This window comes from Pyrus communis, chromosome 2 (assembly GCF_963583255.1).
Source record: "Pyrus communis chromosome 2, drPyrComm1.1, whole genome shotgun sequence".
Lineage (NCBI taxonomy): Eukaryota > Viridiplantae > Streptophyta > Magnoliopsida > Rosales > Rosaceae > Pyrus > Pyrus communis.
The window spans coordinates 22554177-22626265 of NC_084804.1; the positions used below are offsets into that span (position 1 = coordinate 22554177).

At 39.1% G+C, this 72089-nt stretch overlaps 2 protein-coding genes and 1 pseudogene across 3 annotated transcripts; 1 reads left to right on the forward strand and 2 right to left on the reverse strand.

The window, feature by feature from the left end:
• The first annotated feature begins 6013 nt into the window (after nt 1-6013).
• LOC137724957 (probable LRR receptor-like serine/threonine-protein kinase At3g47570) lies at nt 6014-9921 on the forward strand (annotated as a pseudogene).
• A 17872-nt stretch (nt 9922-27793) lies between these two features.
• LOC137726809 (uncharacterized) lies at nt 27794-29423 on the reverse strand. Its single transcript, XM_068465771.1, has one exon. The coding sequence runs from the start codon at nt 29277-29279 to the stop codon at nt 28095-28097; it is 1185 nt and encodes a 394-aa protein (XP_068321872.1). The 5' UTR covers nt 29280-29423; the 3' UTR covers nt 27794-28094.
• A 14449-nt stretch (nt 29424-43872) lies between these two features.
• LOC137725743 (zinc finger protein ZOP1) lies at nt 43873-54364 on the reverse strand. 2 transcript variants are annotated; one of them, XR_011067541.1, is made up of 7 exons: nt 54051-54364; nt 53278-53478; nt 52765-52855; nt 51432-51527; nt 50922-51331; nt 50724-50759; nt 44601-45434 (listed from the first exon to the last, which is right to left on the reverse strand). XR_011067541.1 is itself a non-coding variant. In XM_068464516.1 (6 exons), exons 1-5 carry the CDS (start codon nt 54057-54059, stop codon nt 50970-50972), a joined length of 759 nt encoding a protein of 252 aa, XP_068320617.1. In that variant the 5' UTR covers nt 54060-54362; the 3' UTR covers nt 43873-44506; nt 50922-50969. The 2 variants fall into 2 exon arrangements, 1 of the variants encoding a protein (XP_068320617.1); XM_068464516.1 differs by lacking the exons at nt 44601-45434; nt 50724-50759 and adding an exon at nt 43873-44506 and having other exon boundaries at nt 54051-54362.
• Nucleotides 54365-72089: the final 17725 nt, after the last annotated feature.

A 72089-nucleotide genomic window follows, 5' to 3' on the forward strand; every position in this document is an offset into this window, starting at 1 on the left:
TCCACCTTAAGTAGGTTATTAAATCAACTTTGAAGAGCGATTTATTCTACCCTACAAGAGAGAGAGAGTTTAGAGGATATTTGTTCCCTTTCTTCTGGCAATCTTCTACATCTTACCCGTGCAAATGAGCGTCTTTCGTTGCTTTCTTCGTTTTCTCCGTGCCGCACTAATGTAAGAAAAATTTCATTTTTCTTGTCTTCTTCGTGGATAATGCTGTCACGGGGCAGCCGTCAGGATGGTGCGACACGTCGGCTGATAGGGGCCAAAAGTCGGCTTAGCATGAGCCAAGGAGGTGGTTTGGCAGGGGCCATTGCTTGTGCTGCTCGGCTTGCTTGAAGCCCAGGATTAGCTCGGTATGGGCAAAGGAAATGGTGTGGCATAAGCAACGGTTTGGGCTGCCACGTCTGGGCTGCTTGCCAAAAATGAGGAAACCACTTGAGTTTGATTTCTTAGCTGCCGTAGATGGAGCAGTCAAGGATGGAAATGCCAAGATCGGAGTTGCTGAAGATGAAGTGTCGGATGAGCAAACTGTTAAGTGTAAAAGTGGCTGCTGCGCTCTAACCATTTGTTGCCTAGTTGATCTTCAAGCATTCGATCTTTTGAGCTATATGGCCTTCTCGCACTGGAGAGCTTACCCAGATGGGTGTTAGGGATTTAGTTTACCCTCTCGTACTGGAGAGCAATTAGTTTATCCTTTTGCGCTGGAAAGCAGATCCACATGGGTGTCGGGAAATTGGTTTACCCTCTCGCACTGGAAAGCAATTAGTTTATCATCTCGCGTTGGAGAACAAACCCTTTTGGGTGTCGGGGAGTTGGTTTACCCTCTCGCATTGGAGAAAAATTAGTTTATCCTCTCATGCTGGAGAGCAGACCCTTTTGGGTGTTGGGGAATTGGTTTACCCTCTCGCTCTCTCGCACTGGAAAGTAATTAGTTTATCCTTTCGTGCTGGAGAGCAAACCCATATGGGTGTCGGGGAATTGGTTTACCTTCTCGCACTAGAGAGCATGGAAATCATTGTCGTGAGTGCAGCTGAGGAAAACTGGATTGCTGGGACAACCGAAATAATCTTTAGCCTGCCCCCGATTCTTGGTAGTGGGGCTAATGTGTCCTTCTGGTACTCGTCTGGCCCCAGCGTGCCATAAGGCTGAGCTGCTACATTTGTCGGAACAGAAGTAGTCTTTGTATCCAGCAATCTATATGAGGTAGTCCTGTCTGCTTGATCTTGTCATTGAAAGATGACTCACTTATGTTGCTCATGTCTCATCGAAGCGCCTTGTCAATAACTTCGTTACGCGGGAAATTGCGTAATTGCTTGGTCATGAGCCTTTTTACTTCTTCCTGAATTTTCCTTTGTTGGGGGTGGCAGAGCTCTCGGCTGCCCCCAGTTGTAACCTGTTGGTCTAGGCTGCTATTATATGCGTTTGGCTTTTTTATGCCGCGGCTATAGTGGGTGTGGTATGTTCCTAACAGGCGAGCGGGTAACTCGTAGGCTGCTGGTTGAACTTGAACCAAATTGAGTGACTGCTTCTCTCCGTCCTCTATGCTACTTACTTCGATGTGAGGTAAAGGATGCTCCTTGCGGGCCTTGCCGCGAGTGAACACTTCGCCTGGAAGGTTGCTCATGTTGATTTTCGGAGTGTGGCCCTAACCGTGAGTGTATGTTTGTCCATGGGCCTAACTGAGAATGCACACTCCTCCGCGTTTTAAGATGCAAGTATACGTTATCTCGGCTGTCCAGTCGGGAGTGTACTATGTTAGAATACTCGGTTTGTGACTGGTCAAGTGGCTGCTTGCTAGGACGCTTATGGAGAGGTTCGTCTGCTCTTGTCCTTCTTTGGGACACCTCGTCTGGGGCACATTGGATCTCGGTGCGTTGCAAGAGTTGATTCACTAAGGTTGTCTGCTGTGCAAGGGCGCTCGTCAACTCTATGACTTGTCGAGACAAGTGTTATTTGCCATTTGGATGGTAAGACCTTGGAAGAAATGTGCCTACTTGATCAATGGAAGTGTGGTAGGCTCTGGGCACGAGATTTGAATTGGGAAATGTCATATCCGCAGAGAAACGTGGTGAAAATGCCCCCGGCTCGATGCCGCAGGAGCAGGCTGGGTAGCTCCTGTGCCGTGGTGGTGACACTATAGACCTCGCCGTAGGTAGCAACCGTGGTAGCCACCGCGGTGGAAACTCGTGGTGGTGGTGCCGCTCCACCTATTGTCACATTTAGCCTCATGGATCGCCGTGGTCCCATCTCTTGAATGTTGAAATTTTCATTTGTTGAATTTTCTAAATTTCTAGCCATTGTACTTCTCTTTTACGTTTTATCAAAGAATTTTTGCAAATAAAAAATTCTTATAATAAGAACGTACTAAAAATCTACAAATGGACAAGAAAATAGAGAACCTTGGATGCGAGAGTCTTCTACGAGTGTGGGACTCAACTCTCAAAGAAAGCACCAATTTGTGGATGCAAATTTCTGCCTTCTCCTTCTTGGACAAAATTGCACCAACAAAACAGATCACACCTTTGGTCAAGGCCAAAAAGCCTCACGCACCTATGATAAATGGGGGGCCCAGGGGGGCGCTTTGGCCAAAGAATCTCCGATGCTGAAGTTAGAATTTTGAGGGAAGAGTGTTTGGAGAATTTTGTAGAGTTTTGCAAGAAACTTGGAAGTAGTTTTTTTGAGAGAATGGAGAGCTATTTATAGGGATATGGTCGGCCCTATTAGGAGAATAAGGACCGTCCATTTGTGCTATTTTTTGGGTGTAATTTGTAGTTAATTAGCCATTAATAGATTAATTAGGTAATAAATCCATTAATTGACTAATTAACATAATTTACAAGAAATGTTTTGGGGGTTATGGAATAATTACCTTGTGGAGAATATAGGATGAGGGTGGATGAAATAGTTTTGAATTTGTTACCTATTTTGGACACTTTTGACTTGGTTGAGGGATGATTACCCGCTGCTCGTGTGTAGGAATCCCGATATGCCTCAAGGGTATTTTTGTCCTTTTCTATCCAAAAATCCACGTGTCGCGTTGTGATTATTTTTGGCTCCACAGAAACCGTCGTGGGTTTGTCCTGCAGCCATGCTCCGCCACATAAGTCCACCGTCCTTGATGGCCAGAAGTTCATCCAGGATGAGTTTTGACCGAGATTCCTTCGAATCTCATCAGAATTTTTCGAAATCCCGATTTGAATTTTTAAGGTTTTGGTTTGAAAGTTGAGTTTCTTACCATTCTCCGTTCACATCCGTGATCGCATCGAGCTACGAATTCGCCCTGAGATTTCTTTACCAAGACACGGCCGCCAGAAGCGTCATCCCCTCCGCTGTACACACCCAACGTTGCTGGGGTTCCTACCTAATCCAGCCCATGGCCTTTTGGGCTTGAATCTTTCTCGGCTCACAGTAGCAACAAACAGAAGAAATTATTTTTTTCGTTTCTGGGCCTGCAGCAACAGCCCACTGCTGTACCTTTTGACTCGGCCCATGACACCAACCCGTGTGGCTGTGGTGTCCACTGCGCTGCGGTGCATTGGATTGCGTCCCCAGTGGGCCTCCAGCCAGTTGACCAATGTGGGCCTGTTCCCAGTGAAGCCCAGAAAGGCTTGCTGCCTTCTGCCATGCTCGGCCCAACTTGATCCCATCCCAATTTTTTTAGGCCTGGGCTCCACGATTTTCACGGTTTTATTTCGGCTTTGGTTCAATTTAGGACCACCGATTTTCATCGCCTGATTTTTCTAAGGCAATCTTGGGTTATATTTTTGCCCATCACTCCTCATTGGCTCGAAGCTCAGTAATGGAAAATGGTCAATTCATTAAATTATTATCGTAGGCCCTGGAGACCTACATGCATTTATCTGATGTATATATTTTTGTATATATTATGTTTGCTTGCAATAACTCATCAACCTATAATCTACAACATGCCATCGAGCCCAAATGATCAATTCAAATCTTTCTATGGAAATTGGAAAGATTCAGGCTTAGTTGCATCTCATCTATGCACGTATCTTCTTTCTTTCTACAGTAGAGGACTAGGATTATGTCAAATTGCAACATCTTTTTACTGCCATTCTAAAGCCCTAGGCTTTATGGGAATTGCTCATATTTTCTAATTATTGCATAAATAAATAAATTTTGTCTTTACATTGTTGGAGCAATAATAGAAATGTATGAAAATGATACAGAATTTCTATGATAATAATCATAAAGAAAATAGCAACAATAATTGTCAACAAGACTAATGTAAACAACTAGAGAGAAAGTAAAAAATACTGACAAGCGTGGAAATTGGGGCTTGCATAAATGCAATGTCAAAAAGATAAAATTTCGCCCCTACTCTTATACTTGTAGTTTGGTAGACTTTCGTCTCCCAGGATTCAACAATATATAATCCAAAGTTGAAGCATTTCAATCTTAGGACTCTGACACAACTCCGAATTCGACAATGAATAAAAAGTATTTGAGAAAACTCTACTCTTTTAATTCTTGTTATATCCCACGGCTATACTAACTTGAGCTTATATTAAACCTGAGATAGTGGTTGATTAAGAGATGCAAACATTCATCTATTAGATGACACCGTTTACCAAGGAATGCATCAATTCCTTTAGAGCACTTCCACTGGAAGCAAAAGAGGCCAGCACCCAGTGGAAAAAACAGACTGGGATTCAGCCAATCCACTCCAGCCTATGAAATAGACTGGCACCCAACCCAAGCCAGTCTCTAGGCCAGCCTAAAATGAACTGACCAAGGGACCAAGCCGTTTGTTTTTTTGAGCCTGGCGCGTATCCTTCACTCACAAGTGGGCGCAATTAGCATCAGAGGCGGGCCTCGTTGGCAGGCGCACTCAAATTTCATCCGGGCTGGGCGACATGGCCCACTCTATGCCGTTGGATTTCCAACGGCTAGTTTTTCTACACCATTGGATTTCCAACGATAAAAAAAATTGAAATTTCACTTTTAAACTGGACCGTCCGATCACAGATCAACTGTCCACGTTTTTTTCCCCAAAAATAAAATAAAAAAGGCCCAACGGTCAGAATTATGACCGTTGGCCACGTGGCAGCTCGTTGGCTGTTCGATTTGAATATTTTTCAAATCCAACGGTATAGATTAAATACAGAAAAATTTTAAAAAATTAATTAAATTTTTTCTATAAATACCTAACCCTCATCTTTCACCTTGCACCACATTTCAATATTTTAAATGGGCTGGGTGCCAGCGCATTTTATAAGAATGGAAATCGTTTGTGCCATCGCATTTTTAGACTAGGTGCCAGCTCATTTTTTTAGGGGTGGAGATGCTTTGGCTTATTACTGTTCATTAGGGTCTATTACTGTTCATTGAGTGGATAAATGAGCTGGGTGCTGGCGTAAAGTTTTTAGACATGGAATTGCTCTTAGAGTAATTTTATTCCATTTGAAAAGTTTCGCTAGCATTTTTTCATTCAAAAAATTGAATTAAATAAATATATAAACTCCAACACGCATGGGGGCGATTGATGTGAATGGTTGCTAGTGTGGTTGGTGAATGGCGTGGAAGGGTACTGGTGAACATTATTGTAGCGGTAAAATTTGGAATTCAGTCAACAAAAAAGAAATTGTTATTAGCACTTTAAAATTTTTATTCAACACTCCTCACAAATGTATTTTTCTTTCTAATTATAAAAAATTTGGAATGCCAAATGAGATTTTTGAAGTTCTAATAACAACTCCCGACAAAAATTCAGCTTATTCAACGAAATCTAACATAAACGACAACATGGAAATCATTTGTAGTTTTAGAAGTGAAATAGGCAGGTGTCAAGGTCTTGTTGGTTTGGAACTCCAGCCGCAAGCGAAGCAACCCAATCAATAAATGATAGGGAAGCTGTGGACTAGTTGGTCTATCTTAATTTGTGTAGCCATCCAATCAAGTGTTGTTTCTTACATGTGAGAAGATTTCTTCTCTTGTATGCTATTGTGCAAATTACAATTGTGTTTTCTCATTTGCTGTGTGTCTTAGAACAATGATGGAGCATTCACGTACGTAAGTTGGTTTTGTTCAAATTCCTGCCCGGGTTCATTCATTTATGCATGAGCACATGCCTCGAATCTGCAGCTCTTCACAGCCTTACTCTGCTTGGAAATGAATTTGATCTCTTGGCTTTGCTAGACTTCAAGAAAAGAATAATCGGAGATCCTTTCGATGTCATGAGCTTGTGGAATCATTCCATCCATTTCTGCAATAGGGTGGGGTTTCTTGCCACCGTTCCACCAAAAGAGTCCTGATGTTGAACCTGAAAGCTCAAAAGTTGGTAGGCTCCATTCCGGCTTCCGTTGGAAATCTTACTTATATTACTGGAATCAATTTGATAGACAACAACTTTCATGGAGAAATTCCACCGGAAATGGATCGTCGACAAAGCCTACAATATCTCAACTTTTCCCATAATTCCTTCCGTGGGAAAATTCCAAATAATTTGTCGCAATGCACACAACTAAGATTGCTTAATCTGGAAAGCAATCGGATTAAGGGGTCCATTCCGAACCAACTCAGTTCATTGTTGGATTTAAAACATCTATGGCTTTATGGTAACAATCTCACCGGAACCATCCCACCTTGGATGGGAAACTTTTCTTTGTTGAGCAGTCCTTTTCTTGGTGAGAACAATTTTCAAGGAAGCATACCCAATGAGTTGGGCCATATAACAGGCTTGGAGGAGTTCGTAATTGAGGAGAATAATCTATCTGGTATGATCCCTGTTAGGAGTGTCGGTACTACAAGATAGAGAATGCACAAAATAAAGTAGAAAATGGATACCAAGAATTTACATGGTTTGTCAATTTATGCCTACATCCATGGAACAACGATCAATCGCCACTCTATGAGAATGATGAGTACAACAATAGTAGTCTTACCAAGCTAAAGACAAGATTTGATAGATACAAGAATTTATAACACACACTTTCTATCATTCTAAACTTTACTCACACAATGTGTGGTGGAACACTCTCACTCTTATTCTTAGAGTGGAACTCTAGCTTTGGACTTGATCCTTTTCTACTCTCTTATTTACTAACAACACCAACCCATCTATTTATAGTTGGGTTTTTGCCGTCATACCCATTGCACACCGACTTCGGCTAGAAATGATAGCCACACAATTATACAAACTGCTAGAACTTTCTAGAATATGCATGCACTCCACCGACATGCATATTTGGACCAGATTTTTCTAGTTCCTTGGCACTTGGTTTGCTTATATAAGATGCTAGAATTTTCTAGCATCCATCCTTTATAATGGGTTGAACCTTTAATGTCCTTCATCATGGGCTAGACCCATGGTATACCAACAATCCCTTCCACAATCTATAATATTTCTTCCATATCCACTTTTAGTGTTGCTAAAAACCAGTTGCATGGAGAGCTACCACCAAATCTCGGCACTATGCTTCCTAATCTCGTACAACTTTACTACGGTGGGAACAAATTCATCGGAAATATTCCTATATCATTGCCAAAGGCTTCTAGACTTCAGACGCTTGAACTTTCTCAAAATGGCTTCTCTGGGACAATCTCTGGTGAAAGTCTGGGAAGCTTGCGAAGCTTAGTTTGGCTAAAAATTTATGGCAATCAATTACGAAATAGAAAAGTTGGTGACTTGAATTTTCTCAGTTTCTTGGCTAATTGCACTAGTTTGGAGGTTTTTTTAGTCTTGACTCTAATAATTTTGGAGGAGAAATCTCGGGATCCATAGCCAACTTTTCAACCCAACTTAATTATCTTAGACTAGGGGGAAATTTTATACATGGAAACCCTCCCTAAACTTGACCACTCTAGCATTAGATCATAACCATTTGGGCGGTAGTGTCCCTCATGAAATTGGGAAGCTAGAGAAGTTAGAGCAACTGTATTCGGATGTTAACCAATTTTCTGGGTCAATTCCGTCTTCCCTTGGTAATGTGACTTTAGTGTTAAACCTCCACATGGGGTTAAACAGGTTTGAGGGCAGTATATCTCCAAGTCTTTCAAACTACCGAAACATTTTAGATATTAACCTTTCAAGTAACAACCTTACGGGCACCATGCCTAAAATGCTTATGGAGCTTTCAACCCTTTCAAATTCTTTAGACCTGTCTGACAATTATTTGACTGGTTTGCTGCCCCTTGAGGTGGGTGATTTAGTGCATCTCACGGAGCTAAATGTATTAAGAAACAATTTATCAGGTGAAATCCCGAGCAACCTCGGTAGGTGTACTAGTTTGGAGCGCTTGTATTTGCAAGGTAATAAGTTTGAAGGAACAATTCCTCAATCTCTTAAAGATTTAAAAGGCTTGGAAATACTTGATATTTCAAGCAACAACTTGTATAGGCAGATTCCTGAATTCATAGGCAAGCTTGGTGCTCTCAAATATTTCAATTTTTTGTATAATGATTTTGAGGGCAAGTTGCCTAATGATGGTATTTTTTTTTGCAAATGCTGGTGGTTTGTTTGTTCTTGGAAACCATGGGCTGTGTGGCGGCATCCCAAAATTATATCTACCTCTCCATGCCCCCCCCCAAAAAAAAGCACCATTCATCTCGAGGACTACTTTCCCCCAAAGTAGTCATTCCTACAGCTTGTGCACTTGCAATCATAATTGCTTTATCATGCTTCTTTGTTGCTTGTTCAATGCTGAAAAATCAAGAGATGGACTTATAACTTCGCGTTCTTATATGGATTGAAAATCAAGTGTCTCCTACTCACAACTCATTGAATCAACTAACGGGTTCTCGGTGGATAATCTTATTGGTTCGGAAAGTTTTGGTTTTGTTTATAAAGGGGTAATTCCTATTGATGGAAGGATAGTTGCTGTTAAGGTATTTAATCTTCAACAAGAAGGAGCTTCCAAGAGTTTCATTGATGAATGCAAAGCTTTAAGGAGTATAAAGCACCGTAATCTTCTCAAGATCATAACTGCATGCTCAAGCATTGATAATCAAGTTAAAGACTTCAAAAGTCTAGTTTTTGAGTTCATGGCAAATGGAAGTCTCGACTCAAGGTTGTATCCAAGGGAAGAGGAGTAATCTCTAAGTAACATATTGAGCGTTATCCAAAGATTGGATATTGACATTGGTGTTGCTTCTGCGTTAGATTATCTCCATCACCGTTGTGAAACAGCCATAGTTCATTGCGATTTAAAGCCGAGCAACGTACTTCTTGATGAAGATATGGTAGCCCATGTTGGGGATTTTGGTTTAGCAAGGTTCCTCTTCGAAACATCAAATGATCCTTCCTTCAGTCAAACCATGTCATCTTAGCTAAAAGGTTTTATAGGCTACATTCCTCCAGGTATGAGTTTATATCATTCTAACTTACTTTTTATGTTCTTAGTTAATTACTACTAAGCACTAATTGATAAAAAATTATATTAGTGCCTTTTTTTCTTGTAAAAATGTAACATAAAAATCTGAAAAAGATATTTTTCTAATTGTCAATTGCATACGACATCGTATTGTATATATGTGCTGGCAGAGTATAGCACGGGAGGCCAAGTTTCCACACTAGGAGATGTTTACAGCTATGGGATACTGTTGCTGAAAATATTTACAGGACAAAGACCTACTGATGACATGTTCAAAGACGATCTGAGCATTTACCAATTCGTAGTCATGGCTTTGCCTGACCATGTGATGGACGTTGTTGACCCTTCAATTCTGCTCGACCTCGAAGCAGATGGTGATGTTAACGATGACATAGTACGAGAACAAACTCCATCCAGACTTAATAATCGTGGAACTCCATCCAGATGTAACAATCGTGGTCCGGTAAAAGCAATGAAAGTAAAGGAATGCTTGGTTTCAGTGATGCAGATAGGACTCTGTTGCTGTGCAATGTCACCGAGGAGCAGATGTCGATGGACGTGGTTGTCGAAAAAAATGAGCGCAACCTGAGATTCGCACTGCAAAGTTTAAGAAGACTTGAGAAGGACAAGCACGCTGCTCAAAGGAGAGGACATGATCACTCATTAGTAATATTTTCCACTCTGCACTCACCGAAGTTTTCTTTTTGTTTTGGCTTTCTTTATCCTGCCATCGCTGCTCTAAAAAAGTTACTTTGCACTATTCATATGTGAAAACATAAAATCGAATTTCACTTCAAGATTTGCAGATTGAATTTTTAGAGTATCAATATTTTATTGTAGAAGAGAGAAGCAGAATGTTGAGTGATGGTGACAGCTTAACGCTAAGATTAGTGCAAGGGGTTTGGAGTGGAAGTGTTAAGACCCAGATTTTTAAGTTATATTATTTACCTATTTTTATAACTACATATTTTTTTTTTCCTGAATATAATTATTTATGTTTTAATGCTCGTCTCCACGTGTTGAGCAAATGAAAGAAAGGTATGCTATAGGAATGTCAAGGGATAAAGGGGTATTTGTAGGACTACTTGGAGAGCACTCCAAATTAGCTGGAAGTGGCAATATGTGGTGATGAAAGAGTTTAAGCAGTTGACACCTACGGCATTCAAGTGAGTAAGCTATCTGTTGTTAACTTGATTACATCCTAATCCAGTTGGAAGCTGCTGCCTTCTCCGACTACAAATACGGAGCTGCACCTGCGGAAGAGAGAGAGAGAGAGAGAGAGAGAGAGAGAGAGAGAGAGAGAGAGGAGAACATATATATTTTTTTTATAAAAGATGATATTCAAAAGGCTGCACATACGATATCAGTTTATCATTTGTTGGATACTATCCTTTGTAAATTGGTTTGACAAATGGAATTTAGTTGGAGATTTCTATTTTCCCAAAACAACAAACATATTTTTCCAAAACAACAAACATATTTTTATGCAATTTGAATGAACCAGTCTATTGTATATATATACACAAAGAGTCTAATATACCAATTTTTATGTATCACTCATAGTATTAGATATATCCAACGGATTAGTGAGTTTATCTAATGTATATGTGGCTCTGCTAAAGTATTTTAAAGTACTTATGTATTTTCAACTATACCTTTACTTATTTTATTAAAGTATATCTAGTTCAAATGTTCCTTCAGTGATGACCATGCTGTTATACATTAACCAAATGACTTTTGGATTAGTAGTGTGGAATTAGCAAGCTTAAGTATGTTGACTAGGATTAAAGTTCATGTCATGCTTTTTAGTAATTGCTTACACTTGTGAATAGGAGTTGCTGAAGGTAGACTCTTGTAGTAGAGAGTCGGAGCAATGCTTTGGAACTTAGGTAGGAGAAATACGGTAGACCTTTACGGAGATTGATTTTATTAAATTTCGTGAAGTGTTATTATAACTTGATATTTTTGGTTGATTAATGTGGTTGGATATTGCTTCACCTAAGTGTTTATTTGTTATTGATTATATTGGAATGTTATCCGGTTATAATATGATGTGATATATGTGAAACATGAGTTGAGATTATTTGTGCATTGCTTATGTGTGAGAAGTAGTTGGAACTTTGGTGTTGAGAAAGGAACTGAAAATGAGGGTAGTTGGAAAAGATCTTTTGTGTAGTTGAGCCAAACTCGTAGTAGGTACTAGGTCTCAAGCGAGCCCATAGTGCACACATTCTTTAATGGTTCAGGACTGGCAACTAAGAGTTTAGGTAAAATGACTAACAAAAGGGAAAATTGGGATGATTGAGTTAAAGGGGTAAATGTATACCAGAACATTCGAATCACCACTATAGAGGTAAAATGCTCGGTATGGGACGTGAAGGTCCGCGTGTTTTATTATATTAATTAACGGGTAGAGATGAAGAGTATTGCATTGCACTCATGCATTATTCTCGACACTGTTCTAAAAATCCCCACCTTGCGCCGCCTAGGTGCTAGGCGGCTGGCCACAACCCCGATTAATGCCTAGGCATTTGAAAATTAAGAAAGGGCGCCTAGACCACCTAGGCACCCACCTAGCCCGCCCAGACCCGTCTAAACACATGCCTATGTTGCAAGTCACTTAAATAGAAAATAGATAATTTTCCTTTTGCATTTTATTGTTTCCAATAAATTGTAAGAAACTTATTGAACACTTAAATAAACACACAATATATGTTTCTCCCCATGTTTTCATTATGTTCCAATACTTCATAAGATATATGTCATTTTGTTTTCTAGTTTATGATGAAATTATATATTTAAAGTATAAACAAACACTTATTTACACGAAATACAATAGATTTACTTAAATCCGCCTATTCCGCCTAACTGCTAGGCTCCAGCCGGCCACCCGACTAGCGCCTAAGGTATTTTAAAACCTTGGTAACCGATAATAATTTGATATTGGTTATGTGATTTCATGACACTTAATTTAGTGTTGTCAATTTACTGTGGTAAAGTCATGTCCCTACTGAGTTTTTGAAGCTCACCCCTCTATTGTTATGCAGGTTTACGAATTAGATTGTCAAAAGGGTAGATAGAATGAGTTCGTATTAGATGTGAGGATAGAGAGTTCATTCATTTATTTATTTTAGCCTTGTAAAGAATTCTTGAGTTGTTTTATGAAAGGAATTTATATTTTCCACCCCCATTTCACTTTCTTTTTATTTAATTTTATTTTTATTCGCGCGCTGTGTATGGGTTCGATTTTCCCATGTACCCTGGGCCCATAGCGTGACAAAAAGGGACTTATAACTCAAGTTTGGAGCATTTTTCTGCTGTAGTTAGAAGTCCTAGGATCGGTTTCCCACTCCATGAACTTGCTTGTATAAAACAAAACATTAAATTTAATATGAAAATTGCTAAAATTTCTTATAATATGTTTTATTAGTAAAGAACAGAATGATTTTGTTGAAGTGTCAATAACAACTCTCAAAATATTTAGCATTGTTACTTAACTTCAACATACGATACATATATTATACATGTACATTCATACTTTTTATATTTAAAACACGTTATTTTTACATATTTTCAATAATACATATAAATTCACGCATTTTTATACACGTATATATTTTTTACATACTATATCCCTTCCGTATTTACCTAACTTTTGGTCTTCTTTCTATTTTCTGTTTCCACTGTCATTTTAGTTTTTTTATCAAAACCTAATGTGGTCTGGAAGAAATTCCAATTTGGTTCTACTATTTGTTTGCCTTTTTGTGCTGCGAAGTGTGGGATGGTTCAATCGCCTACTTGAAGGTGCATTACTACTAATCACATAATACACAGGGTGGCCAGTGCAGCTGATGGGTTACCAATGGTTTTTTGAAAGATTTTAAAAAGTCAGATTGTTTCGGTTGAGCCAAATTCCTGACATCTCAGAATGAAGACCAAATCGAATCATTTCGGTTTGATTCGGTTATTGATTTTATCAAATTTGAAAAAAATTAATTTAGTTCAATTTGATTCAGAATTTTCTGTCAAAAATACCAACCCTAGTTACTATTAATAGGGGAAACCGGGTCCACTGACGACTCAGTATATGGGACACTTTCTCACCTTTGGGTTTTATGCATTTTCTTGTAAAAGTAGTCAAAAAGCCTCAGTTAGCTAGATTGTTGGATATGCACAATTATCTATTCTAAAATCGAGGAGGAATTGACTGTTCATTCAGCTACAGTCAATTGTTTGCCCCTTGATTTCATCTCATTTACAATAAAACCATGAGATTTGGGCTGGGTTTGAAGGGTATTTATTAGAACTTAGAAGGATAATTTTGTCCGGAGGGTTTAGGACGGATTACCCCTTGATTTCACCTTATTTACAAGAAACCCATCAGATTTGGGTTGGGTTGGAAGGGCAATTTTGTCCTCTCGGTTTTGAACGAATTCGGGGCTTGCCATGTAGGTTTCCATTTGTTGTCCTTTAATGAGGGTTTCGGGGAATGGAGGCTCTGACAGAGAAAGAGAGAGAGAGAGATGGCGATGGAAATAGAGCGAGGGGAAAGGGTATGGGTGATGGAATTCAAAAGTGGGAGAGTGGGGATGGTTAGAGAAAACCATACAGGTCGTCCAGATCTGCCGCTGCATGGTTGGATTTCCAAAGATAAGTTCCTTTTTTTACTGTCAGGTTAGATTGTCATCGTTTCTGCCTTTTTGTTGTGGATTATTTTTGATTTTTTTAGTGTGTTAGGTCAGGTTTTAGGGGATTCATCAGAGATATTAATTTCCCTTATTTTTTTTTGTTTTCTCTCATTTTAGTCATTCATCTCTCTTTCTGTCTGTTTGTTCTCTGTTTTAAGGTCGGTTGCTTTTTTTTTTTTTTTGGGGTTTTTTTGTGTGGCTTTTTATTTATTTTTTCAGGTTATAGATCTGATGGTTTTTTGTATACCAATCTTGGTTTTGTTTTTCCTCGAAAATTGTTTTTATCTGATTGTGGGTTCATGGGTTTTAATTTCTTTCGTTTGTTTCAGGTTGCAAAGCAGGAGGTTTTGACCTGAGGGTTCAGTTCAAGGTATTGTTATTATTATTTTTAGTTCTTATAGTTTAATGTTTCGAACTGATGTGATGATTTGGTTGTGAAATGTGGGATTTCTGTTCGGCTTATGTTGCCTATGTGATGTTCTCTGTTTTTATTGCTGGATAGAGATTCCATATATTCTAGGTCTCTAGAAAACACCTCTTTAGTTCCACGAGAGGAACTAAATAACACATTTTTCCTGAATCCCATAAGCCTGCAAGAAGCAAAACAAGCTAAGAGTCATTTATACAATATAAACACACGAACTCTGTTTGAATTCTTACTCTTATTCTCTCTCTGTTTTGGCTGTTTAGTTTGGACTCCCATCACAGCGTCATCATTTTGGTATGCATATGTGGTTCTTGGTTCGAACAAAAGTTACCTTTGTTTTGAAATTGCAATTTAGTTGCTGTTTGTGTCTGTGTGAGTGTTTTGTGAATTTGTTTTTAGGACTAAAGTTATATTGGTTTTGAAATGGTCTTTGAAGATGATTGTGTTGTTATATAAACTGCATATAATTTGGATATAATGAGAAAACTAATTAAACTGAATCTTGGTAATGATTTAGTTCTTGAGAAGTTGTCGAAAAACAAAGTTTAAATAGGAAGACCATCATCCTTACTAGATAAGTCATTCATAGCATTTTGAGCATCTTGTAAAAATACATGAGAGTATGATGCGATTCAATATAGTTACAAATCGACCAACTGTTAAAGGCAGAGGCTGAGCTCTAAACTATTGACTCTTTAAAAGAAAATTAAAAATTTAATGTCATTATATCAAGCCGTTACTTAAGTTCTCTCATCCTAATCCCTTGCATTCAGTTGCCAGTCCATCAGAAGCTACCATTCAGACTCACAATAGAGTATTAATAAAAATAAATTAACCATGCATTCCAAAAGATAACAGAAGTAAAAAATTAGTATCTAATTTAGTGTTCTGTAATTTGAGAACTAGGGTTTTGTTGCTTTAGAATCTTTAGGGGTATTTGTATTTACTCAGAGTTCTCATTTTTTTTTTTTTGCTCGAACAAATTGCTTTATTTTAAGGTTAATTAGTTACTTTTAGTATTTTTATGAGCTTTGAATTATTGGAGCTCTGGACTGCAAATTGTTTATGGTAGCTATTTTGAATGAAGCATAAAGGTGTGGCCTTTTAGGTGATGGTGGTTAATTAGTTACTTTTAGTTTTTTTATGAGCTTTGAATTATTGGACCTTTGGACTACAAATTGTTTATGGTGGCTATTTTGAATGAAGCGTAAAGGTGTGGCCTTTTAGGTGATGGTTGTTTTAGTATAACTATAAGCAGCATAACTATATTACTTGCTACTAACTGAGAGAGTGCACCTGCAATAAGCCCTTAACGTGTTCTTTATTTTTTTTAATTGAAAATCATGTTTTCGTGCCCTAGGTTTCCACCTTTAATTAAGGAAGTGGTGAGATGTTGGATCTTCTATTGATGTGTTATCTGCTTCAGTGTTTGGGTGATGCCTAAATTAGTTGTGGCTCTTGCTGATTGTTCATATGTTCCCGAGCATAAATCAATAAATCATAGAAAGAAAGAAAAAAAACATTTTCTTTGGTACTTGTACATAGTTGAACTTTTTTTTTCATAACTTTTTCGGGTGGTTCTTTTCTATGATTTCAGAAATTGAGGATCCATTTGAAAGATAGTAGTACCGACAGACACTTGGACATCTATATATATGTAAGTTATTGTAAATATGTTAGTCATTGTAAATGTGGTTGTGAATAGATTTTCACATGTATGTAAATATGTTAGTCCTTGCAGTTTCTGGTCCTTTTTACTGAAATTGTTTTGGTCCCTGCTACTAAACTCTGATTTCTGCTATTAATTGCTGCTGAAATGTGACTTTTGCTATAAATTTTTTTCCCTTCATATTTATGCTTCTTTTGGATTCCATTCAAATTAAATAATGTAGTTAATCTTCATATGAATTCTCTCTGCAACAATAATTAGGGATTTCAGTTTAAACTATTGCTGATTTGTTCTTGATCTGGCATTGAATCTTTCTTAATTTGGACTGCAAGTGGTTCTGACACGAAGGAGAATCTGTAAGAGGTTATGATCTTGCTGCACTTAAGTACAGCTGTTCTTCAACTCATATAAACTTTTTGGTAGGGTTCAAACTGTTAAGAGTTTTATGATTTTGTAAAAGCTTTTTTAGCAGCAGAAAACTTGGTGTTTTGTAGTTGCATTATTACACTATACAACTTGAGTTAGTATGGGTTTCTTGCTAACTGATATCACTTAGGAATTCTAAAGGCAGTTGCATTTTACAATATACAACTTCAGTTAGTATCAGTTTCTTAATTAGTGGCATGTGAATTCTTAATTTAATTTCGGAAGGAGATGCGTTTAAAGTTGGTGCTATGCGATGAAGTTAGCATTCTATTTTTTATTATATACTGGTGGTGAACATTTTTAGCATATTGGTTGAGAAAGATTTTTCATTTTCTATAAAATAAATCTTCATTATCACCATGTTGTTGATGTTTTTTGTAATTTGAGTTTATAGTGCTTCTAAATGCTGTTTTAGTTTTAGGAATTTGAATAATTGTTTTAATTTCGGTTAATGCAGGATTTGAAATTTGTGATGATCATTTTTGTATTTCTATAAATTTTGAGACAAAAAAGCATATGAAAAAGTACATTAGTCTCTTGGTATAAATCACATTAGTCTTATTATGGCTAGGATAAAAAACCATGTGATAAACTGTGGCTTTTCAATTATTTTATCATGCATCTGTAAACCAGAGGTCCGATTAAGGGTGAAAGAGAAATAGAATGGCCAGAAACATAACTACATCGTCGAGTCTATATCTTTTAGACACAGTTAAGTTGATTTAGGAAAAGTTTAGGACAAAGATAAGTCTTCGTTCTTCAAAGATCAGAAAGGTGACAATGTAGTAAGGGTGTAAGAGTTTCCCAGGATGAAGTAAAAAGAGGAATACATTCAGCATTTACACGCTAAATTAGGCCAAGAGTGAAAACCAACCAGCAAAGATTATGGTAATTCACTAATTTAGACATAAACCAGCTTTGAGAGTGATACTCACCCATTGTCGGTTTTCCTTGCGAACATATTTCCTACCTAAATTTTCCCAAATTGTTCTCGAACCGTTGCATCAGCATATCTTTCCAACTTCTAATAGTCTCTGGTGCTAGAACACCTTCTAACTTCATTCTAAAAAATAGATTTATAAGTAAAGACATCTAAAAATAGAAAAAACAAGAATGCATTACTCATGTAAAACATGTGTTCTCTGACTTGCTACATTTATGAATGCAATTGTATTGTTGTAGCATTTTTAGTTAATTTTTCTATGAATATTATCCATGGTCTGAAAATCTGCAGCAAAGCGCGAGCATTCCTGCTAGTTCAAACTAAAATCAAATGGCTGTGCATTATTTAGTTGAGATATTATACATAGTGATATCTCATATCTAGGTAAGTTTAAGTGCTTCTCTTTGGCAGCAACACTCTTATCCCTTTTCTTATTTACAAAACTCCAAATTTAATGGGTTGCAAATGTGACCCGTTGTCATGTGCTTTCTTCCACAATGGATAGTTAGTGGCTTTAATCATGTGCCATTTTTCTACATATTACATATATATTGCACGTTCGGTGTCTAGACTTTGATTGAATTATTTAATTACTATAAAATTTAAGGTACCTAGAAAAAATAAACCTTCTCAATTTCTGAAATGGTAGACTGTTGTGGCCAAACCACCATTTAATCTCCTTTTTAAAAAAGAAAACAAAAGAAATGAATTTTTATTTTAAAGGGATTTTCAATGGAAGGCCAGTAACGAAGAAAAAGTGAGTTGAGTGTCATTTTCCTCACGGCTGCTATCTCAATTAAAAAAAGGTTTCTGATTAATTTCCTCAGTGAAATTTAGAGCAAACATGAAGCATTCACGTACCAATGGAAAGCTAGTTTTATTAAAATTCCTACATGGTTTCATTCTTTTATGGATGATCATATGTTCGGAATATGCAGCACTTCCCAGCCCTACTCTGCTTGGAAATGAATCTAATCGCTTAGTTTGCTCAGACTTCGTATTGGTTTGGTACTGAGGTGCTTTTATAAAAAGTGGGTATAAAAAAAAGATGAGCTCAAAAATGTGTTTGGTAAATACTTAAAAACAGCTTATTTTCACAGTTTTGGGTGAAAAAAAGCTGAAAACGTGAAGCAACAAAAATAAGTTTATTCTCACAGTATAGCGGAAGCAGTTTTTTTTTAAAGCACAGCAATACCAAATCAGTCCTTCAAAAAGAGAATAACTGGAGATCCTCTCACTCATGAGCTCATGGAATCATTCCATTGATTTCTGCAATTGGGTATGGGTTTTGTGCCACGGTTCCAATAAAAGAGTCATGATTCTGAACCTGAAAACTAAAAATTTGGTAGGCTCCATTCCACCTTCCATTGAAAATCTTACTTATCTTACTGGACTCAACTTGAAAAACGACATCTTTTACGGTGAAATTCCCCAAGAAATGGGTTGTCTACGAAGCCTGCAACATCTCAACCTGTCTTACAGTTCTTTCGCCAGGAAAATTCCAACTGAAATTATAGGATCGATTCCAAACCAACTCTGTTCATTGTTGAGTTTAACTAATCTATGGCTTAATGGTAACCATCTTAGCGGAATCATCCCAGGTTGGATAGGAAACTTTTCCTCTTTGAATAGTCTTTATCTTGGCATCAACAACTTGCATGGAAGCATACCCAATGAACTCGGGCATTTAACAAGATTGGAGGAATTCGCAGCTGAGGCGAACAATCTCTCTGGTTTGGTCCCTTCTTCAGTTTATAATATTTCTTCCATAAAAGTTTTAGCTGTGACTCAAAACCAGTTAAACCGAGAGCTACCGCCAAACGTCAGCAAGATTCTTCCTAATCTCGCAGTATTTCACTATGCTGCGAACAATGTCACAGGAAATATTCCTGTCTCGTTGTCAAATGCTTCTAGTCTTCAGTTGTTTGACCTTGGTACAAATGGCCTTACTGGGACACTCCCTAATCTTGGAAGCTTACAAAGCTTACTTTGGCTAAATTTTGAAGGCAATAGTCTTGGAAGTGGAAAGAAAAGTGACCTGAATTCTCTCTGGGACTATTCGTGGGTCAAAAGGAAATAATGGTTCGACCGAGTCCCAAATGAAGTGGGACTGTCTATACTCTCTCTTCTTTATTAAGTACATTAATTTAGTTAATATATTTTAGTACATTTATTTTGGTACATACATTTAGCTATATTAATTTAATATAATACATTTCGGTACATACATTTTGGTATTAGCATTTCGGTACTAATATTTTGGTATATTAGTGCAATATAATATATTTTGGTACTAACATTTCAGTACATTATTTGAGTCTTTCAAGTATAAAGAATGTTAAATAATATTAATAAATTTAAAAAACTTTTTTTGGTCAAAAAATAAATTAAAATGTGTATATTAGTAAATTCAAATATTTAATGGAAGACATTGAATAAAATACTCATTAATTAATTTGAATTAAAGACACATCAAAAAATTATAATCAATATGTAATGTAACACTAAGTTTTTATAATTTCAATCTTTTTCAAGGATTCAAGTAAAAACTCTTTAAATTTATCACACAATGTGATCATGTTCAGAGTCCTAGTTTATGTGAGCCTTGGTTGTGATAAAGTTTCGGTCGAAAAATGATTGACCAAGATAATTCCAAGTATTGTCAGATCATACCAAGGAATTGCAATTTTAGTAGGATTATACCACTCGGCAAACTTGAACATCAAGTACCTTGTCACTATAAATATATGCGGCTTTGCAACGTAGAAGAGATCATCAACTGAAAAAACACATCAACACTCTATGCGAAACCCTTCACAATTCTTTGTGAAAAAATATTAATTGTTTTACTAACAGTCAGCCAGTGTTTGAAATTTATTCGATACAGTCGATATTTTTCATGGAGATATCAAAAAAATCATAGAAAAATATAGAAATAGGGGTGGGGGTGAAGTCTAAACTTCACTCTCTAAAGGAGAAACTCTTAAAATTTGACAGAAGTCATCGATATTTCCGACATATCAGTTAAATATCATAAAAACTCTTACATTTTGTTTAAACCAGTGTTTGATGTGGATGCAAATTTCCGCGTTCTTCTTCTTGGATAAAATTGCACCTACAAAACAATTAACACCTTAGGTTAAAACCAAGAGCCTCACGCGTCCACGATGAATTGGGGGGGGGGGGGGAGGGTTTGGCCGAAGAACCTCTGATCCCTAAGTTAGAATTTTGAGGGAAAAGTGTTTGGAGAATTTAGAGAATTTTGCAAGAGGATTCAACTTAGGTTTTTGGAGAAAATAAGGTTGTATTTATAAGGGTGTGGCTGGCCCCTTTAGGAGAGATGGGAACCGGCCACTTTAGTGGTTTTTTGGGTGTAATTTACAATTAATTAGCTAATTAATAAATTAATTGAGTGATAAATAAATAAATTAGCTAATTAATATAATGTAGGGGAAATAATTTGGGAGTTACCTTGTGAGGGAGATTTGATGAGGATGGATGAAATAGGTTTTGAATAAATACCTATTTTGATCACTTTTGACCTCAATTGTCCACTGCTTGCGCGTAGAAGCTTCGGTGTGCCTTGAGGGTATTTTTGTCTTTTTCTACCCTAGAATCCACGTGTTGCCTCCATATTTTTCTTGATTATTTTAGGCTCCACAAATGCCCCCACACCTGTTAGGCTGCTCGCAGAAAAAGGTAGCAGGTGTAGAGATCTTCAACTTTGATGCAGATTTCCATTTGGACTTGGAATTTGATTCTTCTTGGAAAGGGAAATAAATGGCCTCTAATGCCTATTTAGGCCTACCTTAAGTAGGGGATTAAATCAACTTCGGAGGGCAATTATTTATCCCTACAAGAAAGAGAGAAAGCTAGAGGATATTTGTCCCCCTCCCCTAGCACTCTTTTTTGCTTGCTTGTGCAAAGAATCGTCTTCCGTTGATTTCTTTGTCTTCTCTGCGCCGCACCGATGTAAGATAAACTTAATTTTCCTTGTCTTCTTCTTGGGTGCTGGTGCCACAAGGCAGCCGTCGGGGTGGTGCGGCACGTCGACTGGTAGAGGCCAGGAGTCAGCTTGGCAAGGGCTAAGGAGGGTGTGGCAGGGGCCATTTGCTTGTGTTGCTTGACTTGACTGAAGCCAAGGACTGGCTCGACATGGGTCGAGGAAGTGGCGTGGCATGGGCCACGGTTTGGGCTGCCATGTTTGGGCTACTTGCCAAAAATGAGGAAACTTCTTGAGTTTGATTTCTCAGCAGCCGTAGATGCAGCATTCAAGGACAGAGTTGCCAAGATTGGAGCTACAGAAGATGAAGTGTTGGATGAGCGAATTGTTGGGTGTAAAGTGGCTGCTGCTCCCTGACCATTTATCGCTTAGTTGGTCTTCAAATATTCAATCTTTTAAGCTATGTGGCCTTCTCGTAATGGAGAGCTTACCTAGATGGGTGTCGGAGAATTAGTTTACCCTATCGCACTGGAGAGTAATTAATTTACCCTCTCGCATTGGAGAGTAATTAGTTTATCCTCTCGCACTAGAGAGTAGACCCATATGGGTGTCGGGGAATTGGTTTACCCTCTCACACTGGAGAGAAATTAGTTTATCCTCTCGCACTGGAGAGCATACCCATATAAATGTCGGGGGAATTGGTTTACCCTCTCGCACTGGAGAGTAATTAGTTTATCCTTTCGCACTAGAAAGCAGGCCTGTATGGGTGTCAGGGAATTAGTTTACCCTCTCGCACTAAAGAGCAATTAGTTTATCCTCTCACACTGAAGAGTAGACCTGTATGGGTGTTGAGGGAATTAGTTTCTCCTTTCACATTGGAGAACAATTAGTTTATCCTCTCGCACTGGAGAGCTTACTTAAATGGGTGTTGGGGGATTAGTTTACCCTCTCGCAATGGAGAGTATGGAAGTCGTTGTCGTGAGTGTAGCTGAGGAAAGCTGGACTACTAGATAACTGAAATAATCCTTAGCCTACGAGGTCTTGTTTGGCAATCTACTTGAGACTTTAAACTACATGTGAAACCCGCGTAAGGTAAGTGGGAAGCGCATCGAGCTGCTTCCGAACTTTCTTCAAGTATTGTGCCGTCGTTAGATGTTTCATCATGTGCCATTTTGAGGCTTGGTTGGTGATTAGCTGAGAATCTAAATGGGTTGCAAGCTTCTTCACCGTTCAGTTTAGAGTACCATGGGCTTGGCTGGCGCGATCAGGAGCCACAGGACGAGATCGGCAAAGCTGGGAACCGTGGTGCAAGATCGGCACGGTTATGAGCCATGGTTATAGATCAAGGTTATCGGGAGCCATGGAGCAGGTAAGCATAATTAGGAGCCATGGTAACAAATTTAGGGCTACCGGGAACTGTGACGCAAGTAGGCATAATTAGGAGCCATGGTAACAGATCTAGGGCTGCCGAGAGCCATAGAGCAAATAGGCATAGCTGTGAGCGCATAGCTGAGGTTGACTTGGGCCAGGTTGTGCACAACAATTGGACCACTAGGTTCGTGATGCTCGGTTACTGGTGATGTGCTGCTTCAGTATTGAATCGTCTAGAGTGTTGAGAGCAAGGTCTGCCCCTGGTTCTTAATAGTTGGGCTGATGTGTCCTTCTGGTACTCGTTTATCCCCGGTGTGCCATTAGGCTGAGCTACTACCTTTGTCGGAATAGAAGTAATCTTTGTATTCAGCAATCTATGTGAGATAGTTCCATCTGCTTGATCTTGTCATTGAAAGATGACTCGCTTATGTTGGTCATGTCTCATTAGAGCGCCTTATCAGTAACTTTGTTGCTCTAGAAATCGTGCATTCGCTCGATCAAGAGACTCTCTACTTTTTCCTGAATTTTCTTTTGTTAGGGGTTGCGGAGCTTTCGGCTGCCCCTGGTCAAGACTTGCTGGTCTAGGCTGCTCTTCCATGTGTTCGGCTCGTCTATGTCGCGGCTACGGTGCATGTGGTATATTCCTAGCAATCGAGTGGGTAACTCACATGCTGTTGGTTAAACTTGAGCTGGATTGAGTGATTACTTCTTTCCATCCGATGTGCTGCCTACTCCGATGTGAGGTGGAAGATGCTCTTTGCAGGCCTTTTCGTGAATGAACACTTCACCTGGAAGGTTTGTCATGTTGATTATCGAAGTGTGGCCTCAACCGTGAGTGTATGTTCATCCATGGGCCTAACTGAGAGTGCACACTCTTCCACGCGTTAAGAAGAGAGTATACGCTATCTCGAGGCCCAGTCGAGAGTTTATGTTGAAATTTTTTATCGAAAAGTGAAATGACAAAAATGTCCCTTGTTGACTTAATGTAATTATACGAGGACGTACTTTATCCTCATATATTTTATCGTATTTATTGGCATCTTTGAATAAAGGACGACCCTACGAACGTGTAGGCGAAAACAATTCTTAATTCCGAGTTAGAACGGAGAAGTTACGAGCCTTGGAAGTAGTGAGACCTTTTAGACATGTGGACTCACCATTAGTAGTAAGTTTTCAAAGTCTATCTGCCAAAAATTAGCAAGGCCCCATATATAGAAACCGGGTTCAGAGGCCCAGGAAGTCCAGAAAAACCCCCATTTAACCTCTTGCGACCTCCCATTTTCCGAGGTCAATTCCTGTCAACTCTGGTGGATTTTTTCGATGCCACCACCACCATCTTGAAGCTCTCACTCCCCTCTACAAAATCCAACCAAGAACCACCTTGATTAACCACCGTATGTGGTGGTGTGAGGCCATAAAAACCAATGAAATCCAATGGTGCTCCAGCCACCCTTTTCATTTTTCCGGTGAATCGGCAAAACGATGGCCGATGCCACCACTTAGGTTTTTTAGCCCATCATCCTAGGAGTAAATCCCGACCAGCTTTGATCCCGTTGGACCACCGTGGGTGACGAATCAACACCGGGAAGCTTTAGGCACCCGCCGGCTTTATTAGCGGAATTGATCCTCTTTCATCCACTTTTGGACTTGGTGGCAGGTATAAAACTTGTTTCTCTTGTTAAGCTCTATCTTCTTGTAAATTTTGGTAGAATTTGGAGTTAGACGAAAAAGTGGGTTTCCGGTCATCGGAAACCACCACGTGTGCCAGCGCTTGGGGGAGAATCTGTTGTCTTGGATTTTGGACTCCACATGTGGCAGCGCGTGGGGGAGAATCTGTTTTCATGGTTTTTGGACTCCGCGTGTGGCGGCATGTGGGTTTCTGTTCGTTGAAATTTGATACGATGATTCGAATATTCAAAATTTTTGGATAATTGTACCATCGTACGATTTTTCATAATTGACAATCATTCAACCATTGGATCATCACCAAACTTTAAGACATTATAGTACATAATATTTGAGGAATTTAGGAACTTACGGATCGGGAATCCAACTATGGATCTTCCCGAATTGGATTTACAAGTTAGTAAATTTAAATGTCGACCGCCACTCGAATGTTATGATTGGTGGAGATTCGATTGTTGAATCTTAATGAAATTTTAGTATGTTGTTCTACAAGCGTAAGGTGAACTACGAATGGCTTGATCCCTTTGTTTAGAGTACGTTGGCAGTCTAACCAGGATGTTAAATGCAGCCATAATATGATCGAATTGAATTTTTGGTGGTTAATAGTACATTGATTAACCATGATAAATTTCAAGCCTACTTTAGTAATTAGCTTCCGAATTAGAAATTTTGGAGCGTTACAAGAGTGTACTCCGCCAGAACGCTCGGTTCATGACTGGTCAAGTGGCTGCTTGTGGGGACGCTGCTGGAGCAGTTCATCGTCTACCCTTGTCTTACTTTAGGACACCTCATCTGGGGCACGTTGCATCTTAATATGTTGCAAGAGTTGATTCACCAAGGTTGTCTACTATGCGAGGGCGCTTGTCAACTCTATGACTTGTTGAGACAAGTGTTGTTCGCCATTCGGATTGGAAAAGCTTGGATGAAATGCGTCTCATTGAGTAGTGGAGGTGTGGTAGACTCTGGGCGCAAGATTTGAGTTGCGAAAATGCCCCCGGCTCAAATGTCGGCCTAGAAATTTGAAGCCGGGATGGTTGAACCGGTCTTGGACCGGCTTGGGACACCACAGGAGTGGGCTGGAACACGGAAGTGGGTTGGATTTCGAATTGGGCTGCAGAAGCTGTTTAGACAGCTGGCGTGAGCTGCCCCACGTGCAGTGTGCGTGGGCGCTGGGCCTGCTTCCTTCTAGGCACGGTTTGGGCTGGCTGCTGTGCGGCACGGGCCTAGGCGTGCCAGGCTTCGGCTGCCCTGCATCGTGGGTTGCAAATTAGGCCGCCTGCTGGGCTACTTGCTCAGCTGCTGCCAGCGCCTGGGCCTGGGTTTGGTCCTGGGTTTAGGTTGCTATAGTGGCAGCGCATAAGGCCATGGTCTGCTGCCATAGAGCTAGCCCACTCCCCACTGCCACAGTGGTCCCCATGGCTTCCATGGTGGTGGTGCTCCGTGGTGGCAAAGTTGCTGAACTTGCTACCACGTTGAGCCTTGTGGATCGTCGTGGTAGGGCTACATCGCAATCTCCATCACTTGATCCGAATCTTTGAACGTATGTAGTTTCCTTCGTTGTGGTTTCCAAATTTCTTGTCATTGTATTTTTCTTTTACGTGTATTCAAAGAATTTTATAAAAAAATTCTAGGAAGTAGAGTGTACAAAAAATCTACAAATGAACGAGAAATTAGAAACGTTAAATGTGAGAGTCTTCTTCGAGCGTGTGAATCAAACTTTCAATGAAAGCACCAATTTGTGGATGCAAATTTTCGCCTTCTTCTTCTTAGACAAAATTGCACCTATAAAATAATTAACACCTTAGGTCAAGGCCAAGAACCTCCGATGCCAAAGTTAGAATTTTGAGGGAAAAGTGTTTGGAGAATTTAGAGAATTTTGCAAGAGGATTCAACTTAGGTTTTTGGAGAAAATGGGGTGGTATTTATAAGGGTGTGGCCGCCCCCTTTGGGAGAGATGGGAACTGGCCACTTTAGTGGTTTTTTGGGTGTAATTTACAATTAATTAGCTAATTAATATAATTTAGGAGAAATAATTTGGGAGTTACCTTGTGAGGGAGATTTGATGAGGATGGATGAAATAGGTTTTGAATAAATATCTATTTTGATCACTTTTGACCTTGATTGAGCTATGATTGTCAGCTACTTGCGCGTAGAACTTCGATGTGCCTTGAGGGTAATTTTGTCTTTTTCTATCCTAGAATCCACGTGTCGCCTCCATATTTTTCTTGATTATTTTTGGCTCCACATTTGACATTCCCTAAAGTTTCATTTTAAATTTCTACATTTTAGAGAAATTTTCATCATTTCCATCGAAGGAAATCGATATCGATATCGATATATCTATTGATATTTCCATAGATACTGATATTTAAAACACTTAGTCAGCACATATACCGTTTGGTTAAACAAATTTAGGTTGACTGCTGGCACCAATTCAGTATGATTGAATAGGTTTGGGTTGGCAACCAGCGAAGGTGTTAATCTGGTTAGGCAACACTGGAGTTGTAAAATCAATTTGGCTCAAGCGTCTTGATAGTTTGGTTAAACAACCAGTTTCTTAACCTTTGCTTGTTATTTATCTCTGCCAGCGAGGATTCTTTGATTCCATTGCCGAAGGAAGTCACTTAATTAGCTTTCTCGACAAAGTGAAGTGTTCTATGGATGATTAGATATTCCCAAGTTACATTCAAAGTTCGGCATTTAGATGGCCAAACCACTTTTATCATAAATACACCCATCTCTTTTGAGTAACTTTGCCCCATACATATTCGACAGACCTATATTTTCACCAATGTAATTGAGTCTGCTGAACCTGGTGTATAGGATTTAGAACTTCACAGTGATCTACATAGCATTGTTGACATGTTTAAGAACCTTCTCTTTTGAGTAACTTTGCCACATACATATTCAATAGACCTATATTTTCACCAATGTAATTGAGTCTGTTGAACCTGGTGTATAGGATTTAGAACTTCACAGTGATCTACATAGCATTGTTGACATGTTTAAGAATCTAGGCCAAGAGTGTTTTTTCCTCGGCTGAGGTTGCCTGATTCAAAAGTCAGAAGAACATTCCATCACATCACCACTAAGAGGTATTCGCTTGGCCGAGCTCAGTAGCGAATTGCCATGCCCACATTAATATTCAAGGAACAGAAGAATGTAAATAACTCTTTGTACTCGACCTCCACATCATGTAAGCTGTGTTGCTTTCTGAGGTCAACTGGTATGTAATGCCGAATTTTATTTTGATAATTGTTCCTAGCCAAACGCAAAACGTTTCTTGTAAGTAATATATATATATATATATATATATATATATATATATATATATATATATATATGCGACGGACCTATACATATGCATGTTTCATACAATTGGATCTTGGTTTTTTTTATTGTTCGATTATAGTGTTGCCTCTATGACTAGAACGGACTACTATTTTTTTTTTTTTTTTTTTCTTTTTAACAGAGACAACACCATAATCGAACAATAAAAAAAACCCAAGATCAAGTTGATCAAACCTTATGGGTAAAATTCAAACATCTATATTCCACAACGATGAAATTATAAAAAACAAAAAGTATCTACGGCCACAGATTGAGTTATTATCTGCATCCTCCACCACGTGTCAAAGACACAAATGCTCCTCTGGAAACCTCGTGCAACCCAGTGTTGAACCGCAAGCAACCCAAGAGCCCATGCTTGTAAGGTAAGAAGGTCTTCCTCCTCATCTCCTCCGTAACCGCCCGGTTCGCCGTATAATGCAACTCGTGCGGCGAAACCGGTCCTTTCCTCCTCGAGCTCACCGACCCCATGCTGTCGGTGGACCGGAAACTTGAGTTCTTCACGTCCTGCGCAACACTACTACTCTTCATCTTGGGCGACAACATGGCATACTTACTCAAATGGTCTTTGCCCGTTGTGGCTCGGCCTTCTGATGCACTCCGAAACAACCATAAATCTTTCAATTTCCATTTTCTGTTCCCTTTCGATGAGAACGAGATCGCTGATAAAAATGAAGCGTATGCTGAAGTAGAGGCCTTATTAGAGTTGATTGTTGTTGAAGAAATTTCGTTGTCTTCTTGGGTGTCGAACATGATGTCTGACACCCTCAAGGGAGACAAAGATCTACTTCCCCTATTACGAATGGAAGCAGATCTTTCCCTCTCGCGTCTTTCCTCTTGATTTTCGTGTTCATCCTTTCGCGTCTCATCCATCGCGACCGCGAAACGATCATCAGTACGATGTTCCTTTTTGTGATGCCGCGGGGATAGAACTTCTTTGACTAGTTTCCTTCCTTGGGAAAATCTTGACGCTCTTGGCGACGGTGACCTCGGTGAAGAACTAGAGGGACCTTGATCACGTACTCCTCCATTGCTCCCAACTTGTAAGCGAGGCGGCAGCTTTAGAGGCCTGATCTTGCCGCCATCGAAGAGCTCGTCCGCCGGCAAAGAAGTCTTTTCCAATTGACCACTAAAGTCGAACTCAAAATCCTCCTCATGATGATGCTTCTGATCATTACTAAAGCTACCTCTTGATTTCGGAATTCCGGGTTTTTCTTCCCACTCAAAGGGGATTGTGGAGGCTGAAAGTATAGGGTTAGTGTCCATGTAGAGGTCATTAAAGTGGTTGTAGAAGGTCGAGGCCCGGGTGGGACTGGTGGGTGCGCTAAAGTAGTATTTGCCGAATCGGGTGGGGCTAGAAGGAGCAGTCATGTAAGGGGAGGAGCAGGCGCTGCTGTCGAAGTTGAAGTCCGCCGGAGGAACTGGAAGAGCCACGTGCATCTCCATGGCTGGAGTTTAATTAACTTGAGCTTGTTTTGTACAAGGTTGGAGCATAGTGAGAGAGGAATGGATATATAGGAGTTTAGAGGTAGAAAGAGCAAAGAGGGAGAGAGGAAGGAGAGGGGAAGGAGAGGATAGTGGGGGAAGATTGACTAAATGACTAGAGTTTTGATCAGTCTCTATAGATGCGGTTGGTCATAGACGCCAACCTCAATATAAATATACTTCCCCATCTGTGTCATTTATTATTCTAATTTTCTTTGGTCCTGCGTGGGGTTGGTTTTCCTTTACTATGTTTTTTCTTTTGTTTTTTTGTTTTGGTTGATTAAACTAATTTTTTGGGTTGATTTAACTAACTTCAGTTTTCTAAATTTTAAGATATTTCACTTCACGTTGATGATAGATTAATTTCTTTTATCATATAATTCTAGCATCACATAAGGTAACCCTGGGCCACAAGCATCGACATGGATGCCAATAAATAAAAGAAAAGAGGTAACTAGAAACAGTGTCAGTTTACAGTATTTGATACATTCTAGTTGCTTTATCATTAGCATTAACAAAATATAAATAACATATATATTGAATATTTTAGACTAATATCTCGTACCTGACAATATCTCCTACCAGACATATGAGAGTTTGTTTAGTTAAACTCATGCATGCTGCTAATTTGAAGATATAAATTGGAGAAGAATGGGTATTCCATAGAAAACAATCCTTGCTCCCCCTGTATATAGGGTTGTAACAGAATTTTGAGTTCTTTGCAAGAAAAGAATCCTCATATATTAACGTTCACCATAATACAAATTGCGGACGGATCCGTACGTGTCACTCATTTTTTACATAATTTTTACACATGTTTTTGTGGATCTCACTCCATATTGTATTTTAATGATCTGAGCTATCTATGTTTTAGGTTTTCCCTCAATGATCATGTCTACCAAAAATACCCAGATTTGAAACAATATGACCATTGGAATAAGGATTTAAGACTTCTTTGTAACACTGTTTTCTTCCATTACCTCATGTGGAACCTCTTGGGCTTAGTGGAGCAGTGCGTTCTAGCTATGCACCAAGTTCGATTTCTCTCTAAGTAGTTTAAATGAATTTATTATATATTATCTTATCACTTATAAAAGAAATAAATGTTTTTTTTTTCGTTTACTTGTGTATTATTTGTGTCTTTAGTGGTTAGGGTTATTTTGTTCTAAGTGTGAGAATATGTTTGTGAGGAGAATCTTGGATGGAGGTGTGCTCAAGAGAAAATATTTAATACTAAAATTTCATGCGAGCTGGAATTTCCCAAAAAAAAAAAAAAAAAAAAAAGAGGTGTTAATAAAATCACTCTTTTTTAATTTTTTTTTTTTAATTTTTATTAATGAAAGATGAAATATTAGAATTTGAAATCTCTTACAACATTAAGAAGAGAAGAATGAGGACTAGATTAAGAACTAGTTAATTTCTGCTTAATTTTTTTTTTTCTCATGGTATTATCTGCGTGATATCTCACAATGACATTAAGATCGGGCTTCATCCTACGTTTTGATATGCGATTGGTGGAATTATTTATTGATGCAAACCGTCCAAATAAATATAGAAAACTCTATATCTAATGAAAAACTTTGTTTTGGCTTTATCTGAATTAGTTGATAAACTTTCTTTAAGGTTTGTTCGAAGGTACGTACGTTGATGTATATGCGCATGACGTGCATATGTATGTACTAGTATATAGTTAATTATATATATGACTTAATTATGAGTTTTCTTTAAAAAAATAATAACACAATTTTCACTACGCGTGCAGGTTTTAACAACTTGTTCTAGAACATAAGAAGGTATCAAAAAGGACGGCTAAGACTGCATCACTGCTAGAAGTTTGTAGGCATAAAATCCCGAATATATAGTTTGCTTGCTTGCAGTGGTTGTTGAATATTATGCAGTGTCAATTACTATGTCATAGTCAATAGAACTCAGAGGACACGCGATTAAAAAAAAACATGATAACGTTCACAATGGCACTGCCTCTTCATTAAACTTGATATATATATATATAAAATTATATAATGTTTGAAAATCGCTCTCAAATGACCAACATAGAAATTTTTTACCGGATGGATTAGCTTAAAGATTTAAATCTTTATATACAAAGAAAATTTTTCACAATATCAGCTAACTTAAGAAAATTTTCACAAGGTGAGCCAAGAATTTTCGTTATTCAAACAAATTCAAACTTGTACATGTACAAGAAGTGATAAGAAAAAAGATGTGAGAAAAAGAGATGATTTGTAAACTGTATTATATAATTAAACCGAGAGAATTCGAATTAGTAACTAAATATATGGTGGGCTACATTTGAAAATCAATAAAAACTACATGTAAAATTTTATTTTCTACCAAAAGCTACCTGGGCTACAGCCTAGGGTAGCCCTTAATGTGGCTCCGCCGGTGCAAATGACATGTGAGTTGTGGCCAAAGTCCTTATGTTCAGGCCCTTTTGCAATACGAGGATGATGGACCCCTTTTAAGGTACGTTTATTGTATCGGACTATTTTGGATTGGATTAGTTTCAGATACTAAGCTGAACTAGCTTGGATTGGACTAAGCTTGATAAAAACTATGAAGCGTTTGGTGCAGTGCCAGACTAACCTGTGACATCCCACATCGCCCAGGGGAGTGATCCTTAAATGTATATTCTCATCCCTACCTAGCACGAGGCCTTTTGGGAGCTCACTGGCTTCGGGTTCCGTAGGAACTCCGAAGTTAAGCGAGAAGGGGGCTAGAGCAATCTCATGATGGGTGACCCACTGGGAAGTTGCTCGTGAGTTCCCAAAAACAAAACCGTGAGGGAATGGTAAGCCCAAAACGGACAATATCTTGCTACGGTGGTGGAGCGGGCTCGGGAAGTGATCCGCCCTGGGCCGGGATGTGACAAATTGGTATCAGAGCCAATCCCTGGCCGGAAATGTGCCGACGAGGACGTCGGGCCCCTAAGGGGGGTGGATTGTGACATCCCACATCGCCCAGGGGAGTGATCCTTAAATGTATATTCCCATCCCTACCTAGCACGAGGCCTTTTGGGAGCTCACTGGCTTCGGGTTCCGTAGGAACTCCGAAGTTAAGCGAGAAGGGGGCTAGAGCAATCCCATGATGGGTGACCCACTGGGAAGTTGCTCGTGAGTTCCCAAAAACAAAACCGGAGGGAATGATAAGCCCAAAACGGACAATATCGTGCTACGGTGGTGGAGCGGGCCCGGGAAGTGATCCGTCCTGGGCCGGGATGTGACACTAACCTATGGACTAACAAATTTTTTTTGCAATTTTTAAAATTCAGTTTTTCCTTTTAACAAAATAAAAACTAAAAAAAAAACATTATACTGTGCCATCATCGTTTTCCTTGCCCGCCTCTTCTCTCTCACACAAAGTTTCAAACTCATTTTTATGTACTGATGCCCTCTGCAAAGGGAATGAAGCATTCAAATACCCAATCAAGCCTTTGAATTCTTCTGACAAGTTTGCATCAAATGGGTTGCTTCATTGCGAACTCTCTTGATAAAAGCTTCAGTAAAAAAATACCCATGTTTGATTTCTAAATCTGCTTCGTGAAACTCTCCGACTCCAATCCAATCGCAACCATTGGAGATTTGCTTCTGATTTCTTCAATAGAATCCACCATGATCTCTCTCCTCCCTCTTAGTTCATCGCCACCATTGAGAAAAAGGGAAGAGGAGGGTGCGACGGCAAAATAGTGGAAGTGCACAAGAGTTCCAGTCGATGTCTGGGGAGAACGAATTGGGACGGGAATATGTAAAATGTTTACGAAATCATACGTAAATATTTATTTATTTTTTATAGATATGTTAATTCATTAGAGTGTGTGGTAAGACAGGTCCGTGAAGTTTACCCTAAGTTTAGTTTTCGTCCATGAATTATCATATTAGTTTCTCAAGTCCCTTAATTTAATTCTACGTTGCATAGGTGGACCTTCCGTCAAACCTGTCTTCTTTTCCACCAAATTTAAGGTATAGTGGTCTTTTCATTCAAAAAAAAAAAAAAAAAAAATCTAATTTATTTAAAAAAGTAAAAGCTTGGCTCCTTAAAGTTAAGGAGGAGTGCCTCCTCAAAATACTTCATGACATATTCACAAAATTTTGTGCCTAGGATTATAAACGTTCATATTATAAATCACTATGTAAAGATCATCTTTGCAAAAAGTCAATTAAAACTAAGATTGTTTAGCCAATCCTTAGGGAGTTCCGGTTGTAAACGTGAAATTTTATGAATAGATCACAACGTATTTCAAGGAGGAGTTCCTCCTCAATCCTTGAGGAGCCAACCCTTTCTCTTTAAAAAATATATTTCTTATTTTTTGGATGAAATTTCTATTTTATCCCTCAATTAACTAAAAAGTTAACGAAATTAATGAAAATGATTACTAGTGCAACAAATGACATAATTCGAGGATGTGATAAACTATATATTAGTAGAGTTCAAAGATGAAAACTAAACTCATGGTATAGAGCATGACCTTTTGCTACAATTTTGCCAATTCATTATAACAAAGGCACATAAAAATGTCCAAATACGAAGTTAAACACAAACAAAAGATATGGATCAACCAAACAACAAAATAAATGGCCCATTCCAAGGATGTAGGCTCAAAATAAAAGAACAAATCCTAAGAACCCTAACTACCCATTCGTTGCTAGAACCGCTGCCATCAGCAACCAAGGCAGTGGCAAAGAATAAGCCTCGACAAGAGATCTATAAAGGATGGGTGTTGGAACCAAATTTGCGCACATCCGCGGTCAGAGGCGAGAACTAGTCGTAGTTATCCATGATCTACGATGAGGGGAGATTGGGGTTGATTAGGAGTGTGGTTGAATCTGAATAGGGCTGCAAAGGAGAATTAAACCACTGGTGTAGTTCTAAGAAATAATGGTGTGAACCATCCTTGACGAATAGCCTTTTGCCAAGGCATTAAGAAGATGAGTTCTCCATGGATGTGTCTACACGTAGATGGCGGCGTATGAGCTTGTGTTAGGCATAGAGAAAGATAGATTTCCTAGTGAGAGAGATAGATGATTCCCCCTCCTCAATAAATACTGAGATTATAGTATTTATAAGGATCTTGAGAGTCCTTGTATGGAAAGTAATCTTCATCAAATCGAGAGGCTATCTAGGAGGAAATCTAGGATAAGATACCCAATCATCCTAGAATCTTGATTATGTTGCCTAATCCCTAGGATATCTTAATTTTACTTGAATTAGGGTTTCCTTACTTGGGATACAAGTAATATCTTCAATAGGCCTAAGCTTAGCTTGCCGGACTGTGCTTTATAGACTATGAGCATCTTTGTCCTTGCCACATGTCATGGGGCCAAAAAAACATGGTTCCATAATTGCCCTTGCTTCGAGGACGGATAGTTACCAACAGACCATGAATGAGTCATCCCATAATAACTTCTCCGGAATATGTAACGAAATATCCTTCGAACTTCCAATTGATTTGAATCTAGTCAAATCCGGCTAGTCCTACTTGCTTTTCTCTTCAAGGATTTGATCTTTCGACATTCTGAACCATATTATAAACCCCTCGACGGAGTTCCAAATGCATAGCTAAAGAGCTAGATGCAGGTGGTATGCACCTTTATATTCCTAGAAGGCCTTAGATGCCTTAGGAATATACTACTAAGTTTATTTTATTCAAGTCATTAAGCATGTTATAGTAAAACACTTTGAACTTTTTATCCTTTGCTTCCTAATCGCATAATATAGTTTAATCTGTCAATCTTTTCAAAGTAATCCAACTTCAAAGTAAGGAGTACTGAGGTGAAACACGAGTAAGCATATAGGTTGGGGCAGAGATTGAAGCCCCCATAAGTAATGTTGATTCGAAAAAACATCACATCCTAAACTTAGTATTTATAGACATTTTCACTACGATAATCGGAGTACCACTTTACTCTGACACCAAGCCTAAAGCCTATGAGAAATCTTTTACCCCAGAGTTGGTGTAATTCTTACATCATATCATCTTTTTCATAGAACTGTCCAGTGATTTGATTCTCCATCCCGGAGATATATAAGCAATCATTTTCAGATTCAATCACACATTTTTATCTATCTAATTCTACTTTGAATCATGAATAAAGAAAAGTTATTTGTCTTAAATATCTGTTTTTTCTTTTTCTTGTGATGCAAGAGAGTACCCTACTCATTTCAAACAGGGCATTAACTTTGAAAAAACTTTGCATGAATGCAAGTCTAAAAAAGTTCAAAGTAAAACTGTCAAAGGTATTTCCCTTAGCCCAACCCATCTTGAATGGCTAGCAACTTGGGAGACTTGAACTATAATAAGCACGGTAACGATTGGCGGCTACATGCATAGACACATGGCATCTTGACCTGAAAGTCCAATTCACCATCCAACCTTCGAAAATTTTATGCAACCAACAAGGTTGTGGGTTATGATTTCAAACCGGGCTCTATGCCATTCAAGGGAATAGTCGAAATATCAATCCAGAAATCATCTGAGGATGGCTCTGAACTCTGACCACGAGTACAACTACTTCTATCTTGGACCAACCTACTAAGTCAAGTATGTTCTATAACACCATGTGTTAGCAAGTTCGAATAGGGTATCCAGATTAGGCAATCCCCAAGAGGAATTTTATTCCAATGGAGCTCCAATATGCAGAAATGCTTTGGTAAGTTAATCCAAGTAGTCAGTGTGACGTCCCGTCTCGAATTTAATATTATTTTATTCTCTATCCTTAGAAAATTACGGAAATCCTTCATTGACATTCAAATCCTTATCACTCTTTGTTTCTTTGCACATATGTCTAGGTGGTACGTGTTCTTACGAACACGTGAGCATGAATACGCATAAATCAAACGATTTATGCACGTATCCTGATGAAGGGTAAAATGGTACTTTTTCACTCTTGGGAATTTCTTACTTGTTTATCGAGACAACATTGAGTTTTCGGTATTGTAAGTTGTAGGCTGTAATACCGATGGCTTATTTGTTGGGTTCGTTAAGCAAGTGAGCAAATAAGCCCGTCTACGTTAGTATTTAATTATTTAGGCATCGTGCCTAATTAACTATTGTTCGGGCTTGATCCAAAGACACACATACACATATTCTTAGAGTACTCAATGATGCAAACGCGTGGACGCAAGCGGAACTGAATTCGGAGTTACAACGAAAATTTTACAAACTGCTAAATGTGAAGGTCATTTTGGTAAATTCACATTTACGGGCCCACACCACTCCTTCCCCTCACTCCCGTGTCTTCTCTCACTTTCTCTTAAACTCTCTCGGATCCCCCTCTCTCTAACACTCTCATCTTTCTCATCTCTATCACTCTTCCCCCTCTTTTCTGCCATCACTTTTAAGCTTTCTTGCTGCACTTAATGCACAAAGGTAGTGAGCTAACTACCGTGACCACCATCACCATTTTCATGGTGGAAAAATCGCACGACCATTATCATTCTCGTGGTGAACAAACATCACCACCCTTACTTACCATTTTGTTCACAGCTAGTTTTACCAACCATTAAGGATCAAAGATGAAATAAGAGTTCTTAGGCGTGATCTTGAACCCAAACACTAAGCTTGCATTGCAAAGTAACTCTTTCCACTCAAATCCTTCTTATTTTGAGGCTCTTATGTTGTTTTTGACCTTAAAAATGAGGTTGGGGGATGATTTAATGCAAAAAAACACACTGGGAAGAATTTCTCCAGTTTTTTGATAACTGATAAGCCACTTTCAGATCATTTTTCTGGCCGTCTCCAGCATTCGTTGGCCCTTGAATTGGTATAAATTGATTCTCGATTCTCTACATTCCTAACTCCACTTTGGCTTTTAAATAACTGATCTTGGTTGAGAAATGTTGCTCAGAATGAGCTCGGAAAAACGGCGCTGCAACCTAGAATCTGCAGGCCTTCACGAGAACTGCAAGTACATTGATATTAGTAATGTGGGTGCACGTGGGTGGCGCCTTGTCCTCAGCCCATACGACGCATGACTACTAATGCAGCCACCTTATGGCGGCGCGTGGAGGAGCCTGAGGTCCCTCCTTAGGTTTCTCGACCCGTTGAACTCGAATTCAACATCCGTTTTTTGAAATTCAATTGTCCTTTATTAGCCATACTTTGTATGAATATGCGAATTTATGTTAGTACGTTATACATTTACATAAATGGTTTCGTTTCTGGGTGAAACGCGTCTCAAGGATCCTTGATGCCAACAAGGCGCGTTCGACCCGACGACATAACTGTCAGTGGGTCTTTTCTTGTAAATATTATATATTTATTTAGTTTCCATTTTATATATTTAATAAAGAATTTTCTACATTACGCCTAGATTAGATTAGTGTTTATAAGAATTAGCGCATTGACAGAATTTATGCAATTATTCTACTTTCTACGGGATGCACATGTATGCGTATCATTATGGGATGCCTTAATTATATTTAAGGCCATGAATATTGTTATGTTGACTAGAATTATCGATTTATCGTTGCATGATCCTATTTATGTTAATTGCTCATCGTGCATGCTACACTAGGGTTAGTACTCGCCCAAGCCAAGGCCAATCTTCACGTTTATGTTCACATCATATCGATATGCGCACTTTGGATCCATTGTAGGTGCCAGTCCTGTCCTAGATTGCTATAGGCAATTAGGACTCGTATGTGACGCACATAGCATCAGTCTTCACATGATTGTAGTACTATAGTGTACATCATTACTACACCCAATCATGTTCATGTTAGAATATCTCTACATGAGCTCGTGTGTCAACATATGTTGTTAAGCACTCGATATTATATGTTCGTTTATGCAAGATATTGTGATTACTGGATGTTATATGCAAAATATTGTGATTTATCGTATTATTGAAATATTGTTGATTACAGTAAGTTGTTTTTATACTATATGTAGTATATATATTTGGAAACTATACTTATTTTATGGCGAGGGGTCATACATTTTCGAAAAGGTTTTACAAAACTTTATTTTCAGGCCTACTCACCCTTGTTTTTTGCCCTTCTAGGTTTTATTGGCAGAGCTCTTGTGTTGACGAGGATTTCTAGCAAAGGGTGATATAGGAGACTACTTCCAATGGTATAATTGTTTAACTTTACTGTACTTTACTTATACTCTGACATCACATGCGAAATGGGTTCAATCTCGCTCACATGCGCATCCTTGTATTTAGTCACTTTTAGGTTAAAATGTATTCATATTTTTTTTACTTCACCACACTTAATGGCTTTGTCACCTTCCTGGTGTCGGCCAGCATAACTCGATTCGGAGTCCAAGTGGACATTCTAGGTTCAGGTGTGTCAGTCCGATAGGAAATGCTTAGGTCTGACGCATAAGGTCTAACAAAAGATTCAAAAAGTGTTTCCGACCTACATGCCGACGACCATGTTTCCAAAGAACTTTCGTTTAAGATTCACTAGAAAGGACGCGTAATCCAATCCAGGAGGGAAAATCCCTTACTACGTTGCAATTATTGAAATTCATAACCCCAAAAAACATGGGAAAGGTATAAAAGATTTTGCTAACTTATCTCTGGCAGGATATTTCAGATGTAAGCATAGTCGTCACATGTCCAATAAATGTAAAAGCAAAGCTTGGAGTGCAGGATTGCTCATGGGTTTAGTGTTCAATTCCTAGTACCGGAGTAGGGTGGTACTCCGGATATTGCGATGAAAATCCTTCATGTATGCAAAGTTTGGGAGGTAGTGTTTTCCGAGCCAACATTATCGAGGGGCGTTTCTTAAAACCCCATCCCAGGCCCACAAACTTATTGGCATTTTGCTCCGTTGCTTATTTTATTTCTCAAAGTTTGTTTACTTTGGAAACATTTATCGGATTGGATATTATTTATGCCAAAAGATATACGAGATAGGAAGATTCTCACATAAATTAATGATTATTATCACGGTTACAAAAAAGATTAAACTAGTACAACAATTTAGGGGAGACAAGCCCTCACCTTTAATAAAAGAGAAAATTTAGAGACAGAACGACGTGTTGGATTCGAATCAGTATTCCTAGAGAGAATAGCATCGTCAAGCCAGTAGCATGCTACGCCCACCTTGCTGCATTCTGACACGACACTACATTGAAGGCAAGTATTCTTACAGAGATGCGTCAGCGTTGTCATCCACAAGTAGAAGAATGGAAAGAAACAGAGGCAAAAAGTCACAAAAACATTCCATCACCTCGAAAAAATCAGACACTGGTGCAAATTCTACATAAGGTGTCTTGCAAAGGAGAAGGTTGGTGATAGGGTATTATGATCTGATTTCAAACACTCAAGCCACATGAGTGAGTATTTGAACGAAGGGCCATCACCGTAACCATCAATAAGCATCAGATGAGGAAGAAAATAATGACGAAAAACCCTTTAGTGGATCTTCACACTTCTTGCAGATCCTAGCTACCCTTCCCGGCCTGAAGCCCACATGAAGAGTGCTAAGAAGGGATGAATGTTATAGAACGAGTTGCAAAAAGTGTGGAATATTATAAAGCAAGTTGCAGGAAGCAAGGAAACATTTATGAGAACACGTAGGGATTTACTGTGGGTAACATGATTTTTTGGGATTGAAGTTTTCTTCAACAAAGAACCAAGAAGAAGACAAAGGTTAAGAAAAGGAAAAACAAACATCATAGAACAAATGAGGAAGGAATGAAGAAAAATATGACTTGAGAAAGCTATTTAAAGGCAAACCAGGAAATGATCTCACCGTTGAAGATAAAGAGTAGTCAAACTAGATTAGCGTGAAATAAGAATCAAGGGCAATCAATAAGATACGTGTTTTTTTTTTTTTTTTTTTTTTTTTAATTTTATAGATAAGTGCACTCAAAATAGAGGTGTGCATCATTATGACGGTTGGATTTAGATGAATGCATGACAAAAATCGGGAACAACTCTACTACCTCCCTTTAACAAGCCAAACAAGCTTTCCAGAAATTGAAGACCAAAAGGTATGTATTCCAGCTTACTTTGAAGTGCATGGTCCTTGGATAACAATCCATCCTCAAAGGGAACAGGTTGCCTCTGAGACGGATAGTTAAGGCCAATTGTGGGACCATAATTTTCAAAGTCGGAGTAAGGCTGGCCCAAATGCAATTACCTCAGAAGTCAAGTCATGAATTCACCAGCTCTGGGCAAAGCTGCATCAGACGGAGTAGCGGGGCCACCCTCACTCTACTCCAAGGCAATAGGTGGAGTCCTAGTAACTCCGCTAGATGACCATGCTTATTCTGCAAGACACGTGATTTGATCCGGATGTGGACACAATCAAATCTTATAAGTTTTAGAGTTTCTAAAAGCTAGGAACTGGCGTGCGCCACAAGTAATCATAACTCCTAAGAGGATGCAATATTTACTTCTAGATATCATCTAGGATTCTCCCGGCTTAGAATGAGGATTCTATCCTAAAAAGGTCTCTATCCCATGGTATAAATACACTCATCTAGGGTTCACTTAGGGTAATACAATCTAAATACTTCAATTCTCAAGCCCGTTGCTTAAGTCTAAAATCATTCACTAGCTTGACCGTTGGAGAGTCTTTGGCCAGCACATCCCACCCCAAACCTTGGCTTGCTCATAGTTGTTTCACTGTTTTGCAGGTTGCTCGGATTTGTTCTCAGCCACCACTCACAGAGGTGCAAAAATTTGGTTCCAACAATTAGTAATATGAAAAATACACATGCAAGATCTCTTTTTATCTCAATATGAAATTCATATTATCAACACAGTTTCTAACATTTGGTTTTTAAGACTAACACATAGACAAATTTCAGATGATGTGAAGCATGTATGGCTTTTGGCTTCATCGTACTCGAGCCAACTTGCTTTGATACCTGAACAAAGTTGAGGGTTCACTATAAAATCAATTGACTATATGAAGAGCAGTTTAACTACTTATAAGCACATGCAATGTCTTGTTTCCCCATTATAAAATTCATACTGTCAACATCGAGGCTAAAATAAGCTAGCATATGCCACTTAGTACTACAGTCTAGTGATATTCCTTTTCACTTATAAGTGAGAGGTCTTAAGTTCGATTCTCGCCAAAGACGAATTCGAACGACATTATTACTAGCCCATCGTGAGGCTAAGCCCACTCCCTCATTCTTAGTGTAGATAATATCGTTTGTTAAAAAAAAAAAAATAAGCGAGCATAATATAATTAGAGTGCTAATGACAATTTTTTAAAACTAAATGCGAAAAGTGAACAAGTATTTGCCTGAAAATAAGTTTCAGTAATGGAGATTTAAGGTTAGTATTATTACTATTTGTAACGCAAGTTCAACTTTTTACTAGCTAGGTTTTGAAAATGATGATTATATGTTAATGCAGTAGGGAAATGGATCATCTGAACATCAACTAGAAATTCCATTAGCAACCTGCAAGGACGAACACTATATGCTAGGGTTGAAGGACTTCCCACCTACATGGGGTTGGAGTTTTCTCTAGTTTGATCCTTCTTTCTTTTTTTTTTCAAATTTACGTTACATGGAAAAGAAATTTCATTGTTATAGCATATGATGTGACAAATCATGATTAATAATTTTATATCATTAATGTGCACATTGTATACCACTTCATGTGAAACTCAAGTGTAGAACAAATCACTTACATACTCTAAACATGAATTTACAAACACAACCAGCCATATTAACTTGCAAAAAGCATTTCTTGGAAATGAAATAAATATCAAACACAAATGTTGAGCGATTGAACTGATCATTGTGATTGGCTTTACAGTCCAAGCTGTTGTCGATTCTGTCTGTGTGTATGAATCCTTATACACAGACAAGTTGATGCCCTGCTTTGGGGAAAATTTGTCCTTAGCTATTGCCGATTGTATACAATCATGATTTTATCAATATGTAAGAGTTTTTATACAGAGACAAGTTGATGCCCTAAGATGGAGAAAATTTGTTGTAAATATTACCGATTGTATATAATCATACTTTCAAACGAAGAAAACATGTTGTAATTATCACCGGTTGTATATAATCATGTATAGACACATTAAAACGGAGCAGTGCCTCGTGAGCAAACGCAAACCAACGTTTGATCTGACAATGTGTGAACAAGAAGCACCACATGTTGTTGGAAAGTCTAACAGTTAAACCTGCAGTATCACAGTGGACCTCCGAGCGATTTCAGAATTCAGACCAACCTCATTTGACTTTCAAAGTCGTCCTATTCAAGCCGGAAACGAAGACCTTTCTGCTAGTCACAAAGTCGACCCAAGTCAATGATCTGATTAGACACAGAGAAAAGAAGAAAATATAACAAACACATGCAAGCGGCAAAGTGGTAGTTGTAAGTTGTAACCGTAATTCTCTCTTTATACGTAGGCGATGAATTGTCCTGGTAGATAGGACAGTCATCTTCAACCCAAAGCCCAATTTTGCTTCGTTTTGTATGCATCGAGTTTGTCAAAAGCAATCATATGATTGAGAAATATGTGCAACGCAGCTCCCCAAGAGGGTTGATTATAAGGTTTTAAGTATTTATATTTTGGATGTGAGAGGAGGTTAGTGGATCGACGGAGAATTTATATGTTCAACCAAAAGGAATTGTCCACGTTCACATTTCTGCAATGATTAATAGCAAGGACAAAGGGAGAAAGTAGCCGCTTTCGCATAGGTTGTTGACTCAAAATCTCGACCCGTCGTCAAGGTTATCGACTTGAAATCCCGACGCGCCGTGCTTGAGTTGTAGCCCAAATGACATTAAGGTGGACTATAGTTTAACTGAGTTCAAACCCTATTAAGCAAGGCACAGCCAAATTGATTTAGAGCAGTGCATTTTCTCCCTTTCTTGTAATTTAGATAGATGTGGTGTACAATATCACCTAACAAAAGCACTTGTGGGAAATTCCAATTAGAATGGTTAAGCTAAGAGCACTTCCACCGGTTGCCCAACTGGATCGAATTTCCCTTGATCCTAAAAAAGTGGTCCACCAGTGCAAAAAAGGGAGGGCGGATGCTTGCCCTTCCAATTGAAGCACGGGCTTTCGCCCCTTCGATTGGTGGACATCAACGTCGACGTCATGAGACAAAGGGCCCACGGGGTACAACACACAGCCAAACGACTCTTTTTCCATGCAAGCCCATCCGTTGGATTTCCAACGGTAAGAAAAATTCAACTTTCACGTGGCGAGATTAAGGGCATCCAACAGTAATAATTTTGAAAATCAAAGGCCAAGATTACTCTAACGATAAAAATAAAAATAATAACTAAAAAACTGCCAAAAAATTATGATAAAATACCTTCTTTTTTATTTTTAATAAATACCCAACCATTCTCTTCATTCTCCACACAACTCATTATTTATTCTTCATTCTCCACACAACTCAATATTGACATTTGGAGGTTAAAGGCAAAGAAAAAATAGAGACAAAAAGGAAAAAAAGTTTATTTGAATAGTAATCGCCTTTGCCCGCCCTCCTTCCCAAACGAGTGCACTTGCACAAATGCAATAACTATTTAGAGTGAATAGTAAGGCCAATTTCATTGCTCTTGCCCTCGCGCTCCTAGAATGGGTAGAGTTGCTCTAAATAAAGCTAAGACATCTTGTTATTTAAATCCCAAATATTTGAATGTTGTTTAAGAACTCGTAAAAGACAAACGGCATCCATTTGTCATGCTTGAAGTTACAAATTTATTTCCAGACTCTCAACAAATGTTCCTAAATCCAAAACTGCATACAAGCGCTTAACGAAAACTAACATTTTAGCTACAACACACACCTGCAAGCCGATGTCACCTCACCAATTCTTCGGTCCTGTAACATCTGGTAACATTGAACACGACAATGTTCCCCGTTGAAAAATGTTACTAGAATTTTATCTGTCATATATTTTTTGGGGAGAAGTGGGGGTGGTGGGGGTGGTCAAGTGAAATAAAATATAAAGCACTAGTGATATGAGATTACTTTCACCCTAATTGTCCAGCAGTTGCATATCCTTCATTTTGAAGAACCTAATAATTCACATCTTTCGTGACAAAACCCATCGATCAATAAGGTCACAACAGATTATACAACTTAAAATATCAGGTACGGCTACTCACCCAATTGGCAATGCCACCAAGAATCTCTTAGCAATTGAAATTTAATGCGGGACGTCATATTAGCAGCCATTGCTAAAATGCAAAGTTGCATTAATATATTCTTCGTGAATTCTGCAAAATAATTCCAGTAACATGCATCAGCATAACAAGATATATTAAATGAAATCCATCAACTAGTTTGCTTTCTTAAAACAATAATTGGGAAGAAAAAAAAATTCCATGTTTAAGTTCTGCGGTATGTCATATCACTTCACGTGGTGTTTCAACATTAAGAGATTGAAAAAAGATGTTGAAGAAAGGAGAATCAAAACATAAAAACAAAGGGAGGACTGCAAATGGACAAAATGGGAGTGTGAAAGTCGCTATTCGTTAAAGAAATCCACATCCCCAAACATGTGTGCAGTGGCTCTATGCTCCAAATCTAAACTCTGTATCTATCAATACCCTCAAACTGGAAACATATCTGCAGATCCAATTATGAGACGCGTGCCCAATTGTTTGTCAGACTCATCCCTTTCTACATCCACTTATAATAACACCTAAGCCATTTCATTAGTTACTCTTTCACATTCGTCGCCTTTAGAACTAAAAGGTTCCTGATAATTGGTGGAACTTTTGCACTCAATCCAAACAAACTAAAGATATCAATTGTACTTCCCATAAGGCATTATATGCCAATCTTTTCTAAAGCTAAACGTTAGCAATGTGATGGGAATTTACCATAGGAAGAGGAGAAATTGGGTGTCTTGGTCCTCTTGGATGATTGACCAAAAGAGTGATCCTAATGATATTATATTTATGTATACGTAAGTATAAAAAGTTCGAGCAAAATGCCCAATCCAAAAACATATAATGTTCATAGTTCGTACAATCAATCCCAAAAGTGTCAATAACAAAACTGAAAATCTAACAGCAGCGAGAGAGGAAAACCCCCAAAGGATGTTCAGCTGATAAAACGTGAATTAGTTTTGAACACTTGGGCACCGAGGGCTGCATAGAAACACCTTCAAAAACACTGATGAAACCAAATAACAGAATAACTGGATGTTAGTTTTTGGCTCGTCAATTTGTGTCCTTTTCTGTTTAGGATTGTTTTAGGGAAAGGGTGCACCAATTCTTCTCCTAAAAGGGCTAGGAAAGAATCTTAGTTTCCTTATTCAATGTAGATTAGAAATCCTAGAAGTCTATTTGGAATTGGAAAGGAAGTCTAAATTCCTATTCCACTTAGAATAGGAATTATAAACTGTAAAGGACATGTAAGCCAACCCTATATCTATAAATAGGGTGCGGCAAGGCTGATTTTCAGCAGAGAGAAAACAGCCAAACAGCAGAGAGGTTTGAGATTAGTTCTAGGGTTTGCATAAGTTCTGTAATCTCTATTATTAATCAAAGAAGCGGTGATTTCTCTACCTAGGGAAATCACAACTGGACGTAGGCATAAGTTCTGCCGAACCAGTATAATTCTTATGTGTTTCTAAGTTTTCTATATTTGCTAGTTTAGTCTATTGCCGTTGGTTACATCAAAGAACAAGGTCCAGTGTGCGGGGTTTTTCAACAATTGGTATTAGAGCTAGGATCAAGGTGTTCTACGATGTTAAAAGGGAAGATGAATGCGGATCAAGGACCTGCGTTAAAACCCTTTGACGGCAAGGATGACTTCACGGACTGGCAAAGGATGATGAAGTACGTACTGATACAGCAGGATTTGGATGATGCACTTGATGGTAAGAAGCCGGAAAGCATGACAGAAGCAGCATGGAATAAGGTTCTCAAGAAGGCCAAGAGTTCCATCGAGATCCATCTCACAAGATCAGTTCGGTCACACATCACCGAAAAGATGTCTGCCCAGGAAGCATGGGAAAAATTGGAGAATGTTTATATGGGAAAAACCGTGTCCAATAAACTTTTTCTAAAGGATGAACTATTCGGGCTTCGACTAGAAGAAGGAGGTGATATTGAAGATCACGTATGCAGGTTCCAGAATTGCATGGCTAATCTTCAGAAAGTCGAAGAAACTTACAAAGATGATGATATGGCTATCATCCTGCTAAGGTCTCTACCTTCGTCTTTCAAGCACTTTCGAACAACTCTAATGTTTGGAAAAGAGTCCTTGAAGCTTGAAGACGTAATTCAAGCTCTTCAGTCATATGCTAAACTAGATGATATAACTGAAAGCTCTCAAGGCCTTTATGCCAAAGGCAAGGAGAGGGGGCGGGAAAAGACAAGAGAAGAGAAAACTGGCAACAGAGGTAGGTCAAAATCCAAGAAGAAAAAGGAAAAGAAGGAAGGTTGTTTCGAATGTGGTTCAGCCGATCATTGGAAGAGGAACTGCAAGATTTGGAAAGAAAAGAAAGCCAAGATGGAAGGAAGCTCAGGTTCCGCTAATGCAGTCACCGAACATGAGAGTGACGGGGAACTTCTTTCGGTAACATCGGGCTCCAAGGCTTTCAATTGGATTTTGGATACTGGATGCACGTTTCATATGTGTGCAGTAAAAGAATGGTTCGATACTTTCAAAGAAGTCAGCAGCGGGGAAGTCTTAATGGGGGATGATTCTTCATGTCCTGTAAGAGGAATCGGCACTGTTCGAATCAGAATGTTCGATGGGATGATACGAGCTTTAGGGAACATCAGGTATGTCCCTAGACTAAGAAAGAATTTGATTTCCTTGGGTACTTTAGATGAGGCCGGTTATGGGTACAAGTCTAAAAAAGGAAGACTCAGGGTAACCAAAGGATCGCTAGTGGTAATGCGAGGTGACCTACAACCCAATAAGTTGTATAAGTTAATTGGGACCACTATAGTCGGGGGAGTAGCTGTTTCTGTAAATCAAAGTATAGAAGACAAGACTGAACTATGGCATCATAGGCTCGGGCACATAAGCCAGAAAGGATTGCAAGAATTACACAAGCAAGGCCTGTTGGAAGGCGTGTCAGCTTGCAAACTGGACTTTTGTGAATACTGTGTTCTTGGGAAGCAAAGAAAGGTATCATTCGCAAGTAGCAGTGCAGATAGCCGAAGTAAGGAGCAACTCAGCTATATTCACTCAGATGTTTGGGGTCCTGCTCCAACTAAATCAAATGGTGGAGCCAGGTATTTTGTTACTTTCATGGATGATTTTTCTAGGAAGGTTTGGATTTATTTCATGAAGCAGAAATCCGAGGTTTTTGCAAAGTTCAAGGAATGGAAAACAGAAACTGAGAATCAAACTGGAAGAAAGATCAAGTATCTGAGAAGTGACAATGGAGGTGAATATACAAGTAATGAGTTCACCGATTACTGCAAGCAGGAAGGCATCATAAGGCACTTCACAGTAAAGAAGAATCCCCAACAAAATGGAGCTGCTGAGAGGATGAACCGAACTCTCATGGAGAGAGAAAGGAGCATGCGATTTCATGCAGGATTGCCTGATAGTTTTTGGGCAGAGGCTGTTAATCATGCAAGTTATTTGATTAACAGATCACCATCTACAGTTCTCGATTTTAAGAGTGCAGAAGAGGTATGGTCTGAGAAGCCGGTGGATTATTCCAAGCTCAGGGTGTTCGGCTGTAGTGCTTATGCACATATTCCAAGTGATGAAAGGTCCAAGCTCAAACCGAAGTCTATACATTGCATATTCCTAGGTTTTGAGAAAGGAGTGAAGGGTTTCAAACTTTGGGATTTCAACAACAGGAAAAAGGTTGTCAGTCGAGATGTTGTCTTTGATGAGACAACCATGCCTCTGAATAAAGTCGAGAGTAGTAGGGAGAAGAAGGATGATGCTGGAATTGAAGCAACAAAGATTCCGTTAATCAGTTCAGATGAAGAAGAAGCTCAAGTGGAGCAAATTGAGCAAGAGGCCGAATCTGATGGTTTTGAGGAAGAAGAAGAGCATCAGCATCATTCACCAGTTAGGAATCAGGTGGAGCAAGAAACAGGACAGATTGAAGGTACTCCAATCCGCCAGATATCCCAAAGGAGTCAAACTCCACCCAACAATCCACCTGCATTCCAAAGATGCATAACACTGGACAAACCTAAGCGGAACAAGAAGAAACTTGACAGGTTTGGGTTTGGCCAAAACGAAGTTAATTATGCTCTTAACATTAGTCAAGGAGATCCGACTACTTATTGAGAAGCTATAGCAAGTGATGAGCGAGATAGTTGGATAAGTGCTATGACAGAGGAAATGGAGTCTCTTTACAAGAACTCTGTTTGGGAGTTGGTTCCTAAACCCAAAGACAGAAAGCTAGTTGGATGCAAGTGGGTATTTAGGAAAAAGGAAGGACTACATGAACAAGATGCCGTGAGATTCAAAGCAAGGCTCGTGGCTAAGGGGTACTCACAAAAGGAAGGGGTGGATTATGATGAGATCTTTTCACCTGTAGTCAAGCATACTTCTATCCGATTGCTTTTAGCAATGGCAGCTCAGCATGACATGGAGATTGAGCAGATGGATGTGAAGACAGCGTTTCTTCATGGGGATTTAGAGGAGACGATATTCATGGCTCAACCAGAAGGGTTTGTTGAATATGGGAAAGAAAACCTAGTATGTCAGCTAAGGAAGTCCCTGTATGGCCTGAAACAGTCTCCAAGACAGTGGTACAAGAGGTTTGATTCATTCATGCTGAAAATTAATTTTAGAAGGTGTTTGTATGACTGTTGTGTGTACTATCATGTGTTCCAAGATGGGATGATCATATTGCTATTGCTATATGTGGATGACATGTTAATTGCTTGTCAAGACAAGTCTAGAATTCAAGACTTGAAAAGGATGTTGAGCGAGGAGTTCGACATGAAGGATCTAAGTGCCGCACAGAAGATCCTTGGCATGGAAATTCAGAGAGATAGGACCGCTGGAAGGATTTGGATATCACAAGCCAAGTATATTCAGAAGGTTCTTGAGAAGTTCAACATGCAAGAAGCAAAGGTAGTTTCGACTCCTTTGGCAGCTCACTTCAGGTTAAGTGGACAACAGTGTCCTACGTCCGAGGAAGAGCAACAAGAAATGAAGAAGGTGCCTTATGCTAATGCCGTGGGCTGCCTCATGTATGCAATGGTATGCACACGTCCTGACATAGCTCAAGCAATCAGTGTCGTTTCCAGATACATGGCAAATCCAGGAAAGCAACATTGGGATGTAGTCAAGTGGATTTTGCGTTATTTGAAGGGTTCTTGGCGACAAAGGATTATGTTTGAGAAGCAAAAGGAAAATGCAGGGGTGTTAGGATATGTGGATGCCGATTATGCAGGGGACTTGGACAAGAGAAGGTCAACTTCTGGTTATGTGTTTACATGCGCAGGAGGACCAATCAGTTGGAGGGCACTACTGCAACCAATTACACCTTTATCGACCACAGAGGCAGAGTATATTGCATTGGCCGAAGCTGGAAAGGAAGCAATTTGGCTTAGTGGCTTGGTAAGTCAAATGGGAATCACTCAAGATTGTGTGAAGCTTAAGTGTGATAGTCAAAGTGCCATTCACTTGGCAAAGAATCAGGTTTTTTCTGGAAGATCAAAGCACATTGAAGCAAGATATCACAGAATCAGAGATTGGGTGGAGTCTAAGGAAATTTGGATTAAAAAGGTTCATACGGATGACAATGCCGCAGATTTCCTTACAAAGATAGTGCCGGCCAAGAAGTTCAAGCATTGTTTGAACTTGATCAATCTCGTTGATTGATTAAAGTGGAGCACCTCCTCACCTGAGGTGCAATGAGGCAAGAAGGAGGTTGCCAAGGTGAAGACTCTTGAAGTTTTTCCAGAGCTACTTCAAGAAGGTTCAAAGATACTCTGGGGTGCAAACGATCAAGACTTGGTTTGACTCACCAAGGTGGAGATTGTTAGTTTTTGGCTCGTCAATTTGTGTCCTTTTCTGTTTAGGATTGTTTTAGGGAAAAGGTGCACCAATTCTTCTCCTAAAAGGGCTAGGAAAGAATCTTAGTTTCCTTATTCAATGTAGATTAGAAATCCTAGAAGTCTTTGGAATTGGAAAGGAAGTCTAAATTCCTATTCCACTTAGAATAGGAATTATAAACTGTAAAGGACATGTAAGCCAACCCTATATCTATAAATAGGGTGCGGCAAGGCTGATTTTCAGCAGAGAGAAAACAGCCAAACAGCAGAGAGGTTTGAGATTAGTTCTAGGGTTTGCATAAGTTCTGTAATCTCTATTATTAATCAAAGAAGCGGTGATTTCTCTACCTAGGGAAATCACAACTGGACGTAGGCATAAGTTCTGCCGAACCAGTATAATTCTTGTGTGTTTCTAAGTTTTCTATATTTGCTAGTTTAGTCTATTGCCGTTGGTTACATCAAAGAACAAGGTCCAGTGTGCGGGTTTTTCAACACTGGAATACATCAACAGTCCCCTAATTTTGACAGCCTTCCATCACAAAAATCAGAACATGCAGGGGACAAACAAAAGAGATGGGAGAAGATTTAGTTCAATAAATCAACCATTGAAGCCAGTACGCCCAGTAGCAAACTTAGATGCAAGAATCTAAACTAAAATAATAGAAAAGGAAAAGAAAAACTTAAAGCATACCTTTTGAGTGAAGGTCCTTAAGAATATGAACTTGCTAGAGCAGCCAAATTATTGTGGCCGGTAAAGGCCAAGCAATGGTTTCTCTCTCTCTTGAACTCTCTTTCTTGCAGCTTCCCTTGCTTTAAGTGCAGCTGCTTCTTCGGCGGATACAGCCCTTGGCTTCTCATCTCTCTTTCTCTTTCCAACAGCAACGGAGGAAGCAGCACCTTTAACAGATCTCTTGGGATTTATAGAGGATGAAACTACTGGCCCAGGTGGAGGCCCATTTTGAGTTTTATCAGCACCTTTGTTTTCTGTAGCTGATCCTGCACCTGAGGCTGACACTGGCTTTTTCAAAATGGTTTCTTTATATCCAGCATTGGATAAGAACTGTGGGTTCGCATATGCCTCTTCCTGTGTTACCCACTTGCCTGTTGTATTTTTTGATCGAAATATATCAACTACAACACATATTCTAAAAGGATGGTAAGCTAACACAATAATTAGAATATAAGTGCAATGTGTCAATACCTATAGAATCAGAATAGTAGAAGCCCGAATTTGGATCATAGTAAAAACCATTACTTTGATTGTAGTAATAACCAGATGTGCTGTTATACTGCCATTCTGTCACCAATCAAAGTGAATCAGTTAATATAACCAGATGTGCTGTTATACTGCTATTTTGTCACCAATCAAAGTGAATCGATTTTAATAAACAAGTTGAAATAAGAAATATTTATCAACAAAGCTTAAGGCATGCTTCTTCAAATTGCATTAAGGGGCCCATTTAGGAACAAATAATATTCACGAACCACCCTAAAGAGATGCTTCTAAGGGAATTTAAATTTTGAAAGACTCTGTTCTGTTCACCAATTATTGGCCAACTATCAAACCGGACAACTATGGTAAGAATCAACCTAAAAACACAATTCACCTAACATGTCTAGTTCATTCTAGGCAATTTGCATAACTTACTAGCTTAATGTCTTCCTCTCCTGAGTCCTGGCCAGTTGGAGTGGGCTATAGACCAGCCTAAACACCTAGGCTATCACCTCAAGCGACCTAGGAGTTTGAATTTTTTTTTTTTTTAAATAAAAAGCCTATATGATGATGATGATGATGATGATGATGACGACGACGACGACGACGACGATACCGATGACGATGACGATCATCATAATAATAATACTAGTAGTAGTAGCAGTAGCAGTAGCAGTCAGATTTTGATTGCTTGGCATGCTTGTAAAATATTGATATATGTAAAGTATTATAATAATTTTAGAAACCTTGAGGCTATAGCCTCACGCCTCAAGGCTATCACCAAAGGCAAGCTATAAATGAAAGGCCTTCACTTCACCTTCGCCTATTAAAACATTGATATATATATATATATATATATATGTATGTATGTATGTATAATATCACTAGCATCTAATGAACCATGCCTTCCTCTGTCCTTTATTCCTCCCTTGTAGAGTGCTTTCTTCAGTAAAATGCCTCAGAGTAGTTTCTCAAGCTTAGTTTGTTGAGAAATAGATTTTATACATGCAGCCCGATTGTTGTATTGTCTTAACAAAAAAAGTAGTTGAGCTTTAAGCAAGGTGTTCAGTTATCCAACAGTCCTATTCCAACATACATGGTACTCTTGGACTATAAATCATATGGCCAAGGTGAATAAACTAGATTTTGACTCCATACAAGTACAAAGATAGGAAAAATGATGCATCACGATTGTCAAAAATAATGATGGAGGTTCTCCAAAGTGATTGAGGTGTGATATGCCGGCTTTATTCCATAGCTTGCAAGAATAGTGCAACCATAACATTGCAACAACCCTGGAATACAAACTTACAGTACTTACTCTCTAGATCATCATCATCAACTTCGAATGCACGAGAATCTCTAGCCTCCTTTAAGTTTGCCACATCCTTTTGATAGCTGCGCTTAGCTTTCTGTAAATGTTCAGGACCAAAAAATCAGCATAAAGAAAATTTTCTCAGGTCAGTGTCCCATAGAAAGAAGACTTTGTCTTCCACAAAAGCTATTTTTTTTTAAAAAAAAAAAAAAAAATCATAAATCATAAGACAAAGGAGTTGGGGAAATAGTTGTGCTCAACTTTTTTCACAAATTCTGGTTTGCCATTCGAATGTCATTTGAAAACATAGTAAGTTTTGAATTGATAACAGCTGCTCGCGGGCTGCTAATAAAATGGCAGTATCGATGAGAACAAGAATAGGAATGAAGCATAGTATTAAAGGGGAGATGCACTACCATCAAAGAATTGCCATTATAAAATGAACTTCCATTATCCAAATAGATGTATTCATATATATATTAACTACTGCTAACTTCGAAATAACCTTTTGATACTCACTGCTTCGATTTGCAGAAGGGCGCGCTCTGCTTCCTTTTCTTCCTTCTCCTTTGCAGCTTTTTCTTTTCGCATATCAGCAAGCTTCTTTGCAACATTATCCTTGTGTCGTTGACCAAGTTCATGATTTCTGACGCTGGAAGGATTGTGTGAGATGTAGATTTTGCAGAAGTCACACCACTTGTTACCCTGGCTAACCCAATACTGCAAACAGAGAAAGGGAAAAATTAACAAGGTAAGCTAATAAACAAAATCGAACTGTATCAAAAATTTTAAAGAGAAGAAGATTCCTCTCAGAGTATTATAGATTTCAGTATAATTCAGAAACTCCATTACCAGTATATCACTATGCTTCTGAAATAAAACAAGTTTTCGCCTATCGGAACCATTGGACATAAAGAAGTAGTAATTAAATTACTTGAAATATCAAAACGAAGCTAAAATCACATTCTTTCGTTTCCAAATCCCAATAAACGTGCCGGGATCACATAATTGGCGACACAGATTACTAACTATTAGCACCAAATGGATCTCAATGCAGCCATAACTGTAACAATGGCAAGAATAAGAAGCAGCTGAGTTATTATCTTGTTACTTCGGTAATTGGGTTTTGCTTATTATTCATGAATATTGCTCTTCAATCCCCATATGGATACACTCGTACGAATTATCCAATTAAGCACTCAAAATTAGGAATAACATCAAGAAAAGCTGCTTTTTTTACAAGTGCTTTTCAAAATTAAAAGTAAAAAAGAGTTGAAAGCGGAGGAGGGTACCTCAGTCATGGCGACGAATTGGGGGGCTGTGAAGCTGGTGGGAGAAAAACCCTAAAATCAGACCGTTAGGGCAAAGATCGGAGGTTGCAGGTACTGAAATGTGTCAATCGAAATAATCAAAACAAAATCTCTCCTTTTTCTTTCTCTTTCTCGCGGAGCGGAGACAGGAATTCGGTTTGCCTATAGAACTCCGACGACTATTTGAGTCGATCTTGGTTTTGATATGCCCACTCGACCAATTTTTGGGCCTTATAGAATTTAGTTTAACAAGCCCGCCCCTTCTCTTCAATTTCAGACAATTATTGGGAATAGTGGGGAGGCCTTCACGTAAGGAATGAGAATTAGTTAGATTAGATCAACTATATCCCTCTAGTTTAATCTAATTTTGTTACGCGAGCATTTGCATAAAATTCTAAAGTCGTTCATTACTGGGGGAATACGGTATAACGTCTATTACAGGAAAATGCGTCTTGGACTAAAATAGTAGAATGTTGTAACGTCCGTTACCGGAGAATACGTCACCTCCCAGTCAATCTCAATGTGTTGAGAGAAACCTCGCGCCACGAGGCATATCTTATATCGCTCTATCTCATTCTTTTCATTACGCTTCCTTACGAAAACCCACTTGTACCCAACGGGCTTCACATGCCTTAAGCACCTTGCGTTTTGCAAGTGAATCAAGTTTAACTTGGATTGTTTGTTGCTAGTTTAACCAATCAGTTCTACGTTGACATTCATCATGGAACACAATTCAATGTTATTGTTCAGTATGATATCAGTGATCACTATGTATGCAAATGATCGTTTACTATCATCCCATTCTGATTGGAAATCTCATCCAAGCTAACATAATGGACCGAAATCTCACAATTCTCGGGAGGCAGATTTGTCTCATCAAGGACAATTCCATAACCTAGAATAACCTCGTGCGTTTAAATGGTTAAGTTAGTGATGGTAGGATTAAAATTTATTTCACTAGGTTGTGTCATGGGCTTCCTCTTCTAGGGCTATGAATCTTTTGAACCAACAAGTCTGTCGTGCTTCAGGATGAGAGTGCACAATTGGCGAGCCAACAATGTATCGGGCTACACAGTGGGTGCACCCAACAGTCCTATAGGGGCAATATTTCGATGTATGTGTCATACATCTATCCTTGTTGGTGCGTTTGCATCTTGTATATTTGAGCTTGTCACTTTCACTAGCATCGAGCATGCTTTAAGCAACATTATGTAGATCTAAAATACATGGCGCTTTAATTTCAAGCTGTGCAGTGCGGGGACCTAAAAGAGACATTGTGGGATTAATCCATGACAATTCGCAGCATTTTTCAAGATCGTTAACATTCTTATTTGCTCCTAATGATAGAAAAAATGTATGATCGAAGTATAATCTGCAAAACATGCAGTAAGCATATCACCTTTCAAGGGCTCTAAGTAGCAAATAATGGAAGCCGAATCATAACTGACAAATTCTTATTCTTCTCTGATGACCCATTTTGATACATAGTGGAGGCGTTATTGGTGCATAAACTACGCTATTGGCGTATATGAGAGATGTTAGGCTCGTACGTTACCAATTGTAACAGTAAAAAAGATTGGCCGACGGTGGGCCTTATACAAACCAACATAGTTGTGTGCAAAATTGCATAACCCCAAGCAGAAACCAAAAGCTTGGTGTGCATGGCCATGGTTTAAGCAATCAATTGAAGATGCTTAATGACGCTTTTGTTAAGCTTTTTTAGGTGTGAACATGGGATACTGAATGTTCAACTTTAATATCCACTGACATACAATAATCGTCGAAAGTTTGCAACGTAAACTCTCAAGCGTTATCTAGTCGAATCGACTTAGTCAGGTAATCACGGTAATGAGCCTTGAGCTTAATAATTTGTGCTAAAAGTTTTGCAAGTGCAGCATTGCGTGTGGACAATAGGCAAACATATGACCAAAGTGTCGATGCATCAACTAACAATATAAAATATTTAAATGGTCCTCATGTTGATTGAAAATGTCCACAAATATCCCCTTGGATCTGCTAATGAAAATTTGGGGATTATGGGTAATATTTTCATTAGAAGGTTGAGTTAATAATTACCCAAAGAGCATACTTGGCATGGAATTTCCAGGTATGATTTTCAAACTTCTAGTAAGATGATGCACATGTGATGTTTTGATGATACAATGCATTATATCTCTCCCTAGATATCTCAAACGGTCATGCCATGGTAGGCCTCCGCAGCACGTACGTTTGTATTGTACAGTCCATTCGGGAGACGTCCCATCTTCTCATGAATATGTTTTTGGTCATTTTCATAGGAAACGATACAATGATATTCCATGCCGTTCTTTTCAATGGTTTCAACATGATAGTTATTCTTTCAAATATTCTTAAAGCTCAACAACGTTCTCCCAGAACAAGGTAAGTAAAGGTCTTCTTTAATGGTTAATTCAGTATCATTGGACAACACTATAGAAGTAGTGTCATACCCCTAATCAAGTAGGATAGGCCTAAAAGGGTTGTCAAACCTGAAATTTTAGGACAAAGTTAGTAAAATAGTGACTGTCGCGCAAGATGGTGTGCGTAGTTGCACTATCTGCCAGATAACTAATTTCCCCACAAGACATACCCAAAAATAAATTAATTGAATTGGTATGTCTATGAGGAAAAATTCAAATTCCTTTCCTTCAATTAATTAATGAAGAAATAAGAATCCGAAATAAAGAAAATTGTTCAAAACTTAAACCAAAAGAAATAGGGTCACTCTAAAAATTAGTAATTTCCATGGTGGTATCTTCGAGATTATCTACTTGAGCAAAGTTTGTCTCAATCTTCTCACAACGTGAATGATACTAAAAATTGCTTGAGGAGAAGCTCATCACACATGAGATCAATATTCTTTGGAACCACATAGATAACACATATCAAGATCAGTAGAAGCTTGATGATTTGACCTTTACCTTTAGTCTTGAAGTTAGAAGCCTTAAGACTTAGGAAATCGTGCTTCGGGTTCAGATTTCTTTTCTTGGGTGGGCTTTTGCTATGTTGATAACTCATATATTTCATAGATTTATACAGTGGCAAGGCTACAAAAGGTCAAGGAAAGAGGCCTCTTCCCTCGCCGAAAATCAAGCCTAGTGATAGGAGCATATTCATGCGACTTAAATGGCTTGTTCTCGTACATTTACGTTATGTTTCTTTAGTTATTTTAGTTCTTTATGCTTCTTTTGTGTGTTTTCAGGTTCTAAGGGCTTAGGGAGCAAGAAAGTGCATTTTGAGGCTATTTGGAGCATTTTTGGGCATGGATTGGATAGCTTATCCATGGAGCCAAAGTTTGGACGAATTTGAAGGCCTTATTTTCACTTTGGACATAAAACAAAGGGCCTAGCCCATTCTCTCTTAAACCAACCCCAAGGCCATGCATTTCCTTCCAAATTCCAAAACCCACAATCACTTCAAAGGCCATGCAAATCCATATAAAACACCTTAAACTACAATCATGCATCATTACACCACCTTCTCCATCTTTATTCCACATATAATTCACCTTAGCTATCACATTCACACACATGCAATTACAAAACACCATCAAAGCCGTGCTTCCCCCTTTGTTCCCACCAAACACATGCACTCAAGCAAAGCCAACCTAGCTAACCCTACATGCATTTTTTATTCACTCTTCATCATTGCATACATCACCAAACACTTCAATGCCGTGGGTTCCCTTGCCTTTCCAGCATTCCCCTTGTGCAATTCCAGCTTTCCACCCACTTTCCTAGCTGATTTTCACATGCATTGCAGCCACATTCTCACCCACTCTCTCCCTATATAAACCACACACACTCCATTCATTTGTCATTCATTCACTCCCCATTCAATTCACATCTCATTTTCATGCACAACACACCACAAATACCTCCATTCTTCCCGTGCATATCCCTTCATTTTCTGCATATTTTCTCTTCATTTCAACCACTCCAACCACTCCTCATCCCCCAAAAACTCACCTTAGACCTTGTGCTACAACAACGAAGAAGAGAAGAGTGCCTAAACGTTCATACAATTCAAGTTTGAGTTGTTGGAATGTTTAGGTGTTTCTTTGATTTCAATGTTTAAATTCAATTTTCTTTGTTTTGTAATGGAAGAGAAGAGTGCCTAAACGTTCATACAATTCAAGTTTGAGTTGTTGGAATGTTTAGATGTTTCTTTGATTTCAAAGTTATGAGGAACTAAACCCCCCTTTAGCTAGGGGGTGATTCAAAATACATGTTTATGCTTGCAATATGAATTGATTACATTTTGGTTGGAATTTCATAAGTTGTGGATTCAATTTGTTTAACCGTTTGATTGATAACTTATTTATGAATGTTTATTAAGAATGCGCGCTTAATTTTCATGCATAAATATGACGCTAGAATATAAGTGAATTTCACCTAATCGTTATGAACTTATATTCACAAGTAGTGGAGGTTGCTTATAAACAATCGCGTTAAACGAATTCTTGGCATAAGTTTCATGCGTATTCCATAGTAACGAATGCCTCGTCGATGTTTATGATTTCCGTTGAACTTAATGATCTTTGTTGAATGTCTCTATCATGCGTATTCCATAGTTAGGGACTTTGATTAAGAATAATTTGGTTGTAATGCGTATTCCATTCAATCCAACGAATCTAGGGAAATCTGAAAGTTAATTTAAGCGAACCTAATTAACTTGGAGCATTGAGTTTCATAATTCATCGAAAGACCAACCGAAAATCAATCTTGTATGCAAGTGTAACATGTGTGGAGAAGAACCCCTTAGCTATTCCATCATCCATATTTTCATCACATTCATCTTTACTATCTGTATTAAATTATAATCTGTCTGTTTTAATTTAATCTCGTCCAACCACAATTCCCCCCCTTATTTTGTTAAGTCTTAATCATTTGATTTGTCTTATTTTATGTTTTTAAGTATTTGGAGTCTTTTGAACTTATTTTGAGTCTTTTAGTTTGTCTTAGTGTTTTAAAAGTTAGTTTTATTTATTTGAGTCAAGTGTTTAGCATCCCTAGTTAATCCCCGGTTAGAACGATCCCTACTTACATCATTACTACAATTGTCACAAATAGGGTTTAGTTTGTGTGCGTATAAATCTCGCATCAAATTTTGGCGTCGTTGCCGGGGATTAGCAACTTTGCTAATCCTTTGTCTTTATTTTTATATTTTGTTTTTCGTGCATTCTTATTTCAGATTCTTAGTTTGTTTGTTTCCTTGTTTTTTAGGTACTGTGTATGACTCGTAGCTCTCGGCCTATTATAGAGAACATCTCCGACTTTGACGGTGATTTTGAACGCACTTTGAGGAGAACGAGGAGTCAACAAGAGCCACCACAACCTCCACCACAACCTGGGCTTGAAGAAGACGAAGTAGATGTAGAAGAAAAGCCCACGGATCAGATTTTTGAAGAAGAACAAGCCATGGCAACAGATAATAGAACCATCAAGGAGCTTTCGGCCTCGGGTTTGGCCAATGCAGCCCCTCTTTGCATTCAATACCCCGCGGCTGCCCAAGGCAAGACCGATGAATTTGAACTCAAATCCAGTTTGTTACACCATATTCCGAAGTTCCATGGCTTGTCTATGGAAGACCCCAACAAACACTTGAAGGAGTTCGAGGTGGTTTGTTCGAGCATGACCCCCGTCAATGTGGATGGGAGTATATTGAAGATGAAGGCCTTTCCATTTTCACTTATGGACAAGGCCAAAGATTGGCTCTACGAACTAGCCCCGGGAACTGTGACTTCGTGGGAGAGTATGAAGCGTGCTTTCTTGGAGAAATTCTTCCCTACTTCGAGAGTGATTCTCCTACGGAAGAAAATTAGTGGTATTCAACAGAATCATGGTGAGACATTCCCGGCTTATTATGAGCGCTTCAAGGGCCTTGTAGCTTCATGTCCTCAACATCAAATGAAGGAGGAACTTCTCCTTCAATATTTCTATGAGGGCCTCCTTCCTATCGAACGTCAAATGCTTGATGCATCAGCGGGATGAGCATTGGTAGACAAAACACCAAGGGATGCCAAGATTCTCATAGCCAACCGAGCGCTCAACGCTCAACAATATGAAGGAGTGGGCCAAAGGGAAGCCCCACGGCAACAAAGTGTAAATGAGGTGAGTGCTATTTCTGAAATTCAATCACAACTTGCTAATCTTAATTCTCTTGTTTCTCAGGTTGTGATTGGTCCAAAAGCACAAGAACACCAAGTTTGTGGCGTGTGCTCAATTCAAAGGCATCCATCCGACAAGTGCCCTCAACTAATCGAGAATGGTGGGTGGGAATCTGCCAATGCAATTGGTTTCCAAGGACAAAATCAAAACAACCCATACTCGAACACTTACAATGTCGGATGGAGAGACCATCCAAACTTCAAATGGAGGGAGCCACAACAAGCGGCCCAACAAGGAGGATTTAGGCCAAACCCCCCTGGTTTTTATTCCAAGTCGTATACACCCCAACAACCCCAACAACCTTCGACATCATCTCATTCAGGTACGTCCTTGGAAAGTGATCAAGCTATGCAATTACTAACCTCTATTTCGCAGGGATTGCAAAATCAAAACAACCGGATAACAAATAACGAGAAGGAGATGATGGATATGAAGAAACAAATAGGGCAGATTTCTGAGTTCCTTGGACAGATTAGAGAGCAAGGAAAGCTTCCTAGCTCAACCACAGTCAATCCAAAGGGAGGATTCGAATCTGCCAAGGCCATCACCCTAAGGGGTGGAAAAGAAGTTGGGACCGAGCCAAACAAACCCAAATCTGCCCAGAAAGTAGATGAAGAGACGACACAACCTGAGGCAGATCACCCTAACTCGGCCAAATCAGGTAATTTAAGTTCAAATTCATGTACTTCACGTCCTAATCTGCCCAATGTACCTTTTCCTAGCAGGTTCATGCAAGAAAAAAAGGAAGAAAGCGAGAAGGACATTCTTGAAATGTTCCGGAAAATGCAAGTGAACATACCGCTTCTCGATGCAATCAAACAGGTTCCAAAGTATGCTAAATTCCTCAAGGACCTATGCAATACAAAGAGAAGAAGGGCAAACAAAGAGGTAGTGAAGGTAAGCGAGAATGTGTCCGCTGTTTTGCAACGTAAACTGCCTACCAAGTGCAAAGACCCCGGTAGTTTCACGATTGACATAATCGTTTTGAACATGCCATGATTGATTTAGGTGCATCCATAAATTTCATGCCTTATTCTATTTATGCATCTATGAATTTGGGTGAATTAAAACAAGATGGTGTAATTATACAATTGGCCGATCGTTCTAACGCGTATCCAAAAGGAGTTTTAGAAGATGTGCTGGTGCAGGTGAACCATTTAATTTTTCCGGCTGATTTCTACGTCCTAGACATGGAGGATTCAGCCCATTCTACATCTTTGCCGATTCTCCTTGGTAGGCCATTCATGAAGACGGCCCGAACGAAGATTGATGTATACAAAGGCACCTTGACAATGGAATTCGATGGGGAAGTGATTGATTTTAATATTTCTGAAACTATGAGATATCCCGTTGATGACCATTCTTGTTTTTCCATTGATGTTATCGATTCTTTGGCACAGGTATACCTTGAAGAATTAAACGAGGACGCCCTGGAAACAACCATCACTAAGGCCATAGAGCGCAAAAATGAAGGATTTGGGCCAATGCAAGGCCACGGCAAAGAGGAGGAATTCTTTGCAATGGGTTCTAGTGAAGAAATAATTGAGGTTGTGGCAGCCCTTGAGTCATTGCCACAACAATATGGTAAGGTTCCACTCTCACTTTCAAATTCAGTTTCCACTAAGATGCTACCTTCTGTTGTTCAGGCACCATCGCTTGAACTTAAGCCGTTGCCGGACCATTTGAAGTATGTGTTTTTGGGAGAAGGCGAAACATTGCCCGTCATCATTTCATCAAGTCTCACGGCAATGGAGGAGGAGAAGCTTGTGAGGGTGCTTCGAGAGCACAAAAAGGCCATAGGGTGGACTTTGGCCGACATTAAAGGAATAAGCCCTACCACATGCATGCACCGTATACTTCTTGAGGAGGGGACTAAGCCATCCCGAGAGGCTCAACGCCGTCTCAACCCTCCGATGATGGAAGTGGTGAAGAAGGAAATAATCAAGCTTTTGGATTGCGGAGTGATCTACCCTATCTCCGATAGCCGTTGGGTCTCTCCAGTTCAAGTCGTTCCCAAGAAGTCCGGAGTAACTGTTATCAAGAATGATGAGAATGAGCTCGTGCCTACACGCATTCAGACTGGATGGCGAGTATGTATCGATTACCGGAAGCTAAATGCCATGACTAGGAAAGATCACTTTCCTTTGCCATTCATCGACCAGATGCTCGAAAGGTTAGCCGGTCATGCTTTTTACAGTTTTCTTGATGGATACTCTGGATATAACCAAATTGTGATAGCCCCGGATGATCAAGAGAATACCACATTCACATGTCCCTTTGGAACATTTGCTTATCGTCGCATGCCATTTGGCTTATGCAACGCACCGGCCACTTTCCAAAGGTGTATGGTAAGTATATTTTCCGATTTTGTTGAAAAGATCATTGAGGTTTTCATGGATGATTTCAGTGTATTTGGGAGTTCATTTGATAATTGCTTGGATAATCTGACCTTAATTTTGAAACGATGTGTTGAAACTAACCTTGTCTTGAATTGGGAGAAATGTCATTTTATGGTGAAACAAGGTATAGTTTTAGGACATATTGTTTCAGAAAAAGGAATTGAAGTAGATAAATCGAAAATAAACCTTGTACGTCACTTACCCTCTCCTACTTCGGTTAGAGAGGTACGTTCGTTTCTTGGCCATGCAGGGTTCTATAGGCGTTTTATCAAGGACTTCTCCAAGATGTCCAACCCTCTTTGCCGATTACTTCAAAAAGATGTGCCATTCAAGTTTGATGAAGAGTGTAATTCGGCATTTAACCAACTCAAGGAGAAGCTAGTCTCGGCCCCCATTATTGTACCTCCAGATTGGAGCCTTCCGTTCGAACTCATGTGCGATGCATCCGACTATGCATTAGGAGCTGTTCTAGGACAAAGAAGAGACAAACGGCCGCATGTCATATACTATGCCTCTCGGACTCTCAATGATGCCCAATTGAACTACTCCACGACGGAAAAAGAACTTCTAGCTGTGGTTTTTGCTTTAGATAAATTCCGTTCATATTTAATTGGAACTAAAGTAATCGTTTATTCTGATCATGCAGCTTTGAGGTACTTGCTCACGAAAAAGGAAGCAAAGCCGAGGCTTATCCGATGGATGCTTCTTCTCCAAGAATTCGATATCGAAATCCGGGACAAGAAAGGAAGTGAAAACGTGATGGCTGACCACTTGAGCCGTATGGTGCATGAAGAGGATGCCGTGCCTATCATAGAGACATTCCCAGATGAGCAACTGATGTCCGTCAAGGTAAGTGAACCCTGGTATGCTGATTTGGTGAATTATTTGGTGTCTAAACATGTTCCTAGAGAATTACTTAAACACCAATGTGATAAATTAAAGAAAGAGGCACGGTTTTATGTGTGGGATGACCCGTATTTGTGGAAATATTGCCCTGACCAAGTTATACGTAGGTGTGTGCACGATTCTGAGTTTAATGCTATTCTAACCTTTTGTCACACTTATGCTTGTGGGGGACACTTTGGCACTCAAAGAACAGCACTTAAGGTGTTAGAATGTGGTTTCTATTGGCCTACCATCTTTAGGGATGCTAGAACATTTTGCATGTCTTGTGATAGATGCCAAAGAACGGGCAATATTGGTCCTAAACAGCAAATGCCGCAAACCCCCATTTTTAGTGTTGAAATCTTTGATGTTTGGGGTATTGATTTTATGGGTCCCTTTCCTTCGTCACATGGGTTTATTTATATATTGCTTGCTGTGGATTATGTGTCGAAATGGGTGGAAGCAAAAGCCACCCGAACTAATGATTCTCGAGTGGTTGCAGATTTTGTGAAAACTAACATTTTTGCAAGGTTTGGAATGCCACGAGTGCTAATCAGTGATGGAGGTTCCCATTTTTGTAATCAAACCATCGAGGCGTTGCTCAAGAAGTACAATGTCACGCATAAGGTGGCCACACCTTATCATCCTCAAACGAGCGGGCAAGCCGAGGTTTCGAATAGGGAAATCAAGCAAATTCTTGAGAAGACCGTGGGGCCTACAAGGAAGGATTGGAGTTTGCGCTTAAACGATGCATTATGGGCGTATCGCACTGCCTACAAAACCCCCATTGGGATGTCACCTTTTCGGCTCATCTATGGGAAGCCATGCCATCTTCCCGTCGAACTAGAGCATCGTGCACATTGGGCCGTCAAAACATTCAATATGGACCTTGATGCCGCAGGTTTACATAAGAAGCTTCAATTATGTGAGCTTGATGAAATCCGAAATGAAGCATATGAGAATGCCCGGATTTACAAGGAGAAAACAAAGGCATTTCATGACAAGATGATTCGTGCCAAGACGTTCTCTATTGGGCAGAAAGTGTTGTTGTTCAATTCTCGCCTTCGGTTGTTTCCGGGTAAGTTGCGTTCCAAATGGGTTGGTCCTTTTATTGTCACTAATGTTTTCCCTCATGGTGCAGTGCAAATCAAAAGTTCAAGGACGCAGCAAGAATTCAAAGTGAATGGGCATCGATTAAAGCCCTATTACGAGATGTTTGAGGAGCATGTCGTGGAGGAGGTACCCCTCCATGCCGTGGAACCTAGTCAAGCTTAAACGGAGGTACCGTCCGGCTGCAAGACGTAAAAGCAAGCGCTACTTGGGAGGCAACCCATGCATTCAACAAAAGAAGACTTAGAAAGCACTCCAATTCCAGATTCCTAAAAACTCTTCTCTTTGTTGCTATTTCGTTTCTGCCTTGTTAGGTTGTTTAGTTATTGTTGTTTGTTTATTAATTGTGTGAGTCTATGATTGTAACTTTGAGAAAATGTTTGATTTATTGATAGGCACTGCTAAACAAAGAAAGATGGAGCCTTCACAAAGGGCGTTTACTTGAAGCCCCACTACGAGGCTTTGAAGAGGAAGGCATCGGAGCGGAAGGCATCGAAGAGGAAGGCATCGGAGCGGAAGGCATCGAAGAGGAAGGCATCGGAGCGGAAGGCATCGGAGCGGAAGGCATCGGAGCTAGAGCATTCCAGGCCTCAATACTTGGCCAAGCGCTGGATGAGCCAGGAAAAAGGTGCCTCTGGAGGAAAGACGAAAACCTTTGACGGTCACTGTGAATCCGACCTTCAGACTCTTGCAGCTCATCAAGCTTCCTCTTCATGCCTGACGAATAGTTATTTGCAAGCACATGCAAACTTCTATTCTCATACTTAAGCTGCTGGATCTCCTGCTTGAGACTTTCCACCTCTGCCATCAATGATTCCACCTAACGGGAGCGGGCAAGCAAGCGTTGGCCCATGTTGGACACAGAACTCGCACACTGAACACTAAGTGCGAGGGACTCTTGAACGGCCAACTCATCGGACCGTCCTGACAGCAGCCTACTATCTTTTGGAGTGAGGAGGTTCCTAGCTACTATTGTAGCTGTTGTGGCGTCCTTCATCACGGAGTCTTCACCTGAAAGAGGACCGTTAGAAGATAAAAAAGAAGGGCGCCATACGTTACCTTGACGCGGCGCGCCCGTATCACTGCTAAGGCTCAATTCCAAGCTAAGGTTCGATGAGTTTGCCATTTTTTCAAAAGTGTTCAAAGAGAAGGGATGGAGTTAAATTTCAAAGGGCCGGAGTCGATTTTCAAGAATGGGAAATCTTCAGAGTGTGTTTGTTGTGGTGATCGATAGCTCAATAAAAAAAGCCAAGGCGACGCGTCCACCAATTCAAAAAGCCGGAATTTCCGGCGTAAGTTAGGCGACGCTCCCTCGGCTTTTCAGAAAACGCGTTCAACTTTGTCAAAAGATTTCTGACAAAGCTGAAAACACGTGGACGCCATCATCGCAACTACACATCTTTAGCCGACAAGCGCAAAGTTCGGCGACGCTTTCTCTGCTTTTCAGAAGACGCGTGCAGCTTTGTCAAAAGGAGCCGCATCTGCACTACCACGTGTCGTTCAGAAAGCGAAGGGGCGTCGTTCAGAAAACGAAGGGGCGTCGTTCAGAAATCAAAGGGGCGCCTGCTCAGAAATCGAAGAGGCGTGTTCAGAGATCGAAGAAGCACCACTATTTCAAAAAGCCGGATTTGCGGGATCAAAACGTTTGTCGACAAAGGTAAAAAGTACCACCACATGATATTATCTCTATATATGTCGACCTTCGTCTTTTATGGCAGGGCAAACCTGAAGAAAATGCCCAACTCTCCCTCACCTCTGAGGGCGCACTCCCAGCAAAGCCTTTCGAAATACTCAATTCTTTCTTCTTCCCCAAAGATGATACCAGATGCCTGGAGTACAGATGACCCAGGAGGAAGCAGCACAACAAATACATGTGCTGATTCATTCACCGCTTCTTCAAAAGCAAAGGTATCTCATATCATCAAGGTCAAAAGCAAAAGTATCTCATATCATGCTCTTTCCCTGTCTTTTTCTTTGTCCTTGTTCTTACTCGCATGGCAAAGTAAAAGAAGCAATCAGCCGGCACTTGGAGTCAGTCTTCCGTTCTGGAGCCAACTGCCTGGAATCTATTCTTGATTGCTTACCTAGCGTTGCTCTCGAGTAGTCATCTTCAACGGTTGATAAACTTCCGGAGAAGGGACCACTTCTGCAAAGGGGAGCGAGTAAGGCAAGTGAAAATGATACATTGAAGCATGTGGAGACAAACATAGGCTGAGTTATCCTCCAACCCTTTTCATTACGAATTGGAAAGATTGAACAAAGAAACAGACCAAAGGGGTAAGCTCAGACCTTTGGGGAAGACCAAAAGAATCCTCCAGCCCAGTAGCACAAAGGAAAATCAATGATGGGCGGAAACCAGTTCGAGAGTAAGCCTGTGGAATCATCAAGATCAAGCCTCAATGCAATCAACAAAGAGAAGAGGGAATTTACACTCCATAACCAGATTTGCGTCCCTAAACTCTTCTCTTTGTTAATTACATTATGCCATGTTTAGTATGTTTAGTTGTTGTTTGTGTGTTTACTTATGTTTTGTGTGAATCTATGCTTAAAACATTGAGGACAATGTTTGATTTAAGTGTGGGGGGGGTAACTAATGTTGTTAATGCAAATTCGTGGGATTTTATCACCCATAACTTCAAATGTTGTTCCTTACTGTTTTAAGGTGTTTTTAAGTTGTTTTAGAGTGTTCTAGTATGTTTTGTTTTTATAACTCCGAAAATACCATAAAAATTTGAAAAAATTGTTTTGAAAAGCCTAAAAAGAGTGTTTTGAGTCTTTTTTGTGTGTTTGTGTCTTAGGATACCTTCCAACACAATGATAAGGATTTGGTTTGTAATTGCATGACTGTTAAAAAGAGTTATGAACACAGAGAAAAGTTTGATTTACTCTTGGTATATGCTTGGTTATGGTTATAATGTATGACTTCACATGCAATCATAAAAGAAAAATTCGTTTTTGTAACATGCTTGAAGGAAGGAACTCAAACAAACGCTACATCCCTGTGAGACTCGAGCCATTACTTTCTTTGGAGAGTTATTTTCTGTGATTCTTTGGTTTCTAAAGTTGTTGCATGATCTCATTATTCCTTGCTTGGTTGCTACTTAGAATGCAATTGTATCATGATAGAACTAAATGCTAGAACTTATATCCGTTTCATTCAAAGCATGACATTGAATTGCATAATATATATCAAGATGAAGTTGTTGCCACCATAGCCAAATAGCCTTACTTCCCATATTTCGTATATATTAGTTTTAACCCCGTTGAGCCTCGTTTAGCCTATTTTCTTTGCTAACCACATCACCCCTTACCTAGCCTAGTGTAGGACAGTCCACACCCTTGTTCTTAAATGATAGTGAGCATGACTTAAATGAATTCCTTTTGAGTACATTATGAAAGAAAATGAGTGTGGGGGAGAATGTTTTGTTCTTAAGCGTTTATGTATGTTTTGAGAGTCAAAAGAAAAGAAAAAAAATTGTGAAAAAAAACATATGAAAAAGAAAAACAGAAAAGAAAAGAAAGAAAGAAAAAAGAGCTTGTTCTCCCTTTTTGTTCAAAAGTTGAGTTTTCATTCAAAAGTGAATTCTAAGTTAATTCAAATTCTTTGCTCGCTATTTCTTTAAGAACCTTTGTTTTCCATATCCCTTCTTTGTTAGCCAAACACTTTTTAGCCCCGTTACAACCTTTGACTTCTATCTTGATCGTTATGTGTTCAATAATGTGGAGTTTGGAATTGATTTGAGCTTATGGTGTCACTGGTTCTCGCATCTAAGTAGGAGCATTCCATTCTTGAGATCATATCTAAACATGCTTATTAACTCCAGAAATTGCTTTCTTTGTTATAACATATGTGAGATACTAGTCTTTTATGTTTACATCAATCTCTCACATATAACTAGTGTAGGGTGTGTAGTCAGAAAATCTGTGTGAAAAACGAGTGCATATCTTGTAAGGATTTGAGCAAATTCTCTAAGGCATGTTACTACATTCAAAACATGGTTTTAAATGCTTATTTGTGAAATAATATGTGGTGACTATGAGTAAGAATGTACTTAAGTGTGAAGATGACAAAAATCTATGGGACTAATGATTTTTAACTTGTCATGTGCATTGGAAATCCATTAGACGATTGTTGGAAGGTGTAGGTTGTGTTTTGTTCGTTTTGTCTAGTTTCGTGTTCTTTTGTTGTTTTGTTTTGCTCGAGGACTAGCAAAAGATAAGTGTGGGGGTATTTGATAGGAGCATATTCATGCGACTTAAATGGCTTGTTCTCGTACATTTACGTTATGTTTCTTTAGTTATTTTAGTTCTTTATGCTTCTTTTGTGTGTTTTCAGGTTCTAAGGGCTTAGGGAGCAAGAAAGTGCATTTTGAGGCTATTTGGAGCATTTTTGGGCATGGATTGGATAGCTTATCCATGGAGCCAAAGTTTGGACGAATTTGAAGGCCTTATTTTCACTTTGGACATAAAACAAAGGGCCTAGCCCATTCTCTCTTAAACCAACCCCAAGGCCATGCATTTCCTTCCAAATTCCAAAACCCACAATCACTTCAAAGGCCATGCAAATCCATATAAAACACCTTAAACTACAACCATGCATCATTACACCACCTTCTCCATCTTTATTCCACATATAATTCACCTTAGCTATCACATTCACACACATGCAATTACAAAACACCATCAAAGTCGTGCTTCCCCCTTTGTTCCCACCAAACACATGCACTCAAGCAAAGCCAACCTAGCTAACCCTACATGCATTTTTTATTCACTCTTCATCATTGCATACATCACCAAACACTTCAATGCCGTGGGTTCCCTTGCCTTTCCAGCATTCCCCTTGTGCAATTCCAGCTTTCCACCCACTTTCCTAGCTGATTTTCACATGCATTGCAGCCACATTCTCACCCACTCTCTCCCTATATAAACCACACACACTCCATTCATTTGTCATTCATTCACTCCCCATTCAATTCACATCTCATTTTCATGCACAACACACCACAAATACCTCCATTCTTCTCGTGCATATCCCTTCATTTTCTGCATATTTTCTCTTCATTTCAACCACTCCAACCACTCCTCATCCCCCAAAAACTCACCTTAGACCTTGTGCTACAACAACGAAGAAGAGAAGAGTGCCTAAACGTTCATACAATTCAAGTTTGAGTTGTTGGAATGTTTAGGTGTTTCTTTGATTTCAATGTTTAAATTCAATTTTCTTTGTTTTGTAATGGAAGAGAAGAGTGCCTAAACGTTCATACAATTCAAGTTTGAGTTGTTGGAATGTTTAGATGTTTCTTTGATTTCAAAGTTATGAGGAACTAAACCCCCCCTTTAGCTAGGGGGTGATTCAAAATACATGTTTATGCTTGCAATATGAATTGATTACATTTTGGTTGGAATTTCATAAGTTGTGGATTCAATTTGTTTAACCGTTTGATTGATAACTTATTTATGAATGTTTATTAAGAATGTGCGCTTAATTTTCATGCATAAATATGACGCTAGAATATAAGTGAATTTCACCTAATCGTTATGAACTTATATTCACAAGTAGTGGAGGTTGCTTATAAACAATCGCGTTAAACGAATTCTTGGCATAAGTTTCATGCGTATTCCATAGTAACGAATGCCTCGTCAATGTTTATGATTTCCGTTGAACTTAATGATCTTTGTTGAATGTCTCTATCATGCGTATTCCATAGTTAGGGACTTTGATTAAGAATAATTTGGTTGTAATGCGTATTCCATTCAATCCAACGAATCTAGGGAAATTTGAAAGTTAATTTAAGCGAACCCAATTAACTTGGAGCATTGAGTTTCATAATTCATCGAAAGACCAACCGAAAATCAATCTTGTATGCAAGTGTAACATGTGTGGAGAAGAACCCCTTAGCTATTCCATCATCCATATTTTCATCACATTCATCTTTACTATATGTTTTAAATTATAATCTGTCTGTTTAATTTAATCTCGTCCAACCACAATTCCCCCCCCTTATTTTGTTAAGTCTTAATCATTTGATTTGTCTTATTTTATGTTTTTAAGTATTTGGAGTCTTTTGAACTTGTTTTGAGTCTTTTAGTTTGTCTTAGTGTTTTAAAAGTTAGTTTTATTTATTTGAGTCAAGTGTTTAGCATCCCTAGTTAATCCCCGGTTAGAACGATCCCTACTTACATCATTACTACAATTGTCACAAATAGGGTTTAGTTTGTGTGCGTATAAATCTCGCATCACCTAGAGCAACAGTCTACCCTTTTGGTGTGAGCTTCAGAAACTCAAATGTAAATAGTGATTGTTCATCACTTGTCTGCCAACCAGTTAGATCTATTGTGAGCTTCAAAACTCCTTTTTCTCTTACTCAGACCAAAATATTTTCTTCAAAGAAGTTGTTCTTTATCCTCTCTACCACACCAAAGCAAAATCCCAGGAAGATCCAACTGCCCATTCATTCTAGATCTTTGAAATACTACCAAGGTTTTGAAAATCCGTAGAAAATCCTATAGTCATGTTTGGAGTTTCAAAACTCCAACTTCAAACATTTAAACAGAAACACTTCCTTCATAAAAGTTATTTATCATCATCTGTTCTATAAATATCCACAATTTATGACAATCCAATCTATATGTTGATTTGTGCGTTAGTTTACGGTTAAGCTGCCTTTCTTGGCCAACCTGTGGCCAATATCTTCAATTTCTATTGCTTGCTTCTTGGAATGAAAAAGGAAAAGAATTCAAAGAGGGGGTTGTGAGTAAGAAAAGAAAGAAAAGAATGAGGAGCAACATGTGAGTGAAAAAAAAGAAGAAAAGAATTCAAAGAAAGAGAAGGGTGACAGGTTGTAGAAAACTAAAGAGGTTTAGGAAGGTTTGGAGAGAGTTTTAAAATAAAAAGAGTGGTGAGAGGGAGTCATTTAGAGGAGGATTATTATACAAAATGGTCTCTGAGATTGAAAATCAATAGAAATGGTCCATGAGATTGTCCACCATCCATGATTTTGGTCATTCCGTTAAAAACTTTTTGGGCAATTCAAAGCTTCGTAACTCAATCGATTCTTAACCAATTCGATCCATAATATATCAAAATGAAGATAAGAAAGTGTAGAACAAGATTATACCTATTTGGAAGCATTGCCGAAGATGGCTGGAAAATAGCCTGAAAGGTGACTCGTCAGCGGAAAAATTGAAAAACTCGTTGGAAACTGGGTAAACTTTAAACGTTCATAACTTCTTCAATACTCAATGACAACAAGTGATTCAAAAACAAAAATCATACTTCTCAACGAGACGAAGATAATGGTATCTTTCTTTACTGCTAACTCGTCGTGGTTGGCTGGAAAACTGCTCAAAATTGGCTAACTTAAAATAGTTAGCCACTTTCGAGCCGTTGTCGGACCAAACCACGACAAGTTAGCCTTCGAAAACGTTACCATTCTCTT

Bases quoted from the DNA above. Each gene is read 5' to 3' on its own strand.
- LOC137726809 (XM_068465771.1), bottom strand. From the start codon at position 29,279: ATGGAGATGCACGTGGCTCTTCCAGTTCCTCCGGCGGACTTCAACTTC.
- LOC137725743 (XM_068464516.1), bottom strand. The intron at 52,856-53,277 runs GTGAGTATCAAA...GAACATTTACAG, and splicing joins CCCTTCTGCAAATCGAAGCA to AAAGCTAAGCGCAGCTATCA. The intron at 51,332-51,431 runs GTATTGACACAT...AAAATACAACAG, and splicing joins CTACTATTCTGATTCTATAG to GCAAGTGGGTAACACAGGAA.